General features: G+C 39.3%; 2 protein-coding genes across 2 annotated transcripts; one reads left to right on the top strand and one right to left on the bottom strand.

Moving 5' to 3' along the window:
* The first annotated feature begins 11402 nt into the window (after window positions 1-11402).
* C3ar1 (complement C3a receptor 1) lies at window positions 11403-12911 on the top strand. Its single transcript, XM_026415278.1, has one exon. It carries the CDS (start codon window positions 11403-11405, stop codon window positions 12855-12857), a length of 1455 nt encoding a protein of 484 aa, XP_026271063.1. The 3' UTR covers window positions 12858-12911.
* Window positions 12912-16124: 3213 nt separating this feature from the next.
* On the bottom strand, window positions 16125-36551 carry Foxj2 (forkhead box J2). The gene is made up of 11 exons (XM_026415277.2): window positions 35438-36551; window positions 29259-29605; window positions 27625-27699; window positions 25714-25782; window positions 25397-25537; window positions 24716-24914; window positions 22064-22471; window positions 21544-21645; window positions 20822-21031; window positions 20310-20408; window positions 16125-18854 (listed from the first exon to the last, which is right to left on the bottom strand). The coding sequence occupies exons 2-11, from the start codon at window positions 29589-29591 to the stop codon at window positions 18766-18768; spliced, it is 1725 nt and encodes a 574-aa protein (XP_026271062.2). The 5' UTR covers window positions 29592-29605; window positions 35438-36551; the 3' UTR covers window positions 16125-18765.
* Between the last annotated feature and the right edge of the window lie 30215 nt (window positions 36552-66766).

The following is a 66766-nucleotide window of genomic DNA, read 5'->3' as shown; positions in this document are numbered from 1 at the left end:
CTTACTTGTTTCATTTCTTGTACTATCCATGAGTGTCCTTTTCATGGTCTATTTAGTGCCACCATTTTTTACATTTTTGTGGGGTTTGTTGGCGATTTCACCATTTTTAAAATGCCTCCAGGCATCGGACCAAAGTATTGCCTCAAGTTCCTAAGCGTAAGACTTTGATGTACCTTACAGAGAAAGTAAGTGTGAGAGATAAACCTTTTCCAGGCATAAGTTATAGTGCTGTTGTTAGAAAGTCAATATTAATGAATCAAAAAGATTTTAAAGTTGCGTTCAGTGGCGCACACCTATAATCTCAGCAACTCAGGAGCCTGAGGCATGATTGTGAGTTTAAGGCCAGCCTCAGCAATTTAGAAAGGTTCTAAGCAATTTAACCAGATCCTGTCTATAATTGACTCAAAATTTTATCTTGACCTACATTTATGAGAGTCACCTACTATAATATACTACTACATTAAAAATTGCAGATGGGCATGGCAGCACAACCTATAATCTCACCAGCTTGGAAGGCTGAGACCGGAAGATCTCGAGTTCAAAACCAGCCTCAGCAATTTAGTGAGGCTCTAGGCAACCCAGTGAGACCCTGTCTCTAAATAAAATACAAAATTGGGCTGGGGATGTGGCTCAGTGGTTGAGTACCCCTAAGTTCAATCTCCAGTACAAAAACAAACAAACAAAAAAACTGCAGAAGTTTGCTTCCCTAGAATTGGAAAATAAAAATATAAAAGAATATAAACTAGGAAGGAGGGGGAGGGAAGGGGCAAGAGGGTAGGAATGATAGTTAAATGATTTAGATATCATTACCCTAAGTACATATATGAAGACACAAATGGTGTGAAAATACTTTGTGTACAATCAGTGACTTAAAAAATTGTTCTCTATATGTGTAATATGAAATCAATTGCATTCTGCCATCATATATAATAAATTAGAATAAATAAATAATTTTTTTAAAAAATAATATAAACTAGAATGGGCAAATGTGGTTAGAGGCTCTTTTTTTTTTTTTATTTATTTATTTCTTAGTTCTCGGCGGACACAACATCTTTGTTGGTATGTGGTGCTGAGGATCGAACCCGGGCCGCACGCACGCCAGCCGAGCGCGCTACCGCTTGAGCCACATCCCCAGCCCTTTTTTTTTTTTTTATATTTTATTTTTTAGTTATCGGCGGACACAACATCTTTGTTTGTATGTGGTGCTGAGGATCGAACCCGGGCCGCACGCATGCCAGGCGAGCGCGCTACCACTTGAGCCACATCCCCAGCCCCTGGTTAGAGGCTCTTGCTGCAGCTTAACAAGAGTCTAGGATCCTGTAGTCCTATTGCCTCTTCTACTGCTGCTCTAAAAACCAGTAATCGTGCTGGAACCCACAGCTGCCAGCAGCCATGCCAAACCTGCATCTCCATTGCAGGAGCCCCCCCAGAGTTGTCTGCTGATACTGGAATCAGAAGGTAACTGATTTTCCTTTCTCTCTTCTTGCTTTTGTTTCAAATTTTTTAATTATAAATTTTCTCTTTTGGGGGATTACTGAAGATTAAACCCAGAGTGCTTAATTACTGAGCTACATCCCCAGCCCTTTTTTATATTTTATGTAAAGACAGGGTCTCACTGAGGTGCTTAGGGCCTCACTAAATTGCTGAGGCTGGCTTTGAACTTTTGATCCTCCTGCCTCAGCCTCCTAAGCAGCTGGGATTATAGGCGTGCTCCACTGCACCCTGCCTCCAGTTAATTTTAACCACCAACTTTATTTCCCTTTACTGACCAGTAATAGAATTTATCTGTGTCATCCACAGTTTTTGTGTTTGGTTATATTTATTTAGAATATAGATTTTTTTCACATGATCTAAATGGATCTAATCATTTCCCCGGAGGTCCTTAAAGACAGTAACGTTCTCATATGTTTATTATTAAATCTCTCAGACAAAACAGGCTAGAAATTCTATGATTTTAAAATTTTTATTTTGTCCAAATGAACTTTAATGTAGATCTCCATCAATGACAATATAGAATTAACTAATGATTCATAGCTATCTTTTAATATATATTCAAGATTCATTTTTAGCCAGTCACCACCGTAATCCCAGTAATCAGCAAGGTTAAGGCAAGAGGATAGAAAGCTCAAAGCCAGTCTCAGCAACTGAGTGAGACCCTGTCTCTAAATAAATAAATAAATAGGCCTAAAGATGTGGCTCAGTGGCTAAGCACACTGGGTTCAATCCCTGGTAACAAAAAGAAAAAAAGAAAAAAATTTAATTTTTGCCCAAGGCATCTAATCTCTGCTTAGAAATTTATATTTAGATATTAAAAAAAAAGAAGTGAAACATATAAATTCCCCTAGAGTTTTTCATGTCAATATACAAAACATTTATACTTACTTAATACATCCAAAAACAGAAACAGTATTCACAAGATACTTTTCGATAATTTCCTTCCCATGATGGGATGATATAGCTCAATGGTAGAGTGCTTGCTTGCTGAGTGTATGTACAGTCCTGGGTTGCAGCCCTGCACCTAAAAAATAAATAAATAAACAACAAATGAATAAAATCTCCCAGGCAGAGACAGTGACCTGGGTCTACAATCCCAGCTACTCAGGAGACTGAGACAGGAGGATGGGGAGTTCAAGGCAAATCTGGGCTATAATATAATGGGACCCTATCTCCAAAAACAAAAGAAAAGGAAAAAAATATTTTCCTTCCTGAACTGAAAATCCAGAAATCACAGCTGGGAATTTCTCAAAGTGGTTTGAAGTGCTATATAATCTTTAAAGAAATGAAATCAATAAAACTGAATCCACATCAGAAAAAAAACTTTAAGGACTCATATGAACTCTCTGAATAATATTCAGATGTCAACATCATTTTCAAACATTTATTCATGCATTGGTGCCTAATCATTTTATACTGGGCACTGGAGATCCAAACTCATGGTCTTGTAGAACAGAGAAACAGTTAAATTATTATTTAAGCACTACTATTTTTCTGTCAGATTGTATTCTTTCTTAAAGCCCAGCTCAAGTGCTGCTTCTTCAATGAATCACCTTCTTGTTTGCTTCAGTAAGAATTCCATGTTCCCCAAGTATATTGTACCCTCCTAGTAGTTCCCACTGTATGTCATTACATAGATTTCTCAAAGCTTCTGCATCCCCTACAGAGCAGAAAATTGTGTTTATAGTGGGACCAAAGTACATGTTTATGATATTGGACATGGTGGTAAAAACTTTATCTTCTGAAAGTTTAAAAGATATGCTCATCACTGAGCATGGTGGTGCACGCCTATATTCAATCCCAGCTACTGGGGAGGTTAAGGCAAGAAGATCACAAGTTCAAGGACAGCCTGGGCAGCATAGTGAGACTGTCACAAAATATAAAGGGCTCTTGGTGTAGCTTAGTGGTTGAGTATCCCAGTACCATAAATAAATAAATAGAATACACACATGAGCACACACACTAATCATGTCACTCTTTTGTGTGTGCTCTGAATACATTTGTCACTTAATATTTCCAAATGTTAGAGGGAAAGAAAACAAAAAATAATTAAATGCATAGAAATTTGTCCTGATATATTATTAAATGAAAATCCAAGTCATATAATCACATATAAATTGTAGTCCCATTTTTTTACAAACTATACTTTTAAAAAAAATATGTGCTATATTTAGAAAAAATCAGAAAGAATGAACATTAATCTATTTAAAATTGTTACTGTAACAGGGGTTCACTTGATACTTTGACTATATCCCTTGTGGTTTTAAAATTTACATTTTTTTTTTCTTTTTCCCCAGTCTTCTTTTCCTTAAGTTTCTCCTTCCTGATCTTCTTTTCCCTAAACTTCTCCTTCCCGATTGATCTCTCCTCCCTAATTTCGTTTTTTCTCTGAATCACCTCTATAAAACCCCCTGTTCCTGCTGATGGGCAGAATTAAAACCTTTGGGACAGGAGTCCCTTGTGTTTTTCCTTTGCTAGCAAAGCAACAAATATTTTTTTTCCTTTTTTTCTCAAGACCTTGCTTTGTTATTAGATTGACATTGAGAAGGAGAACTGAGCTTTGGGTTACATAACTTCTGGTCATACTGAAAAATGAAAGCTTCCATTTTTTAATCTTTTCTATTTCTGCATTATTTCAATTTATCATTTTATATGTATGTACTATTTTTAATTAGATTATAATAGCAATAGAAATAACTTAAACACTATTCAGTTCTTAGCATTTTTGTTAGGTCTTTCTGCTTCAAAAATAAACCAACGTGGATGATTTGACTGAAAACAAGAGGAGGAGCTGATGTCATTGTTCAGATACGTTTATCAATTTGGAATGAAGAATTCATCAGACAACAGTGTTCACAAATATGTGAAAGAATGATGTGAGGGAGGAAGAATTCCTTACTGTGTGTACTTTAAACAGGAGTCATCTTCAGTCTTTTGCACTCCTTCCTGATGAATCATAACCTCAACTTTCACCATATTCCACCATTGGCTGCACTCTCCCACCTACCTGCCTTTGGCTATGATTCACATATGCTTTCACCTTTTCACCTTATTCTGCCTCTAGAAGTTCTATAGTTATTTAAGGACTTGCTCACATCTTATATCTGCCTTAAGACTTTCCCATATTGTCCCCTGCCTATTATGTTCTACTTTAGTACTATTTTTATTTCTATTACTACACAAAGTATGAGTTATACTACAGTCTGTGTGTACATATGTGAATACATATTCCCTCTTGATTGTAAATTTCTATGAACTAGAATGTTTAATTTATCATGATTTTGGCATGGCATATTTATTTATTTATCAAAGGACCTTTATTTATTTGTTTGTTTGTTTGTTTGTTTATGGTTCTGAGAATTGAACCCAGTGCCCCACACATGCTAGGCAAGCGCTCTCCCACTGAGCCACCGCCCTATCCCTGGCATTTTTTTTTTTTACACATATTAAACCTCAAAGAGATGTTATCTGAGATGAATTAAAAGCATTTATGCTGGTTATTTCTCTAAAACCACCCTCATTCTAATCCTCCCATCTCAATAGGGTCAGTTTTTTGCATTCACAAAGCAAAACAAAAGCAAAAGTCAGAAAAATGGGAAGTTTATGTACAAAAATTCTCTTTTGGGCTGGGGATGTGGCTCAAGTGGTAGCACGCTCGCCTGGCATGCATGTGGCCCGGATTCCATCCTCAGTACCACCTACAAACAAAGATGTTGTGTCCACCGAAACTAAAAAATAAATATTAAAATTCTCTCTCTCTCTCTCTCTCTCTCTCTCTCTTAAAAAAAAAAAAAGTTCTCTTTCCCTAATTGTACTCTGTGTCCTGCAAAAAAAAAAAAAAAAAAAAAAAAAACATTTCACTAGAACTCTCTCACTTTGTTCTTCTTTTCTTATCTGAGCCACTTTAAAATGACTCACTTAGAAACTCTTCCTGTTGAACTCAAGACAGTGGTCTAGATCATGAGGCTGACTTTACCATCGGAAACAGAAAGAAGGAAAAGAGAGAGAACTCAGCAAGTTGCTTAAAAATATTTCATGACTTCATTGTGGCTAAGTGTGGAGGTCAGTTAGGACTTCTGGGGACCTACAGATTGGTGCTGAAGATTTTAGCTACAGTCTTGGTTATTTGGTAAGAATACCTAAATTGATCTGATGCCTTGTGCTTAGCCTGCTTTGCTCATTTCAGATAAGGGTTATCATCTCCTACTTTCCTCTATTCCTTCCCCACCTTTTATTTCTCTTGTCTTATCCTTTGTCTGATTTTATTTTTCTAAATATTTCACATTCTAATTGTCTCTGCTTTTAACATCTTCATTCTGGAAATAATAGTGAATTTTTGTGCCATCCCCTCCAACTATTTTTTTTTTGGGGGGGGGGGGCAGTAACCAGTGATTGAAACCAGGGGTTCTTAACTACAGAGTCATATTCCCAGTCCTTTTTATTTTTTATTATTTTTATTCTTTATTTTTGGGTACTGGGAATTGAACTGAGGGACACTCAACCACTGAGCCACATTCCCAGCTCTATTTTGTATTTTATTTAGAGACAGGGTCTCACTGAGTTGCTTGGCACCTTGCTTTTACTGAAGCTGGCTTTGAACTTGCAGTCCTCCTGCCTCAGCCTCCAGAGCCACTGGAATTGCAGGTGTGCACCACCACACCCGGTTTATTTCTTATTTTGTGACAGGATCTCACTAGAGTCCCACTAAGTTGCTTGTGCTGGCTTTGAACTTGCAATCCTCCTGTCTCAGCCTCCCAAGTCGCTGGAACTACAGGCATGCACCACTGTGCCTGGCTCATTTTTTCCCTCGTAAAGTGTCTAAGTTTCCCCTCCTACTCTTTGATTCCAGTTTTCCCCATTAGTTTTGGGTTGTTTTTTTTTTTTTTAATCATTGATTATACACACTTATACACACACAGAAATTCTCATTCTATTTCCCTATTTTTTTTCTTCTACTCTTCCCATTTCTTATTGCTACTGGCTCTGTCATTGTATCATTACTATTTGATTCTGGGATAAAATAGTTTTCCTTTCCTTATCATAGATGAATTTTAGTTTCAGAATTTTATCCTTTTAATTACTATTGACCCCTTCTATAATAAAATCTAAGGAAAAAATTTTCTACTAATCTTAAACATAGTGGTATTTTTTAGCTAAAGCTTAAAGAAATGTAAAACATAATCTTGCTCTGAAGGACTTTTAAGGCTTGTCTCATATATACTTTCATTTCATGACAGATAATATGTGATAATATAGCTCATACAGATAACTTCCCTCATATTGGAATTTTGCGCTTTTCAACTCTTATTATTTCAGTTTGTGCAGTGCCCTTTACTAGAAATACCATATGTTTTTTGCTTATGTGATGCTTTGCAGTAAAAAGAAATTGGCCTGACACTCAGTGGACCTAGCATCTGAGAACCTCCTGAGTTGTGATTGTGTAAAAGTGACCTAATCTACCGAGTTTCAGTATCAAAAATTACAAAAGTAGAGAGAACTAGAGATGACTATTCAGTTTTCTTTCAGTCCTAGCAATCTATGACTTTATCCTTCTTTCATTGTTTTATGGATCTATGCATAAGTCTGTATGAATCTCTGCATAAATGGTGCAATAGATCAAGGTAGCTGCCATTCACAAGAGGGAGGGAAGAGCTCATGATAGGACTTGAATATTTGAGTAGAAAAGGCCACAGAAAGGAGAATGGGAATAATTTCTTTTTTTGTATTTTGTTGACTAATTATTTTCACTTCTGCTAATCCTATATATCCCTTTAAAAATGTTTGTTTACCTCAGCAGAACTACTTTCAAGTCACGAAAAAATTTGGGGCCTCTATAAAAAGAAATGTAGAGTGTTATTGTATCCAGTAAGAATTAGGAATTTAAAAAGGAAGTTAGAAGCAACAGCATAGGAATTAAGAAAGCAGCCGTGGTAAGGATTAAATGGATAAGAATTACAATGTTGAATTTAATTAAAGATAAAGAAAAAGCCAACCAGGCATATCTGTAATTCCAGAAGGCTGAGGCAGGAAGATCACGAATTCAAAGCCAGCCTCAACAACTTAACAAGGCCCTAAGCAACTTAGACCCTGTCTCAAAATAAAAAAGGGCTAGACATGTGGCTCAGTGGTTAAGCACCACTGAGTTCAAGCCCCAGTACCAAAAAACAAAGTCAACCCTAGGTGAGCACTCATCCGTTGAAGTTATATTTAGCCTTTATGTCATATAAGGTACTGAGTTAAATTCTGTGGAACAATTATTTATGCAGAAGACTATTTTTACCATCATGAAATTTAAGGCCAGAATGATAAATAAGACAGCCATGATCTTAATTGATAATTATAACACAAGATAAAAATGTGCCATTGCATAGAGAATATGAAAAAGGATTCAACACACACAATCAATACGCTGAAGAATTAATTTCTAAATGGCATTATAAGAAATTATTTCAAGGAAGATATAATATTTGAGCTTGACCTTGAGGAATATGTAATATTTCAATAGGCAGAGATTAAGGATGGAGGAAAGAAGAGGCTAAATGAAAGACATAATTCCAGATAGAAGTAAATAGCATTAGCCAAGAAATAAGAAAACTGCATTAATTTGGAAGAATGAATCCTTTGGGAAAGTAGTGTACACTTACAGGAATGTTCAGAACCAGGAGAGAATAATGTCACAGAGGCCAAGAGAACACTATTAAGGACTTAGCATACCGAATGACAAATTTTACCTTGTGGAGGATGAAGACAAACAGAGGTTTGGATTTGTTCTCTAAAAGTAATGGGGGCAGTATGTAAATTTAAAAGGTTAAGAAGGAAGTGGTCAGAACAATGCACCCCCAGAAGAGCCAACATCCTGGAAAAGAGAAACTATGCTAAATTAAGAAACTTAAGATATATAACACCCCATAGTAAAGTATGATTCTAGATTGGATATTGTCAGGGATAAATCTTTTTTTTTTTTTTTTTTTTTTTTTTTTTTAGTTGTAGTTGGACACAAGACCTTTATTTTATTTATTTTTTATATGGTGCTGAGGATCGAACCCAGGGCCTTGCACATGGTAGGCAAGCACTCTACCACTGAACCAAAACCCAGCTTCTATATAAATCAATTATAAAAGATATTTTAGGGGCAGTTGACAAATAATTGGACAAAGACTAGATATTCCTTAAAGTACAATCATACCGTGTAATGTGAAGACTGGTAACTGAAAACATAAACAAGTTTATAAAACAATATGTATTTACACCCCTATTTATAGCTGCATTATTCACAACAGCCTAAAGGTCAAAGGAATCTGAAGTCCACTGACAGATAATTTCATAAATAAACTCTCATTTTTGCATTGGAATATTAGCCTTAAAAAGGAAAGGAATAATGACACATTCCACAAAATGAAAGGCAGTATGCTCAATGAAAAAAGAAAAAGCCAGACACAAAAAGAAAAAGACTATGAAGTATGTAAAGTGGTCAAATTTGTAAAAATTGAAAGAATGTTGATTGCGGGGGGGCAGTGGAGAGGAGGAAACTGGGAATTGCTTCATGGGTACAGTTTCCGCTTTGCAATATGAAAAAGTTCTGGTCATTAGTTTTGTAACAATGTGAATTCAGTAAATACTGCTGAACTATTAATAATGGTTGAGGCAGAGTGCAATGGTACACACCTATGATGGCAGCTACTCAGGAGGCTGAGGCAGGAGGAACACAAGTTTGGCAACTTAGTGAAATCCTGTCTCAAATAAAATTTTTAAAAGCTGGGGATGGGGCTGGGGTTGTAGCTCAGCAGTGGAGCACTTGCCTAGCATATGCAAGGCCCTGGGTTCGATCTTCAGAACCACAAAAAAATAAATAAAATAAAGAAATAAAGATATTGTTTCCAACTATAACTAAAAAAATAAAAAATAAAAAAGCTGGGGATGTACAAGGCCCTGGATTTAATCCCCAATATGAGAAAGAAAAAGAGAGAGAGAGAGAGAGAGAGAGAGAGAGAGAGAGAGAGAAAGAAAGGAAGGAAAGACTAAGATGGTAAATTTTATGTTGTGGGCTGGGTTTATGACTCAGTGGTAGAGAGTTTCTCTCGCACTCATGAGGCCCTGGGTTTGATCCTCAGCACCGCATAAAAATAAATAAAAAAATAGTTAAGATATTGTGTCCATCTACAACTAAAAAATAAATAAATAAAAATTAAAAAATTTTGTTGTGTGTTTCACAATTCAAATTTTAAAAAAAATATTCATGGTATGATCTAATTTTGTTAAACTTTAACAAAAAATGCATATACATATGTATACACACATATATGAAAAAAAGATCCAAAGAATATAAATTAAGATATAGTAATCACTGACTGGTGGATATGACATTTTCATTTTTTTCTTTTTCTTTTTTTTTTTTTTTTTGGTACCAGGGATTGAAGCCAGGGGCACTGAGCCACATCCCCAGTTCTTATTTGTATTTTATTTAGAGACAGGATCTCACTGAGGTGCTTGGGTCTCACCAAGTTACTAAGGCGTGGCTTTGAACTCAAGATCCTCCTACCTCAACCTCCCAAGCCACTAGGATTACAAGCATGAGCTACTGTGCCAGCTCATTTTCTTAGTTTTACTTGTCTGTTTCCAACTCTCTTCATGCCTATTTTCTGCTTTGTAATAATAAAGCTATTTTCCCCAAATTTTACTCTAAAACACAAGAAAGAAATGATGAAAGCAGTCAATGCAAAGAGCATCAATAACTCTTGAGAAATCTGATAGTAAAAGAAGAAGTTGCATCTGAAAGACAAAACCAAGTGGCGACTCCCTCTTTTTGTGATAGTTGAGTCCTTTAAAAGTCTGCTTAAGGAAATGGATCCAACTTCTGCCATCAGAGAAATTAAAATAAATAAATTTAAAATTTTTCATATCATTTTAGACTGTGAAGCTTCCAAAAGCCTTTTCATTAACACAGGTTGGGGACCACAAGTTCCAGAAGTTTTTGTTTACTCATTTAGCTTACTTGTTTGTTTAAATATATATACATATATTGTAAATGGACACAATACCTTTATTTTGTTTATTAATTTTTTTAATGTGGTGCTGAGGATTGAACCCAGTGCCTCACATGTGAGGCAAGCGCTCTACTGCTGAGCCACAACCCAGCCCCTACTTGTTTGTTTTTGGGGACATGAAGCATGGAGTGAGTCAGTGGAAAATGAGAGATAAAAGTACCAAAAAAAAAAAAAAGAATCATAAATTTGCATTGATATGGACTTCTAAGTGAAGTTGATATTTTGATACACATTCAAATCTACCCAGCAGATTTTAAACTGTCAGAAAATGTTTTTGTGTGGTTTAGTATGAAGTCAACTATTATGGTTTGGATATGTGGTGTCCTCCAATAGCTCATGTGTGAGACAATGCAAGAATGTTCAGAGATGAAATGATTAGGTGATGAGAGTTGTGACCAAATCAGTGGATTAATTCACTTTTCTGGATTAACTGGATTCAGGCAGATAAGGTGTGGTTGGAGGAAGTAGGTCTCTGAGGACATGCCTTGGAATTTATATTTTGACTCTGGTGAATGGAGTAGTCTCTTTCCTCCCCTCCCCTCTCACTCCATGCTTCATGTCCCCTCTCCTCTCCTTCCTGATTGCCATGTCCTGAGCTGCTTTCCTCTGCCATGAAATTTTGCCTCACCTCTGAAACCATAAGCCAAAACAAACTTCTCCCTAAGTTGTTCTTTGTAGGGTCTTTTGGTCACAGTGATGCAAAGATGCCTAAAACATCAAGGAATATAAACAAAAACATGTGAGGGCCTTCTGGCTTTGTGGTGCTGCATCATTATGTAGGCAGGTTAGGATTTTAAGAATACACATTTTACAAAGATACTGTTAGTTATAACATTTCTTTCATCTTTTTGCAGAAGTTTAGCAATGGAGTCATTCTCTGCTGAGACCAACTCAACTGACCCACTCTCCCAGCCTTTGTATGAACCCCAAATAATTCTCTCCATGGTCATTCTTGGCCTCACTTTTTTATTAGGATTGCCAGGCAATGGGCTGGTGTTGTGGGTGGCTGGCCTAAAGATGCAGCGGACAGTGAACACAGTTTGGTTTCTCCATCTCACCCTGGCAGATTTTCTTTGCTGCCTCTCTTTGCCCTTCTCCCTGGCTCACTTAGCTCTCCATGGATACTGGCCCTATGGCAGGTTCCTGTGCAAGCTTATCCCCTCCATCATCATCCTCAACATGTTTGCCAGTGTCTTCCTGCTTACTGCCATTAGCGTGGACCGATGTCTGATGGTACTCAGGCCAATCTGGTGTCAGAATCATCGCAGAGTGAGGACAGCCTTCGCTATTTGTGGATGTATTTGGATGATGTCTTTTGCAATGTGTATTCCTGTGTTCATGTACCGGGAAACAGTCACTGTAGATGATTATAAAATGTGTATATACAATTTTGATTTCACCAGCTCAGATTATTCGTATTACACCTATGATCCAGATGAATTAGAAAATGGGTCTTTCACCAACTCCATTGTTCAGCAGCCTGGAAAAATGGATGATAAGTTAAATTCTTCCTCTTTCCAAGCAAACAATTATCCTTGGACAGCCCCCACCATCCTCCAATCTCAAACACTTCGAAGACATTCTGGAGATTTGATCCCTGGGGAGTCAGCAAGATTATCTAGTCAACATCCATCTTACAATAATTTTAAGCCTCCTAATATTTCATCTGCAAGCCCCAGTGGGTTTCTCACTGAAGATCACAAAACTGATGTACTGCATAACCCTAATAATTTTCTTCCTACTGATTTAGACCTCTACCCCAGGGCTTATAGTGATAACTTTTATGACCCTGAGCAATCACAAGATTTCCAGGATTATAATTTAAGCCAATTTCCTGGTGACAGTCAAGTGCAAAAAACTATGATGATAATAACCATTACAAGGTTAGTGTTGGGTTTCTTGCTGCCTTTTATTATCATAGTGTGCTGTTACAGCATCATCGTTTTTCGAATGCGACGGAGCCAACTGACAAAGTCTCGGAACAAAACTTTCCGAGTGACCGTGATGGTGGTGACTGTATTTCTTGTCTGCTGGACCCCATACCATATTATTGGAGTCCTATTACTGGTTATTAGCCCAGGATCTTCCTTGAGAGGAACACTATTATCCTGGGACAATGTGGCCCTTGCTCTAGCATCTGCCAATAGTTGTTTCAATCCCTTCCTCTATGCCCTCTTGGGGAAAGATTTTAGGAAGAAAGCAAAGCAGTCTGTGAAGGGTATTCTGGAGGCAGCCTTCAGTGAGGAACTCACACACTCTACCAGTTGTTTCCAAAACAAAGTCTTTACAGAAAGAAACAGCATCAGCACAGGTGTGTGAAAATACAGAGCAACCTACCTAAGTAGATGTCTTTAGGTGAGTATTTGTAAAAGAATGAGGGATTATGACAAGCAGGAGACTTCAGAAATCATCAAATAATCAATCTAGCAATTCTCAAAGTGTGGTCTCAAATTACTGGCATCAGCATCTACTGGAATGGAAATTTGTTAGAAATTCAATACTCAAGGTTCCATGGATGAATCAGTATCTCTGGGAGATGAGGCCCATTGTTTTAACAGGCCCTCTTGCTTCTCATTAACACCAAATTGGAGAATCATTATAAAAATTAGTGTATTTCTATCCCTAAGCCATGTGAGATAAATAAGAATCTAGTCTTTTTTTTTTTTTGTGTGTGTGTGTGTGTGTGTGTGTGTGTGTGTTGGGGAGGGGGTGGTTACAGGGAATTTAGCCCAGAGGTGCTTTACCACTGAGGTATATTCTCCCAGCCCCCAATTTTTTTTTTCTTGAGACAGGGTTTTATTAAGTTGCTTAGGAACTTGCAGTCCTCCTGCCTCAGCCTCCTGAGTAACTGAAATTAAAGGCATGCACTACCATGCCCAGCCTACTCTATTTTTAACTGTTTTCATCACTAGGTTTTTTCTTTAGCATTATCTAAATCCTTTTCCATATTACCAACATAAGACCATTTCTTCTTGTCTTACACGAATGGAAGATAATCACTTATTCTATATGGCTTTGTTATGATGTTGGTGGTGACAGTTTTAAATGAAAATAAGTCGCAGAAAGAAAAAGCATGTGAAAACAAGGAGTTATGCGCCCGAGTCTGGAGCAGAGTACAATGCCAGATGTCTGCTGCTGGGAATACCCCTGATACAGGATACAGGAAGTCAAAGTTTCCAAGATTACCACTAAAGAGCATCTAGAATACATCTAAAAACTTACTTATGACATATTATGGAAACTGTGGTTTGGGGAGTTCTCTATTTGTTGATTCTATCTGCCTACTGATAAAACCATCTATCTTCATTCCTTTTTAATTTCTTAATTCCTTATTGTTCCCCTGCCTCTTAATCTTCTTTCACATCAGACTTTGTGCTTCACATAACTCCTGATTCTTTAAGGTTCTAATTAGTCTGCTTGCCCCAAATTAATAGTTTTCATTTATGAAAGGAGGAAGAGAAGGGAGGATGGAGCAGCATATCTTTGATTCACTGAAAAATGACTGAGAACCCTGACAGGAATACCATCAAAAAAGTGTTTTAAACATGGCTCCAGGTCTCTTTCATGCCCAAATTATCAGATATAGCTTTTAAGTATCTATTATTATTTTGCTACAAGGGATTGAACCCAGAGGTGTTTAACCACTGAGTCACATCCACAGCCCTTTTTATTTCTGGAGATAGGATCTCTTGAAGTTGGTTAGGGCCTCCGTAAGTTGCTGAGGCTTTTGAATACACGATTCTCCTGCCTCAGCCTCCGGGGCCCCTGGGATTACAGGGGTGTGCTACCATGCCCACCAGCATTTAAGTTTTTAAAATTAATCTTTATAATCTTTATATTTACCAAGTAATAGTAATAAACACATTTAATTATTAAAGAATTTAAAGATTATAATAAAATGAGGCCTTCTATTCCATTGCCCAATAACTCGCAACTCCCACTTTCATTTCCCAGAGATAACCCTTGTAACAATTTTAGATATTTCTCCTGATATTGACCATGTTCCTAAGTAATATGCTTTTGCAGCTGTTTTTGTAGACATGATAAAATGACTTCTTGTTTTAAAAGATGAAGGTTTTTATCCAGATATCTTCCTATTTCTAAAATAGTTTATTCAACATGCCAACTTTCATAATTTGCTCACGATCACAAATTTTTCTTCTAATTTGCCTATATATTCCAACAACTTATATAGCTTTCCTTATTTTTTAAAAAAATTTATGAACACATATTAATTGTACATATTAATGGGGTTTGCTGTGATATTTCCATACATGCATACAGAATGCACTGATCAAATCCAACCACCCTTTTCCCATCACACCCCCCCACCACACCTCACACACACATCCTTCCCAATCTCTATAGTAATTATAACTTTCAGATCAACTTTTTAACCACTACCTATGAAACAGAATATGTAGTACTTGTCTTTCTATGCATAGCTTATTTCCCTTAACATAATGTCCTTCAGTTCCATTCCATTTTGCTGCAAATGACAGGATTTCATTTCTCTTTATGACTGAAAAATACTCTATTGTATATGTATATCACATTGTCTTTATCCATTCAATTGTCAGTGGGCATCTAGACTGATTCAATATCTTAGCTATTGTGAATAGTACCACAGTAAACCTTCTTTGGTTTTTAAAAAGCATTTTTTCAATTCCTGCCACCTTTTCTTTCCTCTGTGTATTTCATCATGTTAAACCTTTGAAATTTTGGCTTGTTTGTACTACAACATAGCATTTTATTTTATTTTTTAAGCAAAGCTTTTCTTCATTTAAAAGGGGGGAAAACAACAAAACTATACAGTTATCTTTCCTCATGTTCATTGCACAAAATGAGTTCTACTAGAACTCTGACACTCTGGTCATTTTTACAATTTTAAATCTCAACTTTAAAAAATGTTTTCCTATTCCAAAAATCTCTCATAACTTTTTTTAAGATGGTGTAGAAACAGTATTTCTGCATAATTCATTGGAATTTTCTTTGTTATTAAAATATCTTCTCTCATAGCATTTTAGACTTTTAAGAATGACTTGCTCAATAATTGGGGTAAGGGTCTAGACTACAAATTTGTTGTAAAGTACTGTGCAGAAAAATTTCAAACTACTTGGAATTTTTTGTTTGTGAGGAAATAATGTCTGACCTGATGTAAGATTTGCAGTAATAGCTTTTCAATTTAATTTGCTTATGTATTTCATCTGAATAAATTTTTTTGCCCCTGGTTCCTTTCAAGTGTCAGAAATTCATGCATCCTTTAAATGGACACTAAAAGGTGGGCCTACTCCACCCATGAACCTGCAAGGGGTTACTGTCTCTCCCAACAAAAGTTCACTACATTTAATAGCACTTAAAAAAAGGACTGTTAAAGGCATTAAAAAAAAAAAAAAAAAAAAGGTCAACTAATGAAACCCAGGGGTGAGGTGTGGGAAAGAGACAAAGGACAACTGAAACCAAAGGCTTTCACATTTCTCCTGTCCTACCTGGCAAAAATAAATTGGAGACAAACACTAGTAAGATAAAACTGGAAACATTTTTTTTTTATTAAGAAAGCATGCAAAAAAAAAAAAAAAAAAACAAAACCAAGAACAACAACATCGAATTGTGAGACCATATACCCCTTCCCAGCCTGCACCAATGCAAAGCATTATGGGTGGTATAAAGGACTCACCAGACCAGAAACATGGGGTTGAGGAGAGGAAACCTGGGATGGTTAGGTTGATACCAGACACTTGCTTCTTTTGTCCCTCTCCTCTGCTTTCTCCCTTATTTCCTCATTTAGGCAGTGAGCTCCTGCAATTTTCACACATCACCCAATACAACAACAATGACTATACTTCATGTCCAGCAATGCTGGACCAATAATAAAAAGTAGTATTCTTTCCATTTCATGGAGGGAAAGGGAAATTGAGGCCCAATGGGAGTCAGATTTGTCCTGTACCATTTAGCAAGGCTGATTTTGGTGGAGAAAAGCTGGAATCTCAGGTGACCTACTGGCCAATCTCCAGTCCCAGCCCCAAACTTCAGTTACTCTGGCTGACCACCAGATTCTTAATGATACTAGTTTTCAGAAGACACAGATGAACAAGGGGCATTTGTGTGTATGATTTAGCCTACCCTTCCTAACTCTGTATGAAACCGAGTAGAAAGGGGTTTTAGAAAAGAGGAGTGTTAATCTGTAAAGAAAGAATCTTGGGGAGAACTGAAGGGAAATTATATGTAGGGTGTACCTTGAATGGAAGGAATAAGGAAGAGATGCCTAACATAGGGACACCAGGCAAAGGCATTTTGCCTCCCTCTATAAGAAATGCTCCTCTCCCTAATGGAAAATATTGTGTCATACTTCAACCCCACTAAGTACTCTTCAACACAATGAGGGATTCAATCTACTCTCATCCCCATTTATTTCTTACAAAGGCTTCAAAGAAATAAAGTGCTCTTTAGTTAACTGCCCTATCTTGCCCCTTTACTTCAGCCTCACTGAACTTCTCCAACAAACTCATATATAACCCCCTTCCAAAGAAAGGAAAGGGGTATGTGAGGGGGAAAAGCAGGAGATTAGAAAGTCCAATATCTTGGAAAACATGGATAAATAAAAGGATATGAACAAACAGTAGAAATCATAAAGGGCTGTGTCCATTCCATACATTCTGTCCTGCAGCTTTCAGAAAGGGAAAATTCAGTGAAATAAAAATAGAAGTAAAATTGTTCTTCCCTCTCCTAACTCAAATGCAACAAGTTATATTAAATATATACTACGAACTTTGCAGCAATAAATCATGGCCATCCCTTGTTGAAGGAGACAAATTATCCCTGTAACTTCTTCTGGAAGTTGCCTTTGGTCCTCACTGAACTCTTTCTTCTAGATCATTTTCTCTCTTCTCCCAATTTCCTCCACCTGTCAAGAGCCTAATTGCAAAAGCTTTAGCCCTGATGATCTGTATTTCAAGAGTAGCATCTTCCTATATATATTAAATAAATGAAATATTCCCTGTCCAAATCTATGCCAGCTCCTTTTTCCTCTCCCCATACTCCACTACCAATTCTATAAGTATGATTCTGCTATGATGCGGGAAAGAGATTCCCATATCATAACGAGGACATAATGAAACCCACAGTATGAATGCCTTACTTTTTCTTTCTTGAGACTCCCAGGAAATGAAGGAAGAAAACAAGATAGTTTAAATATTAGGGCAAACAACTATAGCTCAAAATGATATTTGCTCCATGGGAAAAGGTAATGAAGGCAACCTATGAAAGTCAGAGCCATCATTAATTTTCAGAGAGAATTATTTTTAAAAAGCTAAGATGACTAAGTTGAAATCATCTCCAAGAAGCTGAGCCTATGCTGAATAGTTGTCCTCATGTACAACCATAGAAGAAGAGTTCAAGCCAAGGCCAATCCAATTTCCTTAGAGAATGGGCTAGGAATAAGCCAATGAGAGCTTACATGACACAGCAATATATACCGTATTTCACACCGATTTATATTCACTTCTCCACAGTGTTCTACTCAACCCAATCCAGTCTCTAATTCCACTAAGATTTTATTGTCGCTCTCCTGAACCAGCATCCATCTTATCCTTGATGGGGAATGAGGATTGTCAGAAGAAGTAAGGATTGATGGGACAAAGGGTCAGGGACGAGCTCGGAGGACAGAATTAGCACCATTGAGTAAAACCTGCAAATTCATGGCTGCCAAGCAGTGTTTTAGACTCCTTCTACTCAACTGTGTGGACTCTCCAGTCCTGAGCTGAAATAGACAGGAACAGCAAACAACTTAAAGCTAGAAGGTGGGATTCGCATTGAGTTTCTCGAAGAGAAAGGTAAACAAAAAATTGAAACCTTTCTCTACAGCTATCATGGCCTTGTCTTCCAACCTGATGACTTTAAATTAGCAAGGGATAGACACAGTCCATGGTGTAGGAAAAGGAGATTGGGGACAGTATATAACCAATAATAATAATAATAATAATAATAATAACAAAAACAACATAATTAGAATAATAATAAACAAATTAGGGGAAAAACAGGAAGGACAAGAGAAAAATGAGGAAGGAAAAAGGGAATTATCTTCGGCAGCATCTTGCAGTGGCTTCTCTGACAGAAAGAACAAAAAGTGGATATATATCTATATACAAGCAGGAGAAGGGATGGGCTGGGGTTGCTCTTTCTTCATGGCCAGACTTAACCACCAGACCCGGGGCTGATGTCCACTCTATTAAGTGATCAAGTCCCAGTCGAAGTCATCAGGGATCTCCTCACTGGCACCAGGAGGTGGGACCGGTGGCCGAGGGACCATATGGTGTGCTGTCAGGAAGAAAGAAAGAGTAAAAGGAGACTGGATGAGAAGCTGCTCCATCAGTCTAGATGGAAAGTGCTCAGCTGGTGCAGCTATTACTTTATCAGGTTAGAGTTATTTTTGTTGCAGGCCACCACTTCATTAAGAGCTTAGAAAATAAACTGGAGGAAGCTAGGTTATATGACAATAAAATATCATGCCATCAAAAATTATATTATGGTGCTGAGGATATAGCTCAGTTGGTAGAGTGCTTGCCTTGCATGCACAAAGCCCTGGGTTAAATTCCCAGCACCATATGCACAAAAATTATGAAGACTATCAGTAATGATAATATAATATACAATGTATTATTACATGAAAGAGCAGCACATAAATTTGAATTTATAAGCTAGGCACACTGGCACACCCCTGTAATCCCAGCTACTTAGGAAGCTGAAGCAGACAAATCACAAGTTCAAGGCCAGTCTGGATAACTTAGTGAAATTCTGTCTCAGAATAAAAAATAAGAAGGAATAAGAAGGGATGGATATGTAGCTCAGAGGTAGAGCTTCCCTGGGTTCAATACCTAGTACCACAAAAAAAAAAAAAAAAGAGAGAGAGAGAGAGAGAGGGAAAGAAGAAAAGAAATTTGTATTACATGGATAAAGAGTCAGATGTCACCACCAAAACTGAAAACATTTATGATTATATAGGATGACAAGAGTGATTTTCCTAAAATGTATTTAAATGTAAAGGACTTGTTCATTTTATACTATCTATGGCAATTCAGTGTCTCCCTCACTTACACGCCCACCATTAAAATTCAATCCCAGGCTAGGGGTATATCTCAGGAGGGAAGTGCTTACCTAACATGCATCAGGGCCTGGGCTCAATCCCTAACACCACAAAAATCAAAAAAGATAGTTTAATCTCAAGCCTCTGATATTACCCGTCGTCAGGTGACAGGAAAATAGCCATGTGCCCAAAGCAGGTATGTTTATACTAAAAAATTAATTTTATTTGCCTAAATAAATATATTTTCCATCTAGATTCTAAAGCTAGACATAAATGTCCCACACATATCTCTTGCTTAAATTTATGCTTTTATTTTCTTTCATTATTGTAGTTACAAGTTAGTTTTAAAGTAAATATAGGGCTGGGGGTATAGCTTAATGATAGAGTGCTTATCTAGCATGCACAAGGCCCTGGATTTTATTCCCAGCACTGCTAAATTAAAAAATACATCAGACTTTTAAAGTCTCCCCTGATATATGCCTCCTAGCAAGTAAGTAGCCCATCCCTATCTTTGGGACATGGGAATCATGACGGCTCACTCCCTTCTAGCAGGTGCAAGCACTAGGACAGAGAGCAGGCTGAGTCAGAAGAAAGCAATACAACTTAACAGGGAAGACAGCGCTCAGTTATTTCAGTGCTCAGTTGCAGTTAATACTTCAAGAGAGTGAAATACACTTTCTGGCTCTTACCTGGGCGATTATATCCTGCTGAGTCCTGGGTAGGGATTGGGTACATTGGTGATGGGCCAGGGTAGAGGTGGGGGCCTTGTGGATGTCCATAGGAGTTCACTACCAAAACAAGACAAGAGTTAATTGATCGGGGAATCACTGTTCTCAACAAAACAGGGAGAAAAAATTTGCAGCTTTCTTCCCATCAATCTCTGTCTCCCTTCCCTGCCTTATTCTATAGATCTTGTGGGCATGAAGGCTTTCAACAAGTCATCAGTCCTCACCACCTAGGGTGAAAAAGAATGGATACTAAAAGTGTGAAATTTACTGAGACACAATTTGTAATGGGGACTTTCTCTAAAAAATTTTCTCCTTTTTCATAAGTAATTTGATCTCCTAAACTAAGGTCTGAAAAGGACCAGTCTATTTCTTTGCATTTTTCAGGATTCACTGATTCAAAAGTGATTCTTTTTTCTTTTCCCCACCTTCCTTTTCATCATAGTCTCTATCTTGGAGCTTACTTTGTACTATACCTTGGTTCATGGCTGTCTCCTGTTTGCCACTGGTGAGGGCACAGGAGTCAGTAATCCGAGCAGGGGCTGGTGGCCGGTGGGAGCCCCCTTGAGGAGGCATGTGACCAGTCTGAGTTAGGAAGTGGTTGAGGGAGTCACACAGATTGGCAATGTGATGCTGGTCAAGGGTCCAGTTCTTTTGCTCTGCCTGTCGTAGACTCTCCATGAGTTCTACAAATAGGAAAGCAAGCAATGCTAACTTTGCAGAGGCACCAGACCCATCCCTATTTCACTGTTCCACCCACATCAAAAGTCAATACCACTGATGATATGTATTAACAATTCAATTTAAGTGCTCTACATTTTCAAGCTCCCATTCTGTTTGTTCCTTACTAAACTCTTATTATTATTTCCATCTTACCAATGAATAAAACAAAGTTTCAAAGTGACTGACTTAGCTTTGGTCACACGGTCAGGAAATGGTGACAAAACTACAAAACAGTGGTCCAGGGTTTCTAAATTCTAAGAGCCTTCTCTGTCTTAAAGATAAAACTGACTAGAAGAAATCATTGCCGTATTTTGAGTTGGGCAAAATTAATTTGAAGACATTAACAATATTCATCTGTGTAATGTGGAGGGGAAATAATGAAACACTTTGAGTTTCACTTACCCACCCCCTTCTCATTATATTGGATTTTTCTGCTTATTCTCTTCCTTCCAGTCATCATCTTTTAAGGACTAACCTGAGAACTGAGACTGTTCAATGCTGGACCAGTTAAGCCGATTCACCATCTTAAAGCTTTCCTTTAAGGAGTCAATATTGGAGCACCAATCAGGAGGAAAGGCTGTAAAGAAGAAAGTAGGCAGTGAGATAAAGTAAAGTATAAGATGGCAGTCAAATGATAACAGAATGACTACATGCAAGATTCTTGCACCTACACAGGTTACCAGTTGCATTACCAAGACATTTTTGGACTCTCCCTACCTGGTGATTTAAGTACAGCACAGATCACAGGCAGGAGAACATCAAAAAACTCCTAAATGATTCACAAATATGGAAGGGAAATAATGAAATCCTTAATCTCCAAATCCTCCACAAAATAGAGCTGTGGGCAGCAACTTAAATATGCTCAGTTAAGCTCTTGGGAGACTGAGGTTAAAAGACTCACTACTGACTTCTTAACAAGTGCATCTCCATAGCAGGGTCGGAACTAGGGGCTCATTCACCCTTTCCTAGGCTTTCTCTACACCCTCTTTACTTACCAAAGCCAGTACTGTTGATAGGTGCCTGGCCTTGTGCCTGCTGTTGTGGTGGTGGCTGCTGCTGGGCAGGGTGGGGGTGGGGATGGTGCTGATGAGGATGGTAGCCCCCGTGCTGCAGTGTGGGAGGATGCATGGCCATCACAGGGGGAGGCCCATAGCTTTCAGGCCCAGTTTGCTTTGCCCCTGGGGGGGTACAACCATCAGGGCTTGGGGTATGCAGTGGAGGGGCACCCCCCACAGTTGAGAGGCCCTGGGCTGGTGCCTGCTGCGACTGCGGCTGTGACTGTTGAGGAGGTGGCTGTGGCTGCGGTGGCTGCTGCTGCTGCTGTTGAGTTGGCGGCGGCTGTTGCTGCTGATACATGTAGTAGTTGTTAGAAGGTGGCATGTCCCCCAGGAGAGACGAAAAGCCTGCAGGGTGAGGAAGAAGCAGGCATATGACTTAGGCAATGCATGTTTCCCTAAATGGGATTTTCTCTGGGTCAAGATAGGAGACCTCAGACAGAAACTATAGAATTAAAAGAAAAAGAGTGTTCTGGGGTCCTCTGCCTATAATCCCAGCAATTTAGGAGGCTGAGGCAGGAGGATGGTAAGTTCAAAGCTGGCCTGGGCAACTTAACATGACTCTGTATATCAAAACAAAAAAAATAAAAATAAAAAAAGGTTGGAGACATACCTCAGTAGTAGAGTGCCCCTGGGTTCAATCTCCAATGAAAAGAAAGAGAGGGGGGCTGGGGAAGGAGGGCAGGAGAGAGAGAGGAGGAAGGAAAAAAGAAAGAAACAAAGGAAGGAAGAAAGGACACAGTGTGGAACTGCAAGGATACCTGTGTCTCTCCTGGCAGATAACAGACCGGAAGGCAATTAGGTTAGGGCAGGGCATTGTTAGTGTGCTGACTGCTTATATTTTCATTAAAAGGTCAGTGTGTACTAAGTTTTTATACTACTTTTCAGGGATTTGGGTATAGGCCAGGAATCACGGTTTCAAAAATCAGATAGCAAGTGAAATTTAAAAAGTAAATTATAAGTAAAACTGAGCAACTGGGCATCTCTTTACTCCTCTACTGTTACTGCCTTCTTGATTTCACTACCAACAAATGGAGCTTGGGTGAAAAGCAGAGTGGGAATGGATTCGCCTCCCAAGAAGACTAGACAGGGAAGATCTAGACTTGGGCTAGAGGCTTTTAGTCACAGCTGAACTTGAGAGAACACTTCATTGTCCTCACCCCATCTAATATAATGTTTTACTTTGTTTCAGACATTTTCTCCAAACTCCCTCTCTCCAGTCAACGGACCACCTGAGTTGGATTAATTTCTCAAATAATTAATACAATCTTGGAACATACTATAGATACTGATCCCCTGGGATATAAAAAGAAAGAATTCATGATGATTAATATATATTTTCCAAAAAAATTACTTCTGACCAGTTGTTATCATTTTGTTAAGTCTCTGCAGTCTACAAAGGGCCACAGAAGAAGAAGGGATCTGCCTTACTTGAACTCATATCTCTCACCTTTACCTCTAGTTTCTTTCTCAAAAAATTCAGGAAATGTAGAGGGCTGAATGAGATGGTCTCTCAAGGGGACTCCCAATAACAACTCTTAAGTCATTCTCATGTGATAATTTCAGAAATGTGCAAATGGTTAAGATATTAAGTGATATTAAAAAAGCATTATTAATTGTGTTAGGAATGATGGTAGCATGGTAAATAAATAAAGGAAAAGCCTTTATCATTTGGCAACATATTACTGAAATTATATTTATGGGTTGAATGCAACACTATCTGGAAATTGCATGAAATTATTCTAATTTCAAAAATACTGGGTGGTGGGCTGGGGATGTGGCTCAAGCGGTAGCACGCTCGCCTGGCATGCGTGCGGCCTGGGTTCGATCCTCAACACCACATACCAACAAAGATGTTGTGTCCACCAAGAACTAAAAAATAAATATTAAAAATTCTCTCTCTCTCTTTCTCTCCTGTCTCTCTCTCTCTCTCTCTCTCTCTCTCTCTCTCTCTCTCTCTCTCTCTCTCTCTCTCTCCTCTCTCACTCTCTCTTTAAAAAAAAAATACTGGGTGGTAAATAAAGCAAGCTTAACAAAATATTGGTAATTTAAAATTTGGGTGAGGGAAGCATGGGGGTTTATTATACTATTCACTCTATTTAGCATATGTTTAAAAGTTTTCATTATAAGAATATAAATATACAATAATATAAAAATAAATTCTTATAATGAAATACAGGGACTCTTGGGGAGAGGATACTACTGCTGTCCCCTAGTGGTCATCCTCTAATTGACTTGCTCACAGCTATAAAATCCCCTATGGGCTTAGGATGTAGCTCAGGGGTGAGTGCTTGCCTAAAACAAATTGGCCAAGGGTTCCAGCCCAGCAACCAGAAAAAAAAAAAATAATAATAATCATTGTCCCTGGTTCTAGACTGGGCAATCCTTCAACTAATTTTTTGAAGCTTACAATCCAGGCTACTCTCTGAAACAGTTGTCCTATTCCAAACAGTTTTAGTTCCTGATATGTTAACTGTGAACAGTGATCAATCTCTTTGCATGCAAAGATAACAAATGAGGGAGAGAAGAGAATGTCGTCACTTATACAAAAATGTAAGAGAATATAGGCACCCATCCCAACTCCAGACTCACCATGCTGCGAAGAAGAAGAGGACTTCTCCAGCATGGATTTATAGAGGTTGCGGAAGGACCAGCTTAGATCCTGAAAGTTGATCTCTGAGTAGGAGAATTTGAAGTCGTGGTTGGTGTTATAGAGGGGAGGGGGACCCTCAGAGCTTTCTCGGCTTGGAGCCCCTGATGCCACTGCTCCAGCATCCACAGACCCTGTTCCCTGCAAAAACAGGTAAGAAAGTCCTGATCTGTGTCCCAGCTAAGGGAACAATACAACACTTTATGGTCACCAGGCTCTTCTGCCTATCCTCTTGTTCCTCTCATATATTCAATGGAACAGCATCATTTTCTCCTTCTTTACTCATTGGTTGTTCTTGAGTCTGATCTCATTTTCCATTTCTTCTTTGACTGCCCTTTCCCTACATTACATTCATACCCTTTTTTTCTTAATCATGTTTTTTTTTTTTACTCCCCTTCCTCCTTCTCACCTTTTTCCCCCCTGATTTACCTGAAAGTTCTGTTATATCTTTCTCTTCCTCTGTTTCCCCTCTTTGGACTTTCTCTTTTGCTTTACCCTTCTTTTCAACTTTATCTTCCTAACATCACAAATAATATGTAATTTTTAACAGAAACCTATCTGAAGCCACACAACCATCTACCCAGCTATCCATCCCTGTGGCCCCTACTACTTTTACTTCCTACCTGGCTATAGCTGGCCATAGATGTGGGGCTCTGAAGTGACATCTGAGGATTCCCCTCAGGAGGCAGCGAGGCTTCTCCACTCCCTGGAACACCTCCCCGTGGGCTCTTGCTTGCTTCCTGTTCTGGTGAGTCTTGGGAGAGCTGAGGGTTGCAACAGAAAAGAAATCTATAAGAAAAACTGAAGTATCTTCTCCAAACCCATTGTCTCCCCTATGCTGGCATTCATCTTAGCTTTGGAAAAGACTGAATATCCAGAAAAGGAGGTAGAAAGAGCAACTGACTCAGAAATGGCATCTTCCCAGGAAGAGGAAACTTACCTCATCATCTGGAGGGTGTCTTCTCTTTCGGGAAATGTCAGGGCAGGTATCTATTGTCCAATAAGAGCCCTGGAAGAAGAACCCATCCCCACAGAGAAAAAAAATAATTACCTATAGAAGTTCCCACTTTTGAAAACAGATAATCCAACAGCCATATTAAGAAACAGGCCTGGAGCTCAGGGTTGTAGCTCAATGGTAGAATGCTTACCTAGACATCTGGATTTGATGTCCAATACCAAGGAATGTGAGGGGATGAGGGGGGACAAGACTGAGCATTTACACAGATTATTGTTTTTTCTTTGATATCAGGGTTTGAACTCAGGGGCACTCTACCACTAAGAGCTATACCTTAGTTCTTTTTAATTTTTATTTTGAGACAAAGTCTCACTAAGTTACTGAGGCAAACTTGTGATCCTCCTTCTTTAGCATCCCAAATCACTGGGATTATAGGCTTACACCACCATGCCAACCTTCTAGACATTTACATAGAATCCTGAGGGCACTAGTATTAATGAGAAAGAGAACTGTCCTAAAAGCTCACTGTGTGTGCCAGAGGTAGTTCTGTGGTCCAAACATAGGCCCCAATTATTCCGAAGGGTTAAAAGTACAATAATTAGTGCAAAGAATGGCAAAATGGCCAGAGACAGTCATTCCCTTTCTTTGTGACCTGAGACAAAACTCATCTGGCCTTTAGCATCTGCTTTTGCAAATTGGGAGAATGTTCCGTCCCTTTTCTTATGAAAGTAAAAACTAGAGATTTTTTCCATAATTTTTTTGTGTATTATAGTTGTACATAATGATGGGATTTGTTGTTATATATTCATACATGCATACAATATAAGAATATAACTTAGCCAATATCATTCCCCAGTACCTCCCCTTTCTCTCCCTTCTCCCTGCATTGGTCCCTTTACTCTGCTGATTTCATTTTCATTTTCATGAGACTCCACAAGCCTAGCCTTTTCCTTTTCCTTTCTAGCTTCCACATGAGAGAAAACATACAATCCTTGATCTTCCTAGTTTGATTTATTTCACTTAACATAATGCTCTCAAATTCCATCCATTTTCCTGCAAATGAAATAATTTCATTTTTCTTTATGAATAAAAAATTTGCTTCATAGCACATTTTTTAAATCCATTCATCTGTTGGTCACCTAGGCTGGTTCCATGGTTTGGCCATTGTGAATTGTGCTGCTATAAACATGGGTATGTATGTATCACTGTAGTATGATGATTTTAATTCTTCAGGATAAATACTAAGTAATGGTATAGCTGGGTCATATGGTAGTTCCATGCCTAGTCTTTTTTTTTTTTTTTTTGGTGCTGGGGATTTAACCCAGGGCTTTGTGCATGCGAGACAAACATTCTACCAACTGAGCTAAATCCCCAGCCCACCATGCCTAGTCTTTTGAGGAACCTCCATACCAATTTCTACAGTGGTTGTACTGATTTATAGTCCCACCAACAGTGTAAAGTGTTCCTTTTTCTCCAATCCCTCTAGCATTTATTATTTGTATTCTTGATGACTGCCATTCTGACTAGTGTGAGATGAAATCTCAGTGTAAAAAGTAAAGATTTTTGTACAGAAAAGTTTCTACAAAGGTTATTAAGTAAATCTTTTACATCTAAACAGAAAAAGAATGCCACAAAAAGAAAGGGAGTCTCAAAATCAACTTTATCAAATAGTCCTATTGAAAAAAAAAAAGATTTCACAATCTTCCTTAGTCACCCATTCTAATGGGGTTCCACAAGCTTGTCAACTAAGCTCTTCCTTTGAGGAAAAATAAAGATGCTTCTCTAATTAACATGATTTCCTCTTCTGGGTAATTAAAACAGCCACAGGACTCTGGGCCATCAACTACTTCACTCTCTTTCCTGCTCTTCCCTATGATTTCCATTACAGTATCTCACCTTCCCAGGGTCATCCCGAGGTCTAGGCACCTTCCGGAAACACTTGTTGAGAGAGAGATTGTGCCGAATGGAATTCTAGGGAAGCAGAGAAGAAAGTTAGATGCAAGAATGTGTGAAGCAAAATATTTTTCAATAGGACATAAAAGAACATAATGCACAATAACGTTCAAGGATCAGGGTACATTTAGCAGCTATTAACTACACTGATGGATGAAATTACATTTCACAAAGCAGAAGCAACAGGATAAGAAAATGAAGAAATTAAATTGATGAGTGAGATCAATCATCATTATAGCCATCCTCTCATCTGCAAACCTCATTATATGGTTTTTCAACTTTTCCACTAACTGACAATAGGTACATAAATGCCTGAAAAATTATATCTGCCACTGGACACGGTGGTGCACACCTGTAATTCCAGCGGCTTGGGAGGCTGAGGCAGGAGGATTGTGAGTTCAAGGTCAGCCTCAGCAATTTATCGAGGCCCTAAGCAATTCAGTGAGGCAGTGTTTCTAAATAAAATATAAAAAAGGGCTGAAGATGTGGCTCTGTAGTTAAGTGCCCCTGGATGGTTCAATTCCTGGTACCTACCGCCCCAAAAATATCACATCTGCCCAGTTCTTCAATCCACCCTATCAATGCAAAAAAAAAAGTGTTTTACAAACTGTTTATACAGGGCTGGGGTTGTGGCTCAGCGTTAAAGAGCTCACCTTGTGAGGCCCTGGATTCGATACTCAGCACCACAAAAAAATAAATAAAGGTATTTTTTTAACCTGTTTATATAGACTATAACAAATATAAATCAGGGATAAAACAAAGGCACAAATTACCTTCACTTTCTCAATAGCTCTTAGAATGGTCACACCTGGACCAAAGAAAAATATTGTTTATATGTCTTTGATGGGGTTGAAGGTTGTGGTCTAGTAGAGACATATTTATAATAGGAAAGCAAAATGCTTTCAATAGTCTCCAGTTTACTGTCCAGTTTGTATGTTAACTGATTTAAAGAGTGAGAAAACTACATAGAATTCCCATTCCTAATCAACAATTGGCAAATGAGCTATTCCTCCAAGAAATTATAATATCAGCTTTCCTTCTTTGCTTGGAAGAACAACCCCTTCTTCCTTCAACTCTAGGCAAATAACTTAACCTCTCATTATGTGCTTGGTGGAATAGCTGTTGATCAAAGACCTAATTATATATTTTTTTCTTGGTATATGATTTTTCAGAAGATGATGACTATGTGCAATGAAGCTATGAAAATTTGATGGGTTTCCTACCTCTAGGTAGGAGGGAGTAATGCTGTGCCTTGCACAGTGACTTGAACATAGTAGAATGGCAATAAATATTTGTGAAATGAATGAGTGTCCTTTTTGAGGAATCAGAAGAAAAGAGGGTATGATGTACAACAGCATCTTGCATCCATAACTATACTTAATGGCTTGGCATCACTGGAGTTTCCCTGATATATCTTAAGAAAATCATTCAACTCTGAAAAAGGTAAAAGATATGAGATTTTTAAATTGACATATCTTTGAGACAAGGCAGAGCAAACTGAACTAGATTGTAGAAAGGAAACAGGTAGAGAAAAAGAGAAAACAAAGGCTAAAAATAAATTCTAGAAGCAGTCCCACCTTCCAACCAATGCCAGCATTCTTGTAATAGGGGAAGTTATCACAGATCCAACGGTATATCTCACTGAGGGTCATCTTCTTGGCTGGAGAGGAGTTGATGGCATAGGTGATGAGTGTAGCATAGCTGTATCGGGGTTTGCCATCCTGGTGGACTGCTGCCTCATCTTTGCTCAGGGTGGCATTAGGATCTGTGGGTGAGCCTGGGGAACACTTGCGGCTGCCCCCTGGAGTTCCAGCCTGGGAGGCACTCCCAAGCTTCTCAATGGTAGCTCGGAGGGTCAGCTGGGGAAGCCAGTCTATGGAAGTGAGGCTACTTTCTAGGTCAGAAGCCATGTTACTTCTGGGCTCTGCAGAGAAGAGGACAAAGGTGGGCAGAAAAATAAATGAGTGTTACCTCCAATGACTAGGGAAAAGAAATACCAGATTCCTAATGTTTAAGGGAAGTATTTCTTCCACTATAATTCCATAGGCAATTCCTTTCCTGGGATGGCCCTCAACCAGTGACCTGAACTCCCAGGAAGATATGTCATCAATCAAATACCAGAAGACCAACTGCTACTTATCCTACATCTTAATGCAAAGCATCCCCACAAGGCATCTTCCTGCAGGCAAGACCAGACACAATTGTGCACAAGTGTACATGTAAAGAAAAAACAGTCTGAGTAAACAAAGATGTATACTAATGAAGCACATACCAACATTTTTAAAGTTGCTTCATATCACATTTATAATGAGCATTCAGCCTTTTTATCCCAGACACATGTGCTTACGAAACATATTAGACATATCCCAGATATAAATTATATATGACAACCAGCAAAGACCAAATACAAAATTGACAGATAAACAATGGGACACATACACTAAGGTCACAATTAGATATATAGCATACATTACCAACAGAGCATAAAGTCACACAGAAGAAACAGATCTTGAGTACACTGCTACCCTCACACCTTTAAAGCTACCCCTTGCTTGCTTCTGCCCACAGACACTAGTACCAGGAAGAAATCATCAGCAAGAACCTCCCACCTCTCAGCCTGCTGGGCTTAACAGAGCTAGGGAGACACCCAGCTGTGTGCTCATCGGTAACAATCAGATAGCCTGACTAAAAATAGCCACTCCAGGGCTAAGAGCCGGCTCCCCTTCCCCACCCTCCTCCTCCCTCCTTCCTTCCCAGCCAGGCACGCAGGCTCGTCGTCGCACCTCCATGCTAACTCCTAAGGCTGCCAGACCGCCCACGCTTGATGTTTGCACGCCCAACTGCCAACCACACTGCCTGGGTGCTCTTGCTGCCAGAGAGGTGTAGCTACAGTGACATCTTGGTGGGGGAAGGTGAAGAATTAGGGGTGATACCTGTACTACGGGGTCCAGAAAGGCTGGCAAGGACCACTGGATAGCCATTTGGCACTCCCTTAGAGATGATGCCAGCAACCCCCTAAGCACTTGCTGCCTAACAGGTTTGTGCCTGCACAGCTGCCAGATTCCAGCTGGCTTTTTTTTTTCCTCAGTCCCACCAGGGCATTGCTCTAGAGGAGTCAGGTCTAGAATGTCTGAGTTCAGATCCTGGACAGAAATATATTAGATAGGTGATGTCTAAATCTACAGCCAGATACATGCATGAGCATATACAAACAAGTATACACAGTTCTACATATTTTGCAGGTCAAAACTCAATTTCAGATAGGACTCCCCCCAACTCTTCTCCTGACCCCAGTACATCTTTCAGGCTCTCTTTTAAGTAGTAATTCTTCTGTCCTTGACACCTACCCTTTCCCCCTAAGAGTCAGCATTCTCACTCCCTCTTCTCCAAGGTCCCACCCATACAATCTGCCTGTACACACAAGTACAGAGCAGAGTGGCCACCCAGTAACACACCCATTTCTGAGGCTAAAGAAAACACCTTAGTGCCTCAGGGGCCTGGGCAGTCAAAGACCCAATTGCAACACAAGAATTATTTGACAGAGAAAAAAATATGGGGGAGGGGGGCTTATAAATAACATCATAAAAGGTTTCCCCTTTATCCTTAGCTCCTCTTCCCATCATCTTCCTTTTCATCCTAATACCACCACCTTGCCCCAAACCATGGAAACCTGGAAAATAATTGAGACACTTAATCTTTCCAGGCAACCACATATCTTCTCCCAGCCTCTGGGCTATAGCAGGGAGTTTAGACAATATCTCAGTCCCATAGCTGGGTTTCCCCAGCTGAAGAGCAACATGTTAATTAGCAGGTTCTCAATGACCAGGGATTTCCTGGGTCCTGCCCAGAAGAAGAGATCCTTAAAGAGGTTTAACCCTATTTTCTTTCCTTGAGACAAGTTCTCACTATGCTGCCCAAGCTGGCCTCAAACTCCTGTACTCAAATCCCAAGCTCCCAAATGTGAAGGCTACAGGTATATTTCATTCTTAATTTCTGCTGAAGATCCCTAGGAAATCTTATTTATTTATACAAAGGATTGAACCCAGGGGTGCTTAACCAGCCCCTGCCCCCGCCTTTTTTTTTACTTAGAGACAGGGTCTCACTAAGTTGCTTAGGGCCTTGCTAAATTGCTGAGGCTGGCTTTGACCTTGAGATCATCCTGCCTCAGCCTCCTGAACCCCTGGGATTACAGCATGTGCCACTGCACCCATCTTAAGAGCACAAAGATCTCCAGTTGATATTTCATCTGAAACCCTCTCAAAACTGAAAAAGAGCATGAGAGTGAATTTAAAGTGTTTATAGAGTCCTTAGAGAATCCTTTTGACACATGCCAATCACCATGACTCCTGAATGGAAGCAATCAACCTTTTACTAGTTGTTCTGTGTTCTTTTATACCCTTACCCCAGCACCAGTTTAGGTCACTGAGGTTAAATTTAACCTTTGTCCTGGACCCTCCCAATCAGTTCTCCAGATAGAAAACCCAGTACTCAAAATATACCCAATCTTACCAGCTACAAGAAGCTTGCAGGGTCAGATCCTTCTGGTCTTCCAGCACCACTCTCCTAAAACCTGTCCCACATCCTCACCCCATTCACTTCCCCATTCTTGAAGGGCAGCCTCATGTATAGAACCTCGGAGATAGAGGTTCCTCAGCTGTATTGGCAACTCTGCCACTGACTCAGAGTGTCCCTAACAATCCCTTGCTCTCTGATGAAGTTTTAATACCTCAGTTTCCCCTTCAGTAAGAGATGAAGTCATCAACCCTGCCAAAGCTTTATCCCTGGAGGGAAGGGAATGAAGCTTAATGAGCTTGTGGCTACCACACATTCCACACTCCCCAAAATAATGGCAGGAGGCTAATGTTCAGGGCTATTATTAGAAAGGCAAACAAGAGGTAGTTCCATTTCTGAGTCCAACCAACCTAGTTACCCAGACCTCTCAGTCCAGGTGGGCCTTGTGCCACTGGGCTTGGGCAGAACCTGAGTCAGGCCACATTCTTCCGTGTGTGCTGGAAGACTGAAAGGAAATACCCCCAGAAATGGGGAAAGGCAGCCAAAGGGCAGGCTCCTTCACATCCACAGGACGTCTAATAAGGACTACAGTACCAGGAGAAAGGCAGAGAAAAACAGGAACACATTCTGTGAGAGCTAAAGACCAATCCTGGGTGAGATGTGAAAGATCCAAAATAACTGACACAGTTTACTTCTCATTTTATCTCAATGACTTGTAATTATTCTCTGTGTAGTGCCAGAATCAGGTGTTAAGGAGTAAAAACTTTCTGCCCTGTTCATAATTCCAAAACTAATAAGACAATGGCTAAGTGTACCTCATATCAGTCAGACTGCCTGTGTTTCAATGCCAGCTCCATTACCTCTGACTGTGCCCCTCAAGCAAATCACCTAATCTCTCTGTGTCTTAGTTTCTTCACCTATAACTATAACAATTACTGTACCAATAACTATTGTTATGAGGATTTAAAGTTAGTATTTTTAAGCACTTTGTATGTGCTACCTAAGTATAGCTGTTATTTTTGAATGGGGAAATATAAAGACTATTAGTGGGCTGGAAGTGTAGCATAGTAGTAAAGTGTAGGCTCAGCATGTGTGCAAAGAGAATATTAGAATTTAAAAATTAGAGAACTGACAGACCATGACTGGAATCAGCAAGCCAATACCAAGTATACAATGTCAGAATTACAAACTTTTCCTTTAGAGATCATACCCCCATACTGAATAATACTAAGATTGAAAAAACCCCAAGGATGAAGGCATAGGGGAAATACTATCTCTTATCTTTCAGGGGGAACTAGTTGTAGTTGTAAGACATGGTCTAGAAAATAGCAATCTCTGCCTCTTAATTAATCCAACCCAATAGCCAACTGCTTCTAATTGATTCCTTAGAGGCAAAGAGGGTTAGGGAAACTCAGATCAAGCAGGACCAGTTAAACTGTGCAATAGTAGTATATCTGGAGCTATTAGGATACACTTCTCTCTAAACTATTCAGAAGCTGCACTCCAGCATCTGGTAAAGTGCTTTGGAAGAAACAGACTGTTTGAAAAGTGGAGGAGGCAGTTCTAGACTTAGAAGTCAGGGATTCTCATCCTTTTGAGACTAGAGGTATCAGGGATGAAGCTCTCTTATTGGTCCTAGAAGAAATGGTCCCAACCTGAGACTGGGCTTCCCTGCTACATGGGATGAGGCTCCCACTGACAGGGGGGATGCCAAGCCTTTCTTCCCAGTTGGGCATCCTTAACCACCACCTTTTCCAGGTCTTTGGAACAGATCATCTGCTCCTAGAGGCCTATCAGAAACACAACTCTAGGGAATTGGAGTATAGTCTGAAAAGCACATGTCCCTGTTCTCCACACACTTATGCAAAACACTGACAAAAGACAGGAGCAACACTGACCTCAGTTAAGAAACACATGTGCAACATTCTACCCACGCAGCCATACAAATCTGTGGGGTATAGCCCTGTCTCATATACCACCACCAACAAGTATCTTTCAGGAACAAGTAGACATACCTAGGGACTTAAGCAGACCACCAGCAACCTAGACAGAAAGGAGAAAAAATATCCCAAGGGGAGGAAGCCTTTCTCATGGCCTTGCTGTGGAGTACAATGCCCCTTACTGAAGATAAGGTACGTTCCAATGGTGAAGCAGGAAAGCTAGCACCCAGCTAAGTGACCTCAAGTTGAAAGACAGAGATCTACTAAAAACACAGCCCAGGCTCATCTAGGAAAATTTCCTGGCACCTTTTTCCTGCTTTTTCTGAAGATTCTGAACATTGATAATTTCCTATCTTATGTGGGAAACTTAAACATAAAGTTCCAGGGACCTGAACTGAACAAGAAACAGAGGATAGAGACTATTAGGTGCTTTTCTGGAAAGAAACTAATGGACTCCTTAGAGGTAAAATCTCCTATTGGTCAACTATTCAGATGGAAGACTGGAGAGGGGTTAGTAGCAACCCTCCTCTCTTTCTATCAAGGACCTGATTTGCTGATGAACTGTCAGCGAAGGGCAGGAGAACTGTACAGGACTGGGGCAGATCCAGTATTTGTGAAGAACTTTAACTCAGGAATGTCAGTCCTCTGTACACTGTCTTTTTGCCTCAGGGGATTCATCTTTTCCCTGTGGATTTTGTAGGGAGAGAGATACATCCAATTAGGAATGAGAATGTCAGGAGAGGAGTCCTCCCAGTATCTGAAGTAGGGTTAGTGGGGATAGGCTGTTTTTCTTGCTTGTAAAGAGTAATCACAGTGGGTTGGAAAGGACACTTCTGGCAGATACTTAGCTGACCTAGGCATGCCCTAGACAAGCCTAGGACAGGAGCTGCCACCATGACTTTGATGAGGGCCCACTCTCCAGGTGAAAAGGCCCAAGGATGGAGGAGGGTGCTATGGAGTCCAGTTGGGTTATGTCCATCACTGTTACACAGTATGCATGCAGTTCTGAAAAAGCAACTGTTATCAGTGATCCAGTTGTCCTCAGTATGAAAACATCCACTTCCCTAGGGACCTTAAATGAGATTCATCCCTTTAGTCCTCCAGAACACTAACAAACCCATTTCTCTGAGTTTTTGCAACAAGATGTAGGTTCCAATTAAGAAGTTCCTTCAGAACACATTTTCCAGAGGATTCTGAGTTATCACTCTACTTTCCTCAGTAAGGAAACCCAAGATCTATCATTTCAGGCCCCTAAGCCCTCTGGTGCCTAAAGATGACAGAGAAAAATGAAAGAAAACACTAACCTGTCTCCACCAGTCCCCCGGCAAAGGGAGGAAACCACCTGGTACTGGAGTTTGAGGTTGGAGGGATTCCCCTTTTCAGAGGCAGGTGACTGGTCTCATCCTCAGTGGCTCTTCCTGTCCTTGACTGAACCTCCCAAGCTTGTGAGGGGAACTGGGTCCCCTGAGGATGAGGAGCCGAGGGGGGAATGGGTGGAGGAGGAGAAGGAGGTCCTACCTGGGGAAGGTGGCACACCCCCCACACCCTGCCAGTTACCCTGGGGAGGAGGGGAGGAGCCTCTCCCAACCAGGAGTTGTCTCCTCCCCCTTGGGGGAGTCCCTCTCGCCCCCAAACTGAATGTTTTGGGGGCGGAGGGTTCTTTCTGTCTGCTGGAAATCTGAGCGGAGGGGCTCTACCTGGTTCCACTGTCTAGGTGAAAGGAAGTTTCCGCCTTTCTGGAGAAAGGCGGAAAGCCAATTCCTCCTCTTTCGCTATAGTGTATTTTGCTACTGAACCTAAGGACGCCTCTCCACCGTGAGTATTGAGTGGGATGGAGGGTGTCTACTCCATTGGCATATTCCCCCTTTCTCTTTGCCTCAAAAGTCTTGAACTGTTTAGAGTGTGTTTGGAGGGTGGAGACTCGCAGGGGCGGTCCCCCTCCGTTCCTTAAGGAAGGATCGCCTCTTTCTGCTTCTGGGGGTCTTCTCCTGAGCCACTATGAGGGTTTCCTAGCCTCTAGGAAGGCGAGCTGCGTCTCCTACAACGAGCTTTTCTTTCCTTCACCCAAGGGGCTTGGGGTCTTCCCTCCAACAGGAGAGAGGGTTCTTTGGTCCCCGCTCCCGCCCACGTTCCTGGGGGTGTCCCAGAGGGTGGGGTTTTCGTACTCCCCGCTCTCCCCTGGCTGGCCTGGGCAGCAGGGTCCGGGAGGCCGCGGCTTCCGACTCCCGTCACTGGCTACTGTGGCGGCAGCGCCTCCTCTAGTCCTGTCCCGTCCCGTCCTTTGCCTTCAGCGCGTGGGGCTCCCCGCGCTGCCACCTCTCGGGCTCCGTCCAGTCGGGGCTCCCGGGGAGCCAGAAAGCAGACGGACAGTGTCAGGGCTCGGCTCGGGCTCGGGCTCGGCTCGGCTCCGCTGCAGGCCCCGGCTCCTCCCCGGCCTCCGCGCCGCACTCCGCGCCCCTCCCCCTTCCCCGCCCGCCGGGCCGCCGCCTCCCCGCGCGGGTTAAGGAGGAGCGGGTCGGCTCCGAGCGGCGGGCCGCCGGGGTGTGAGCTCCACCCGGGCAACTGCACGGCTGCCTCCGCTGAAGCCTACTAACGCCCAGCCGCTGCGCACTCACCTCCAGCCGCCTCCCCGCCGCTGCGCTCCGTGCCGCTTGCGGTCTACCTGGGGTGTCCTCCCACTGCTCCCTGTCTGGAGAGTCCCTCGTGCACACCTTACACTGTCAATTCCAATTTACACACTAATTCTGGTACTCTGATCGTTTCCCATTCTACTGTATTCTCTATACAGATGAGCAACTTGTTTTCTCAGAAATTTCTTTGATGAGTTTCTCTTTTCCCCGAGGCAGTTTATAAATTATTATAGAGATTGAAGGAAGGTTAATATTTTGCCCTGATATCATCCTGGGGTTCAGTAACTACTCTTCTCAGTGAGTGGACACATAAAAGGATAAGTGATCTAGCAACTGACAAATAAACATCAGAAGATGTGGGTCCTGTTCGTTTTTCCTGCTCTACAAACTTGTGCAAGGGCCCTGTTCTCTGGAATCTTGGTCGCGGAAGGGGGGGCGGGGACCAGACACTCCTCCTGCTACCCAATAAGGCTGTTGCAGTTACCAAAAGAGTTAATTTATGTGAAATGCTTTTAAACTATAGTATATAGAAAGGGCACAAAATATGACTTGTTCAGTTCACTTGTCAATCCTACAAGATATCTTGTCCTGAGTGTCATATAGAATGTTTTTTAAAGCACATCCTTAGCCAGTTGTGGTGGCACATGCCTGTAATCCCAGTGACTTGGAAGGGTGAGCCAGTAGGATCACAAGTTTAAGACCAGCCTCAGCAATCTTATCCAGGCCCTAAGCAACTTAATGAGACCCTATCTCCAAAAAAAAAAAAAAAAAAAAAAAAAAAAATATATATATATATATATATATATATATATATATATATATATATGAATGACTGGGGATGTAGCCCAGTGATTAAGTGTCCTGGGGTTCACTCCACAGTACCCAAAATAAATAAATAAAACACATCCTCTGCCCCTTCCACAACAATCTATCAGAGACAGAAAAATGCCACTAGGAAGCCTACTTCAGCTTTCTTCCTCCATTCATGATTCTGCTACAAACACTTATGTATTTTATCCTCTGGTTTATTAAACTTTTCTCAAATTACTCTATGTTCTATACAAAATAACATGAAGGCAAAAAGATTGCTCATTTAATATTTGAATTGCCCAAAAAAAGACTGCATACACAAGCTTACAACTTGATGACTGAATTTTGCCTTAGATACTAAAGTCTTTGTGTCTTCTAAATATACACTACTATAATTTAATTAAATTATATGTACATATAATTACATTATATTTATAATGTGCACGCATTAAAGCTAAGCACATAACTGGGAGCTGTGGTGCAGGTATGTATTCCCAGTAACTGGGGAGTCTGAGGCAGGAGGATTACAAATTTGATACCAGCCTGGGAAATTTAATGACACCCTGTCTCAAAATAAAATTTAAGCCAGGTACAGTGGCGCAAGCCTGTATCTCAGTGACTGGGGAGGCAGAAACAAGAGGATAACAAGTTCAAAGCCAGCCTCAGCAATTTATCAATGCCCTAAGCAACTTAGGGAGATCCTGTCTCTAAATAAATTATAAAAAGGCCTGGGAGGGGCTGGAGTTTGTGGCTTAGTGGTAGAGTGCTTGCCTAGCTTCTGTGAGGCACTGGATTAAATTCTCAGCACCACATATAAATAAATAAATAAAGGTTCATCAACATCTAAAAAAAATAATAATTAAAAAAAAAAGTTGGGAATGTGGCTCAGTGTTTGAGTGCCCCTGGGTTCATTCAATCCCTCGTACCAAATAAGTAAGTAAATCAAATTTAAAAGTGTAGAGGATATAGCTCAGTGGTAGAGTAATTGCCTAGCAAGCATGAGGCCCTGGGTTTGATCCCCAGTACTACAAAAAAAAAAAAAAATCAAACTAGGCATTTTACGTGTGTTATCACATTTTGTTCTTCTGGCAATACTATAAGCCACTGTAATTATACCTTTTATATGTGGGAAAAACTATAACTTAGAGATATTAACTGTGTCTAAATTCACATAATTAGTTCATATAAGTCACACATTGTTCACATAATTAGGAATATTATTTTACATTAAAACACTTAAATCTAGCATGGCTCTTAACCTCTATTTCATTGTCCTGAACTGTGAGAAATAAGTCATCCTCAGCTAGGTGTGATAGCCCACACCTGTAAACCCAGAGACTAGAGAGATTTAGGCAAGATGATCACAAGTTCAAGACCAGCCTCAGGAACTTAATGAGACCCTGTCCCAAATAAAAATTTTTTGAAAAGTAACTCAGTGGTTAAACACCCTTGAGTTCAATCCCCAATACCACACACACACACACACACACACACACACACACACACGCAAAATAATAATAATAATAACAACAATAAAAAAGCGAATAAATAAATAATAAATCTTTTAAAAGTAATTATATTTAACTCTGGAAGTACAAATAGGAGTTGTTTTATTTTTATATGTTCCTTACCATTTAGGTATATTTGGGGGGGGGGGCACTAAGAATTGAATCCAGAGGTTCTTTAACCACTGAACTACATCCCCATCCCTTTTTGAGACATGGTCCTCACTAAGTTGCTTAGGGCCTGATTAAGTTGCTGAGGCTGGCCTTGAACTTGTGATTCTCTTGCCTCAGCCTGCTGAATTGCTGAGATCACCAGAATGTGCCACTACAACCATCTAGACATAATTTGAGGTGAGAGTCGGGTACTAGGGATTGAAGTCAGAGGTACTCAGCCACTGAGGCATATCCTCAGACCTATTTTGTATTTTATTTAGAGACAGGGTCTCACTCAGTTGCTTAGTGCCTCACCATTGCTGAGGCTGGTTTGAACTCGCAAACCTCCTACCTTAGCCTTCCAAGCCCCTGAGTGGAGCAAGATTTTAAAAAGCCACTGAAACATACCAAAATCAATCAATTAATTAATTAATAGAGCTGGGGTTGTGGCTCAGCAGTACAGCACTTGCCTAGCATGTGTGAGGCACTGGGTTAGATTCTTGGCACCACATACAAATAAATAAAGGTCCATCAACAACTAAAAAATATTTAATAAATAAAGAAAGAAAGAAAATGTAAGGATCCACACCTCTTTATTATAAAGCAAAGTTATGTAATTATTTGAGTATTAGTCCACTTTAACCAAAACTCTTCATAACATCTGTAACTAACATGCCACAATACACACTTTGGAAGCTTTTTTTTTTTAAAGACCAGTGTACTACTTGAAATATATAATATAGTGGATAAGATTCATGTATTCAGATCTTAGCTTTGACCCTTAATAACTGAGAGAACTCGGAAAAATCACAGTTGTAGTAACTGCTTTATTACTCAGTTTCTTCATCAGTAAAACAGGGTTAATGATGATACTTATTTCATAGTGTTTCAGAGGGATTATGTGACTTCATACATGTAATGCACTTAGATAACTGCCTGAGAAAGTGGTACCCTAGAAATTAAAGAGACTCAGAAGACATATCAACCAATTGCAATATATATGGACCAAGAGACATGTCCATTAAATGCAATATGTGGACTTTTTAGGAGAGCCTCATTAGAACAATTTAACTGATTAAAAAATTCTCATACTTTAGATGCATTCATTGTTATTTTTTAAGAATCTTAATTTTTTAAAAATGCATATGGGAGTATAGAGTCTTGAAATTTGCTCCAAGATAATTTGGGACGGAGGAGAAAAGTAGAGGTGATAAAAGATTGGCTAATGTTGCTTGTTAAAACATCGAAAAAAAATACTATTCCCTTTACTCTTGAGCTTGAAAATTTACAAATAGACAATTTTTTTAAATACTGTTAAAAATGCTGGAACATAATAAGAACTATCAAAGTGTTCACTATTATGGTATGCTTTGTGTGTAGAAAAATTACCTAATGTTAGTTTGCACCCATTACAGTGTGTTTTCTTTTACACAACTTCTTTTATTACTCATATCAAATTTAGAAAAAGGGGATTATAATCTTTATTTTACAAAGGAGAAGACTGAATCAGAGCCAAGACCACAAGCACCTGCAGTATACTACTGTTACTCTTCCAGCTTCCTGGGAAACTAGTAACTAAGGTTTACAAACGATTCATTTATGATATTCTAAGCTTATATTCACACATCAGAAAAATTCTGCCACTTTCAAAAGGTAATCACGGGGGAAAGAAAAAGACAATAACAACAGTGACTAAAAAGTTCTCTTCATAGTTTGTATGTCCCTTACAGAGTGTATACTTTAAAGCTTTCTACCTAAATTCTATATCCTCTACCTAACCTGGTTATTCTCCCAAATACAAGACTAGAACCAAGGTTCAGGGACTAGAGAATGAGAGACCCTGTGGGAAGCGCAATTGGTAAGCAGGAGGCCCACACATCCCAGTTGTGAGGCCCAGCCTCCCAGTTGCTCTGTTCCACCTTAAGAAGCTCTAGCCTTTCCCCAAACCGAACAGGCACTCAGCTCCTCCCACCCCCGTGTCAGCCCGGGCCCGGGAACGTGGAGAAGGAGGAGAGGCGCACTGAATGGAAAGATTGGCGCCAAAGGCGGCAGGATCTCTCCTTCCCCTTACTCTAACCCGCGGGAGAGCAGCGAGTGAAGCACCGGCCTTTGGGGTTGGGACTTTTTTCCGAAGGACTTCAGGGATGGGGATGAGTTATACTGAAACGGGGGCGGGGAGGAATGTGAGTCGCGGGGCCCATCTTGGGGTAGGATCAGAAGGGAACTGAACCCGGCACATGATATAAACGGTTCAGTATGCAGCCATCGTTGGTAAGAAGTTGTAACTTCACTGGTTCGGGACGCACCTCTTCGAATCATTTCCAAAAGAGGGGGCAAGTTTTCCATTCTCCGCCCCAATTCCCCATCTTCATTTTAATTGGTTGGCTTTAGAATGGGCTGGGCCCAACGTTGCTCGTTGATTGGCTACGTAGGCAATCTATCACAGGGTGTCGCAAGAGAGGAGTGGCCATTTGGGGAGGAAGTGAAGATTATTTTCGTACCTCCTACCCTAACTACTGATTGGTTAAGGTTTGCGATGATGTAAAACTAGGAATGAAAATGTCCACTCACGGGAATACCCTATTGGCCGTCCTCTCAGGATCGAAGTCTAGGGTGGGACTGGGAAGAGTCAGCCGAACTCTGTTATTGTAGGGAAGGACCAAATTGATTGAAACCCGGAAATGAGTTTAGAAGGAAAATGAAGGAAATCCAAGGCACCTTCTTTGCCCTCAAAGCAGGTCATTTCCTGTATGGGATCGATAGTTTCCTGTTTACTCCTCCGAAGTCAGAGAGTAAGCTGGCTTTTTGGAATATTCGTGACAATTTAACCTTTATGAACTTTTGGTCTCAAACTTCCCGTTTATTTATGCTATTCTAGAGAATGAATGAGATGGAGAAAAAGAAAAACTGGGAGTTTATCCCTGTCCGTAGAAAAGGATGAGAAAGCTGAAGGTCATGGTATCTAAGAAGATAGGTTAATAAAGTGTGAAGGAGATACCAGACCTGATTATAAAATGAAATTATAAGAACATTATGATGAAGACAATGCCTAAGGAAAGAGTTAATTTTCCTATACTTTGTAACTTTCGGAACTCTGTAGGAATGTACCTATCTCACCTAATTGCAAGTATAAATTGTAGGTTACTATGCCAATTAACTGCTGTCTAAACTATAACATCGTTGGCTTAGTTCTTAGAAGTGTAACTCTTCAGGAGATAAAATCAAAGTTATCTTGAGTTACTGCTGCCTTGGGTTAAGGCCACTGAACAATATTATTCGCAGGTGTTTTACTGTCTTTGTTTTACAGGTGTGAACTAGTTATCGTAAATTCTCTGTGCATAATAACCCTTGGTCGCGTAGGGCAAGAATTCAAACCCACCAATGTTGTAATGGTTAAGAAATGTCAAATTTCCTATAAAAGCCCCATGTAACCTCAGCGTGGGACCCAGAATTTAAGAGCACTAGTTCATCAGGGTCCGCCAGGGAAAATAAACTGTTCTCCAATACTGCAAGTGGTGCTTGGTCTCTTGCAGAGCATGATTTCCATAACAAAAGAAGTCATTTGTACAATAATTGGAGAGTGTCGGGAGTTGAAAAAAACTATAAAGATTTATCTGAAGAAAAATCATTAATCACATACAGAAGCTTTCCTGGTACTGCATTTTACTTATTTTATGTCCAGTGCCTGGCAGTATAAAATAAGGAGTAGGTGGTCAATTGCTGAATTAAATTAAACCAGCAGGAGAAAACTTTAGAATGTATTCTGGACAAATCATATAAATGTCAGAATTTTAGAATGTTTTAAAAGATGGCTATGTCAATTTTATGAGCCTCAAAAAAATGTTTCACACTCACTTACCACCTGGATTAATTCAGCTGTGAATTCAGAAGTAGGTCAGCTTCCCAGACCTCCTGTGAAGTTATCCATCTGGGAAAATGCTACCACTTTCTCTTTAACACCCAGAGGCCTTTAACATTTGAAAGCAAATTGCCCCTCAAAGTGCCTTTCTAGAAAAATGGAAAAGATGTGCTCTACATCCAGTGAGTGAAAAATAAGAACATGTTTAACCTACAACCTGAGGTTCAAAGCTAGGAAGAAATTACTACTTGAGAGCATTGAGAGAGATTCTCAATATTATGTTAAATAGGCAACATGAATTTGCCTTCCAACATGAATATATACTTTTTTTTTCCTGGTACACATTTTTCTTACACTCTTCCTCCATGAGATTCTGCCTCACCTTGGACCCAGAGCAATGGAGTTGGCCATCTATGGACAGAGATTTCTGAAACCAAATGTACTGTAACAGATCCCCAATTCCTCCAACCTCTGAAAGCGTCTCACAGAAAATTCCTTCAGTCAAAGAAGTTTCTAATTCCAGAAAACTTTTGTGGTCTTGTTCCCAGACTGGCAGATTTCACCAGGAAAAATACATCACCATATCCAGTTTCTGGACTAACAAGTCAATTCCAGCCATCATGGCCAAAGTGGGGCTCAGAAAGCTTCAGACCTCCAAGAAGATTCCTTTACAATGCCCCAGATTTTTACTCTCTCCTCATTATTTTTCTTACTGAAGCTACAGCCAGATCTCTTTCCTTTCTTTCTCCACAAAATGTCTTTAAAATACTCCTCACTTATTATGTTTGTATTTCATCTCTACTCCTTTTTGCCTCTCCCTGCATTTACTTCTGTAGCCTATTATGTTTAGTTTGTTTTGTTTTGGGTACCTGGGATTGAACCCAGTAGTGCTAAATCACTGAGTCACACACTTTAAAAAAAAAAAAAAATTGAAACAGGATCTCGCCAAGTTGCTTAGGACATCACTAATTTGCTGAGGCTGGTCTTGAACTTGTGATCCACCTGCCTCAGTCTCCCCAGTTGCTGGAATTACAGGCATGCACCACCAGGCCTGGCCTATATGTTCATTTTAAAGGCCACCACACATGAGGCAGAATCTCATGGAGGAAGATTAGTGGTGCATACCTCTAATCCCAGGAGCTCAGGAGGCTGAGGCGGGAGGATCGCCAGTTCAAAGTCAGCCTCAGCAACTTACTGAGGCACTTAGTAACTCAGGGAGACCCTGTCTCTAAATAAAATATAAAAAAGGGCTGGGGATGTGGGCTTAGTGGTTGAGCACCCCTGCGTTCACTCCTCAATACAAAAAATAAAATTAAAGGCCATCAACATCCTCCCAATGGGTCCTTCTCCACATGTCCTGTTCAATCAACAGTGTTGATCCTGCTTGCCTTTGAAAACCCCTTTTCTTTCTTGACGTCAGAGAGCTTTTCTATCCCAATTTCTATTCTCACTTTTACCAGTCTTTTATAATTTCACTCACTAGTTCTTCTTCCTCCAACCTTCCCTGAATGAGGTATTCTTTAGAATTCTATCTTCTACCTCTACTTATTCTAAAAGTGCTCATTTCTAATATCACACATTAATAAACAACTTCCAAATAAACAACTTCTTTCCAGGTCTCCATAAATTTTTTTAAAGTGTTTGAAAGAAAACCACAGTTCCTTCCTAGTAATGCTAAATAAGTCATGCAAAAACAATAATTATTTTTTTTTTAAAGAGAGAGTGAGAGAGGAGAGAGAGAGAGAGAGAGAGAGAGAGAATTTTTTTAATATTTATTTTTTTAGTTCTCGGCAGACACAACATCTTTGTTGGTATGTGGTGCTGAGGATCGAACCCGGGTCGCACGCATGCCAGGCGAGCGCCGCTACCGCTGAGCCACATCTCCAGCCCTATTTTTTAAAAATATGTTTTAATAATAGACACAATGACTTTATTTTATTTATTTATTTTTATGTGGTGGTGAGGATCAAACCCAGTGTTTCACATGTGTGAGGCAAGTGCTCTACCACTAAGCCACAACCCCAGGCTCCACAAAAAATTATTTTTAAGTTAATAATACATTTATAGCACTCTTTTCCTTTAGTTATACTCTGTAAGACAAAACAAATTGTCAGGGATGATGGAAGGGGCATGGGAGTTGCACCAGGGCTGGAGATATGGCTCAAGCGGTAGCGCGCTCACCTGGCATGCGTGCGGCCCGGGTTCGATCCTCAGCACCACATACAAAGAAACTAAAAAATAAATATTAAAAAAAAATTCTCTCTCCTCTCTTACTCTCTCTTAAAAAAAAAAAAAAAAAAAAAAAAAAAGAACCCAGCACCAAGTCTAAGAAAGGAAATTTATTACCGGGTGCATGGCACACACCTGTAATCCTAGTGGCTCAGGAGACAGAAACAGGAGGATCTGCAGTTCAAAGCCAGTCTCAGCAATGGCGAGGCTCTAAGCAACTCAGTGAGACCCTGTTTCTAAATAAAATACAAAATAGTACTGGGGATGTGTCTCAGTGGTTGAGTGCCCCTGAGTTTAATCCCTGATACACCCCCCAAAAAAATTATTGTTCCCAGTCACAGATCCAAGCCCTTAAACAAATAAAAAGGTTGTGTGTGTGTGTGTTTGTGTGTATGTTTGCATGCATGTGTGTGCACATTTACTGGGGATGGAATAAACCTGGTACTTTGCACTTGCTAGGCAAGTACTTTACCACTGAGCTACATGCCCAGCCCAAAAGTGGTATCTTGACTGGTAACAACAAGAGATATTGAGTAAAATAGAACCTTGGGTTCTAGAAAAATCCTTAATTGGAGCTTAGCTGCCTGCTCTTTTGAAATAATGGTAATTGAGTTTCTTTCATCTATGGAGACCCAAGAAGCAGCTATAAAACCTCAAAAGATCAGGGATGAAAGCAACATGTTACACTTCATTTGGCATTTGTGGAAAAAGGAAAAAAGGGGACATAAGAGTATAAGAGGAACTTATTGAGGCATAGAAGGGACAATGTACTTATTGTGGCTCAGTCAGGTATGATTTGTCAGGGTGGGTTGCACTAAACAGAAACCCCCTTAAGTAGAAAAGGCTTTAATATAGGGATGTAAGTACTTACAAAATCTTTGAATATAACAGGGTCTCTGTTATATTCCAGAAATTGCTCTAAGCCCATGGGGGGAGCTTCAGAAAGGAGAGAAATGAAGACTATTTGGTTAGACTATGCATAACTACATTATAGTCTTATGCATAGTTTATGCATAGATTGAAAAACACATCACCCTGCCTGTGATCTAGGAATTCATTCTTATGCATAGTCAAAACATAGTTACACCATGCTTTGAATTGAAGAGCACATCACCATGCCTGTGATCCAGGAATCAACGACCTACTGCTAATGTTGCCTCAGCAGTCTTCATTAACCATGAATCCAGTAATTAAGCATTGCAACACTGCTACAGAAAAGCCAACAAGCCAGTGGTGGTGGTATATGCCTGTAATCCCCAGCAGCTCAGGAGGCTGAGGCAGGAGGATCCCAAGTTCTAAACCAGCCTCAGCATATTAGCAAGGCCCTGTATCAAAAAAAAAATAAATAAAATGCTGAGTGCCCCTGAATTTAATACCCAGTACAAAAAAAAAAAAAAAGAAAGAAAGAAAAGAAAAGCTGGCCAGCAGGAGCAGCTAGTGCAACCAGAATATGCCCTGTGCCTGACTTTCATTTATCAAGTTTCTCCAGTGTGCAAATTATTGATAGATCCATAATTTATAGCTAGAATCCTAGCTGCAAGAAAATCTGTGAAATACAGTTTTTAATTTCCTATCCTCTGCAGTACAGAAAAGAGATTGGTGACTTGAGAAGAATTCTTGGGCAATAGACAAGAATAGATATTCTAGTATATACTAGATAAGAGTTAAATATATGCCTGCTTTTCAATGGGGCTATATCTGTAATCCCAACTACTCGGGAGGCTAAGGCAGGAGAATCACAAGTTTAAAGCTGGCCTCAGCAACTTAGAGAGATCCTGTCTCAAAAAAAAAAAAACCTAAAAAAATCTGAGAATATAGCTCAATGGTAGAGCACCCTGGGTTCAATCTCTAACAACAACAACAACAAAAAAGATAGAATGTGGATCAACCATATCCACAAGTACATGTGGATGCACATTTAAATTTTTTTCTTGGTAGCAAGTTCTGAGCCAGAAGCAGCACAAGAATGAGACAAAAGGGCTGGGAATATAGCCCAATGGTAGAATATTTGTGGCATGCTTCATGCCTGAGTTCAATCAGTAGCACTGCAAAAAAAAAAAAAAAAAAAAAAAGGATGAAGCTATCCAGACTTTTTTTTTTTTATTTTATAAGCCAGTTGTGAAATAAGAGGGAGCATAAAACTTATTATATTGTCAGGCAAAGACATGACCAACTGCAGTTGTCCATGACCATTATTTTAATGCACAAGGCCCCAGGTTCAATTCCGAGCACTGCAAAAATAAATACACACACACACACACACACACACACACACACACATACATACACATGTATAATTATATATTTCACATATGTATATCTATATTATGACCTAACTTTTTTTTTGTGTGTGTGTGTGTGTGTGTAGATGGACACAGCACAATGCATTTATTTTTATGTGGTGCTAAGGATCGAACCCAGGGCCTCGCACATGCTAGCTGAGCCATAATCTCAGACCAGAATTAACATCTTAATACCAAAAAAGGTAAAAGACTCAGAATTTAAGAATTGAATAAATTTAACATCAAGAAAAATACTATTTTGTCCTTTCTCTTTTTTAAATTTTTAATTGTAGATGGACACAATACCTTTATACCTTTATTTTATTTATTTTTATGTAGTGCTGAGGATCAAACTCGGTGCCTCATATGCGCAAGGCAAGCACTCTGCCACTGAGCCAAAATCCCAGCCCATCCCTAACCTTTATAATATTAAAATTTTTTTGAGACAGGTTGTCTCTAAGTTACTGAGGCTGGTTTCAAACTTGTGATACTCCTGCCCCTGCTTCTGCAGTCTTTAGGATTACAGGTGTATGTCACCATGGCCCACTAAGACTTTCTCTACCTTTTTTCAATTGGTGCATTTTAATTATACATAATAATGGGATTCATTGTTACATATTCATACATGCACATGATATAACAATATAATTTGTTCAATTTTTTAATTAAAAATCTTTTAAAAGTAGCACACATAGAGAAAAATGTTAAATTAGATGATAGTTTTTTTCTTTGTTTGTGGTGCTGGGGATTGAACCCAGGACCTTGTGCATGAGGGGCAAGCACTACCAACTGAGCTATATACTCAGTCCTGGATAATAGTTTTTATAAAGTGAGTAGCATCTAAACCAAGTCACAGAACACATCCCAGAAGCCCTTGTGTCCCTTCCCAGTCACAGCCCCTCTTGGGTCTTAGCCTGTTTTCTGTTGCTGATAACATGATGCCACAAACTGAGTAAGTTACAAAGAAAAGAGGTTTATTTTGGTTCATGATTCTGATGAAAGGTCAAAATGTCACATCTGGTTATAGCCTCTTGCTGGCAGAGTTCTGAAGCAACACATGGAAACAGACAGGGAGAGTGTAAGAGACCTAAACAAATTGACTTTGATAGTAGACCCACTTTCAGATAACTCATGACCCATTAACCCAATAATCACATCAATGGATTAATCCATTAATGAGGGCAGAGCCCTAATTATCCTTCAAAAGTCCCACTTGGAAAAAAAAAAAAGTCCCACTTGGTCCCACCTTACAACAGGGATTAAATTTCAACAAGAATTTCAGAATGGACAAACTATTCAAACCACAGCAGGTAACCATAATCTATATTTAGGATAGCATAGATTAGTTTTACCCATTTTTGACCTTAACATAAATGAAATATGTTTTCTGTTTGTGAAGACATATTTATGTTTGTGAGATTTAGCCATATAGTTGCACACGCCTTTAGTACATGCTGTCTCCTTGCTATATAACATATTTCATTATGTGAATATACCATAATGTATTTATCCATTCTCCTATCAATGGACATTTAGATTATTTTTAATTTGGAGCTAGGCAAATACTGCTGAGGTGAACATTCTTGTACCTATTTTGTGGTGAACATAAGCATACATTTCTGTTAAATATATACCTAGGAATGGAATTGTTCGGTAATAGGGTAGGTATACGTTCTGCCTCAATAAATATTACCAATTTTCCAAAGTGGTTGTAACAGTTATTGCTTTATATCCCTGTTAATAAGGTGTAAAAATTCTGGATGCCTCACATTCCTTCATTTGTCATTTTTCTTTCTTTTCCCTCCCTGCCTCTAGCCTTTGTTTTAGCTATTCTGGTGGATCTGTACTGGTCTCCAATGTGTGTGTGTGTGTGTGTGTGTGTGTGTGTGTGTGTTTAATATGACAGCGGAATACATTACAATTCTTGTTACACATATAGAGCACAATTTTTCATATCTCTGGTTTATACAAAGTATATTCACACCAATCTGCATCTTCATATATATACTTTAGAAAATAATGTCCATCACATTTCACCATCATTCCTAACCCCATGCCCACTCCCTTTCCCTCCCACTCCTTGGCCCTATCTAGAATTCCTCTATTCCTCCCATGCTCCCCCTCCTTAAAAACACTCAGCATTTGTTTTGGGGGGATTAACTAACTTCACTTAGCCTTATCTTCTCTAACTCTGTCCATTTACCTGCAAATGCCATGATTTTATTCTCTATTATTGATGAGTAATATTGCATTGTGTGTATATATACCACATTTTTTTTTATCCATTCATCTATTGAAGGACATCTAGGTTGGTTCCACATTTTAGCTATTGTGAATTGTGCTGCTATAAACATTGATGTGGCTGCGTCCCTGTAGTATGCTGTTTTTAAGACCTTTGGGTAGAGAGCGAGGAGAGGGATAGCTGGGTCAAATGGTGGTTCCATTCCCAATTTTCCAAGAAATCTCCATACTGCTTTTCATATTGGCTGCACCAATTTGCAGTCCCACCAGCAGTGTATGAGTGTAGCTTTTCCCCCACATCCTCGCCAACACTTATTGTTGTTTGTATTCATAATAGCTGCCATTTTGACTGGAGTGAGATGAAATCTTAGAGTAGTTTTGATTTGCATTTCTCTAATTGCTAAAGATGATGAACATTTTTTCATATATTTGTGATTGATTGTATATCATCTTCTTTTTTTTTTAAAGAGAGAGAGAGAGAGAATTTTAATATTTATTTTTTTTTTTTAAGTTCTCGGCAGACACTACATCTTTGTTTGTATGTGGTGATGAGGATCAAACCTGGGCCGCACGCATGCCAGGCGAGCGCTAACGCTTGAGCCACATCCCCAGCCCCGTATATCATCTTCTGAGAAGTGTCTCTTCAGGTGAAAGATCTGTATAATGGGGCTGGGGATGTGGCTCAAGCGGTAGCGCGCTTGCCTGGCATGCGTGCGGCCCGGGTTCAATCCTCGGCACCATAAACAAACAAAGATGTTGTGTCCGCCGAAAAAAACTAAAAAATATTAAAATTCTCTTTAAAAAAATAGAATTAGAAAAAAAAGATCTGTATAATGAAAATTACAGAACCCTAAAGAAAGAAATCAAAGAAGACCTTAGAAGATGGAAAGATCTACCTTGATATTGGATAGGCAGAATTAATATTATCAAAATGACCATACTACCAAAAGAACTATACAGATTTAATGCAATTTGATCAAAATCCCAATGACATTCCTCACAGAAATAGAAAAAGCAGTCATGAAATTTATCTGGAAAAATAAAAGACCCAGAATAGCTAAAGCAATCCTTAGCAGGAAGAGTAAAGCAGGTGGCATCACTATACCAGACCTTACTTAAACTATGCTACAGAGCAATAGTAACAAAAACAGCATGGTATTGGCACCAATCAGACTGGTAGACCAATGATACAGAATAGAGGACACAGACATTAACCTACAAAATTACAATTATATTAGACAAAGGTGCCAAAAACATGCACTGGAGAAAAGATAGTCTCTTCAACAAATGTTGTTGGGAAACTGGAAATCCATATGCAACAAAATGAGATTAAACCCCAATCTCTCACCATCACAAAACTCAACTGCAAATGGATCAAGAACCTAAAAATAAAACCAGTGACCCTGCCTAATAGAGGAAAAAGTAGGCCCTAATCTCCATCATGTGGGCTAAGGCCCCAACTTTCTTAATAAGATTCCTTTGGCACAAGAATTAAAATGAAGAATCAATAAATGGGATAGACTTAAACTAAAAAGTTTCTTCTCAGCAAAAGAAACAATCTGTGAGGTGACTAAAGAGCCTACTTTTTGGGAGGAAATCTTTATCCCTCACACATCAGATCTCTAGGTATATAAAGAATTCAAAAAGCTAAGCACCAAAAAACAAAACAAAACAAAACAAAAACAAAAAAACAATCAATAAATGGGCCAAGGACCTGAACAGACATTTCTCCGATGTGGTTTTAATTAGAAGTTCCCTGACTCATTCAGTTACACACCTTGCAGGTGTTTAATGTCCACTAGGAAATCCTCTTTTGAGAAGTGCAGTGCAGACCTTTTTAAAAACTCAAACTGTCAAGTCAACACTTTCATTACCATATTTTCATGGTGAGACTCAAGTGATTCTAAGTTAGGTCCAACATTTTTGTCTGGAGGAGGACAATCTCTAAATGACCTTTGCGTCCTATATATGGGGGGCCCTGTTGGAGACAGCAGGGAGTGACCTTTATTACCTCTAACCCCCAAACTCCAGTCCTTTACAGGAGGTGAAAGGACAGTTGCCTTTTAATTAGAACAGCTGCCAGGCACGGTGGCCCATGCTGAAGCGGGAGGACCGCAGGTTCATGGCCAGCCTGCACAACTTAACAAGATCCAGTCTCAAAACACCAAAGGGTTGTGAACAACCAATAAAAAATTAAAAATTAAAAAAAAGGGGGTTTGGGGATGTAGTTCACTCAGTGGTGAAGTGATCCTAGGTTAAGACCTCCACACCAAAAATAAATAGATTATTTTTAAAAAGAAGAAGAAGAAGTAAGGAAAAAGCCTGAACTGCCTGAAATTGCCCTCAGCCTCCCCAGCCAGGACCGGGACAGCCGGCGAAGGTATCTGGGGGCACCTCTAGGGGCATGGAGGCAACGAGCGCCCGGGTATCTCTTAAAGCAGAAATGGTAACACGCTTTTAACCGCGGCGGTGGCGCGGGTGGGGCCCACAAGTGTTGCCCGGTAAAGGGCTCCCCGCTTCCGCCGCAGGAAGCCGCCTGAGGGGACGCCCGGAGGAACCCCAGACCTCGAGCGGCCGTGGCTGGTCAGTTGGCACAAGTGGAAGGTGAGAAGCAGGACTGGGGCTGGGGTGGCCCCGATGGGCCAACACGGCAGGATCCCTACCCAGAAGCGGGTGGGTGGGTGACCTGCTGACGGAAAGAGTCGGGAGTCATGTTTTACCATCCTATCAACGGATCACTCAAAATAGAATGCTGGGTCCGGCCAGGCAGAGCGGGGGTCCTAACGGCTGCGCGGCGCGGTGGGCGGAAGCGCAGCGGCTCCGGCGCTGTCACTCCCGGTCGCGAAGGCCTGGGATCAGCGCGGAGGCTCGTGTGGCCGGGAGATCTAACGGCAGTTGCCGGTAGGGATGGTCGGTGCGCAGCGCTGTCCCTGGGACCTGCAGGTGGGGGAACGCGGTCTGCGGGTCGTGTAGAGGCGGAGGTTAAGGGAGGAAGAGGCCTGCGGTTCTGCTGAAACTAGCAAGTAGCTTCCTAGCATTGGGAGAATATTTATTTACTGAGCACCTACTATGCCCCAGCACTGCTTAAAAGGCTGGAATCCCACAGTGAACTGGGTGGGCCTGCACCCTGCCCTCCTGGACCGTACATTCAGGCAACAGACAAGAAAATGCATAGGTGTATAACACTATACAGACAGTGATCAGTCTTATTAAGAAAAACTTAACGTAATAGAGCTGTGAAATAGGGGGATGATTTATGTTAAGATAAGGTGGGGCAGGGGAAAATGCCTTTCAGAGAAGACCTTTCTGAGGAAGTGTCCTTTCACCCAGACCTGAAGGAAGTGAAGATCCTTTGGAAGAAGAATGGTCCCAGCAGAGAAAATGGAAGGATTGATCTGTTGCTTGGCCTTGAAACTTGTCTACCTGGAGCTTAAACGTTGTGTAGATAGAATTACCTTTGTAGGTTTTAGCAAAGGAAAATTGACATTTTCTTAGCAAATTATGTAATACTCATTCATCTAGCTCTGGATTCGTTCAGTGGTTTATTCCAGAAGTGTGAGAGAAGGGTTGGAAGGCCAACTGCCTTAGTTATTAGTTTGGCAAAATTAGTTTTTAGTTAAGTACATATACTAAGTGTAGAATTTCCACTGGCTTTCAAGAAGACTTAATCTGAATTCATTTTTAGGAAAAATTAAGTAAATACCTCACTTTTAAAGGAAAGTGCGTTTATTTTAATTAAAGGAGTAGGGAGGGTTTTTTGTTTTTGTTTTGTTTTGGCTTTGTTTGCTTGTTTTCCCAAATAAGAATAACCTTGAGGACAAAAACTAGCTGACAGAAGAAAGAAGGGAGATGGTTCTAGAAACTGAGAAAGGTAGCAGAAGATATGAAAAGAAAAGGTAGTAAGGATGATGTGAAATAACCAAAAGAACAATCTGTCCTCATTCTTCTCCTCCTCCTAATAAACTCAGGAAACAGTATTAGTGCTTCAACATACCACATCTCAACTGATTTTCAAAATTACCCGTCCTAGTCAAGAGAATGGGTAGAAGAGAAAACAGGCTCAGACTTGATGACTGGTTAAGAGAAAATCATGATTTCCAACACCACCATATCTCCCTAGCAGTTTATGCGAAAATAAAACTTAAGGAGACAGCTTGTTTCAAATATTTTTAACTTTCTATGGCAAAGTAAACCACACTAAAATCATGGAGTTTTGGGCATCAAGGTCACCATCTAATTCCTGTTCATTTTTCGATAGGAAAACTGTGTTAGTTTTTGACCAAGCAGTGACTCAAAATATAGAGCTGCTGTTTTTGCCAGCAGCTTTTCTCTCCCTAGAACCTCTAACTTGATTAAAATTCTTCCTTCCCACGCTACTGAACAGATGAAAAGAACTTTGTTGAGGATCCCAGAATTGACTTAATCGAAGATCTAAGTTGTATGAGATTTTACCTTTCACAAGTATTTGTAGAAGTGTCCTTTAGCCACTCCTAAGTCATATCTTCTCTCAGGCAGCCTAATTAGATAGAGTGAATAAATAACAAGCTAATTAAAATTTACAGGAAGTTCTACTTGAAGAGGATTGAAGGAAGAGTCAGTTCTTAGTAGAACAGAAAGATGGAGAACAACACGTACAGTGTGAGTATTAAGATATCAAATTAGTTTGTCATTGTTATGTTGATAATCACAATATCATCTTCTTGGATTTTTCTTGTCTTTTTAATTCTTTTTTTCACTTTGATTTTATTTACTTTAAGGGATAGATAACAACAATATTGAAAATAGTTGAATAGTTAGTGTTGGAGAGGTAATCTATTCATGTTTTCCCTTCTAATCTTTCATCATGGTAGTATTCAGTTTCTTCTTTATGTTAAGAACATAGTCGTGATGGATGGCAATATCTTCTATATGGCATTTGCCTTGTACAAAAACTTGAGAAATACATTCTATATTTTGTTTATAGTATCTATAAAACATTCTTTTCCCAATTTTAAAGTTGTGAAATAAATTCAGAAGATTTATTTAAGGACTACATTTCCAAAATTAGCCATAACTAGTGATATTATTTAGTGGATCTCTCATTTTTAAGAGAAATGAATTTTTTTCTCAAGTATTAGTTATTCACTAACAGCCATATTTGTATATATAAATGGTACCTTACTGCAAAATTGTATAGAATATACACGTTACACATTTTTTTTTAAAGAGAGAGTGAAAGAGGAGGGAGGGAGAGAGAGAGAGAGAGAGAGAGAGAGAGAGAGAGAGAGAGATTTTTAATGTTTATTTTTTAGTTCTCCACGGACACAACATCTTTGTTGGTATGTGGTGCTGAGGATCGAACCCAGGCCGCACGCATGCCAGGCGAGCGCGCTACCGCTTGAGCCACATCCCCAGCCCCACACATTTATTTGTTAAAGATAAAAACTTGAGGAGTAACTTTTTCCCCAAATAGAACAATAAGTATTATCTTTGTAGTTTTTGTCTTTTTTTTTTTTTTTTTTTTTTTGGTGCTGAGTACCAAACAGCCTTTCACCTGTTAGTGAATACTCTACTACTGAACTGAATCCCTAGCCCTATCTCAGATTCTTACTTGCATTATATGGTCAAGATAAATGTTGGTCTTCTGTCTTGTGATGAAAACTCTGTAAACACTTAAATTTAATTATGAAAAATGTGTACTTTTATGACTTACAGCTTAATGAGAATTTTGGAGATGTTCTCTATTTGTATTTTGCCCATGTACTTCATCTTATTTTCGCACTTTGAGAGAATTGTAATTTAATGCTAGATTTGGACATACATTTTTTTTTTAATGAAGAAAGATAAAAATCAATCATCAGAGAAGAGATTGAGATAATAAAGAATAAAGTATTGAAAAGAAGAGCTACAGGGCTGGGTTGTGGCTCAGTGGTAGAGCGCTCGCCTAGCATGTGCAAGGCCCTGGGTTCGATCCTCAGCACCACATAAATAAAATAAAGATATTGTGTCCAACTACAACTAAAAAAATAAATATTAAAAAAAAAAGAAAAGAAGAGCTACATACCTGCAAATCCAATGGAGAGTGTAGATTAAATCCACGTTAAGTCCAGTTTCACTATTTGCAAAATGTTTGATGTTTGAAAGGTTCAAAGAAAACCCACCAAAACTTATAAATAGTTACTTAGGTAGAGTTTATCAATGGGATTAAAATTAACATCCTAAATTTATAACAATCAAGTTTTAAGTGATACCAGCTGAGCTCCAGTAATGTACATTGATTTTGCTCCTAACTCCATCCTCCCCTTCATGTTGTTGTTATCACAAATTAGAACAAATTATTAATTAAAATTTGTTCTAATCAGTTATACATGACAGCATATGATCTTTGATTCATTGTACACAAATAGAGCACAATTTTTCACTTCTCTGGTTGTACATGAAGTAGAGTCACACCATTTGTGCAATCCTACATGTACCTAGGGTAATGATGTCCATCTCATTCCTTTTCTTGTCTTGATAACACATAGGATATACTTAAGTGTGGTTAAAAGACTATTATAGCCAACAGACTTTATACATTTCTACATTTTAAAATTCACAGTTAATTAGCATTGCCATTTGTGGTGTTTTGTGCTTAAATATGTATTATCAGAACAATAAGAAAACTCATGTTCATCATTATAATTGCAAACAGGTCTCATTAAAAATTATACAAAACTGGTTTTGAGGAAATCTTGAACCATGGCAATATAGATATGAAGAGTAACAGTGAAATGAATTTGCTCAATTATAACTATTCTTAGCACTCGCCTAGCGAGGGCGGGACCCGGGTTCGATCCTCAGCACCACATAAAAATAAAGGCATTGTGTTGTGTCCACATACACCTAAAAAAAAAAAAATATATATATATATATATATATATATATATATATATATATATATATAAACTATTCTTATTGAGCTGACTCTAGAGTGTGAGTCATGTTACTTGCAAAATATTGTTATAAAGATCCACAAAGACAATTAAGTAAGATGTCAGTCTTGGGGCTGGCGTTGTGACTCTGCAGTAGAGCATTCACCTGACATCATGTGTGAGGCACTGGGTTCGATCCTCAGCAACACATAGAAATAAATAAAGGTATTGTGTCCACCGAAAACATATATATATATATATATATATTTTTTTTTTTTTTCTTTAGAATGAGCTGGGACTGGGAATAGGCTAGGTGTTCTCTGATGGTTAAATTACATGTTTCCTAAATGCAATAAGGAGGGGTCATACTTGGAAACATTTTACATAAACTGCTTCTCTGGGAATTCACTGGTATCTTGAATGACTTGCATCTTAGACTTTCACATTGTTTTCTTCCTGGACATTTTAATGGTCATTCTTAGGGAAGCAGAATTGGAAGAAGGGAAGCATTTGTTCTTCTTTCACATTTTCCAAAAGATACATTAAAAAGTCAACACATTTTAAAAGAGGATATATTTATAGCTTGGTATGGCTGTGCATACTTTTTTCTTTCTTTCTTTTTTTTTTTTTAAAGAGAGAGGTGTGAGAGGGAGAGAGAATTTTAATATTTATTTTTTAGTTTTCGGCAGACACAACATCTTTGTTTGTATGTGGTGCTGAGGATCGAACCTGGGCCGCACGCATGCCAGGCAAGCACACTACCGCTTGAGCCACATTCCCAGCCCCAGCTGTGCATACTTGTAATCCAACTACTCAGGAGGCTGAGGCAGGAGAATCAAAAGTTCAAGGCCAGCCTGGGTAGCTTGGTAAGACCTTGTCCCAAAATAAGAAATAAAAAGGGCTATAGGTGTACCTCACTGATATATAGAGCACCACCTGTGGGTTCAATTCCTAGTGTGTGTGGGGGGGGGTGGGTATTTATATAACAATTTTAAGATGGTTTTGAAAAGATATTAGAGGAATTACCACAAAAACCAAGATATGGGACACAGAAATTAGTCAAAAAGTGATCTTTAAAAAAAATATATTATATATATATTTAGATGTGGTTGGACATAATACCTTTTATTTTATTTTATTTTTTATGTGGTGCTGAGCCTTGAACCCAGGCACCTGCACTTGCTAGGCGAGCACTCTACTACTGAGCCACAACCCCAGCCCAATCTTTTTTTTTTATGTGTTCATTTCTTTAACAACCAAGAATGAGGCCCTGTATTCTCTGCTCAATCCAGCTCCCCACCAAGTCTCCCTGGTGCATATCCAGGCTTAATCTATTTATTTAATTTAATAATTAGAATTCAACATTTAAGACCAGGAATTACTTTTTTTTTCATTTCAAAATCATAAGCTATTCTACCTCTGTTATTTCTGTACTTCCTGATTATGCCAATTTTATTATTATTAAGGTATCTTCTCGTTGTTGCTTATTTAAAAAGATCTGTATACCTGTGAATCTCCCAATAATATAGAAATCAAGGATAGAAACTTGATGGAAATTAAGGATAAAGTTTAAAAGTGTTTGTTGGTGTTGTTACTAGCAATTTTACTTCAGCAAAACCATTTTTTCTTGGGGGGGGGGGCGGTTAGCCAGAAATTGAACTCAGGGGCACTGGACCACTGAGCCACATCCCCAGCCCTATTTTGTATTTTATATAGAGACAGGGTCTCACTGAGTTGCTTAGCACCTCGATTTTTGCTGAGGCTGGCTTTGATCCTCCTGCCTCATGGCCTCCCGAGCCACTGGGATTATAGGTGTGTGCCACTGCTCCTGGTGACAAAACCATTTTAACATAGCCAAATAAACTGATTGTGAAATTTTGTCCAAATTGACTGATTAGACAGATCAAGAGGTTCAGAATCAAGAGGAGACATCAAGAAGAGAGGTTCCGAATCAATGAGGAGACATGAATATAATACATACTATGAAAAAGATAACCTTATATCATTATCTACCCATTGGATTTTAGTTTAGATCCAAGCGGGGATAAGGAAGGAATACAGATTCAGGATTTTTTTTTTTTTATGGTACTGGGGATCAAACCCAGGGCCTCCCACATGCTAAGTGAGCACTCTCCCACTGAGTTATATCTCTAGCCCTTTTAATTTTTAATTTTGAGACAGGGTCTCTCTATGTTGTGGAGGCTGGCCTTGAACTTGTGATCATTATGCCTCAGCCTGCTAAGTAACTGGGATTACAGGCATGGGCGACAGTGTCCATTTGATAGGGATACAGATTTAGAAAACAAACCTAAAGATTTTCAAACATCCTATTTTCTAGCCCTATGTAATTCCTCAGCTTCATATGTTGAATAACATGTACATAAAGTGACCCATAAATATGATTTATATAAATTATGGGAATCAGCCATATTGTTCTTTTATTCAAGCATTCTTCCTCTAATAAAACAACTTATGAGTTAATAAGTAACATTTATTTTCTAGAAATATGTAATAGTTCTCCATGACTCATTTATTCATTTGAATTGCTCAAATAGCTGGTATATGACAATTCTGGGACTGCCCTCATAGAACCTACATTGTAGTGAAGGAAATGACAAATTCTAAGAAAAATATAGCAATGCAAGGGGATAGAAAATAGGACAGGAGGGGAGGAATTTACTTACTCTAGTGTGGTCAAGGATAGACTCTTTAAGGTGAATCTGTTAGGAAACCAGAATGATGATAAGGTGTTAACCATAAGAAGATCTGGAGAATTCGTGTAGTATATAGAGGGAGTGACATATGTAAAGGTCATAGACAGGGGTCTTTCAAAGTTGCAGAGACTGGCCTTGAACTCAAGCCTTCTGCTAAAGGTTTAGCAGATTAAAGCAGGGGTCAGCATGCTCTTGTGTAAAGAGCCAGAAAGTAACTACTTTAGACTTTGTGGACCATATGGTTTGGTTCACAAGTATTCAGCAGCTCTAATGTGATATTATTAAAGCAGCCATAGACAGTACATAAGTAAATGATCATGACTATATTAAAGTGAAACCTTATTTATAAAAAGAGGCAGACTTGACAGCAAAAGCACAAGCCATAAAAAGAAAAATGAATAAATGGGGCTTATCAAAATGAAAAGCTTTTGCTCTGCAAAAACCCTGTAGGAGCTGGGGACAGTTGTGCACACCTGTAATCCCAGTGACTCAGGAGGCTGAGGCAGGAGACTAACATGTTCAAAACCAGCCTCAGCAATCTAGAAGGGCCCTAAGCAACTTAGTGAGACTGTGCATTTCAAAAAATAAAAAGGGATGGGATGTGGCTCAGTGAATAAGGACCACGGGGTTCAATCCCTGGTGCTAAAAACAAAAATAATAAGCACACAGAAAGAGCCCTTGTGTGGATGACTATGAAAAGGGTCTTCTTGAAAAGACAAGCATCAGAAAGAATATTTGCAAACCACATATCCAAAGGACTTGTGTATAGAAAATATAAAGCATTCTCAAAACTCAGCAGTAAACTGTGATCAAACTAGTGTGGTACCAGCATACAGACAGACATATGAAATACAAGAATAGAACTGAGAGTTCAGAAATAAACCCCCTGTGTTGTGATAGTTATGGATAACTTGACCTTCATATTATTTCCCAATCCCCTGTGTAAATTTTTGAGTGTCAAGACCATTTAATGGAGAATAGTCTTTTTAACAAATTGTATAGGGGCAGGTTGATTGGACCCTTACTTCACATTATATACAAAAATTAATTAAAAATGAATTAAATATCTAGATGTAAGAGCTAAAATCGTAAAACTCTTAGGAAAAAAATATAGGTATAAACCTTTGTGATATTAGATTAGGTGGTTGTTCCTTAGGGAAAAAAGCATGAGCAACAAATGGAAAAATAGATATATTGGACATAATCATAACTAAAAACTTTTTCTTCCAAAGACACCATCAAGAAAGTGAGAAGACAACCCACCGAATGGGAGATAATTGTATTAAATCATGTATCTGATAAGGGACTTGTATCTAGAATATATAAAGGACTATTACAATTCAATAATAAAAATACAAACAACACAATTAAAAATAGATGGCTAATCAGTCGGTGATTAAGCCTCCCATTTACCAGGGATGCTTACATTTATCCCTGGCAGCCCTGGATTAAAGGCTTGGGGAAGCCTTGGCACAATGACATAATCCCAACTTCCTGGTGGAGTTTCATCTCCTAATTTTATTTTTCTGATTATAAAAAGTGTATGTGCTCACTGTGTGAACCTTCTTGAACACAAAAATCACAAAGAAGAAAACTTTGAAACATTTTTCTGAATCTGCTATGTGGATAGATATACTATCAAAATTATGATATAGAAACTTCTAGCCTTTGTTTTCTATTCTTGTGCATATTTGAACATAATTGGAATAATTTTTTGCAGATAAAAAAAATAAAATAAAAATAGACAGGGCCAAGAATAGAGCTCACTAGTAGAGCACTTGCCTAGTATGGATAAGGCCTATGGTTCATCCCTTGGCACCATTGAGGGGGAAAAAAAGGACATTTTTTAGAAGAAGATATACAAATGGCCAATAAATACATGAAAAGATGTTCAATGTTACTAGTTGGCAAGGAAATCAAATTGCATCCACTGTAAAATGCACTTCAAATTCACTAGATTTTTCTATAACTGAAAATTCAGACATTAACAATTGTTGGCAAGGATATGGAGAAATTGATCCTGGTATGATGGTGCATTCCTGTAACCCAGCTACTCAGCAAGCTGTGGCCAGAGTATCATAAGTTCAAACCCAGCCTTCACAACTTAGTGAGACTGTCTCAAAACAAAAAGTAAAAAGGGGTGGGGTTGTAGCTCCATGGTTTAGACCCCTGAATTCAATCCCCAGTACTAGGGGGGAAACAAACAAACAAACAAAACTTTGGATTCAGGTGTTCATTGCAAGATCATTCATAATTTTGGAAAACATTCATCAACTTATAATCAGATAAGTAAAATATGGTATATCCATACCATGAAGTATTATTGATAAACAAAAAATGAAATACTGTTATATGTACAACATGAATGAATCTTGAAAATATTCTGAGGGGCTGGGGATGTGGCTCAAGCAGTATCGCACTCGCCTGGCATGCGTGCGGCCCCGGTTCGATCATCAGCACCACATACAAACAAAGATGTTGTGTCCGCCGAATACTGAAAAATAAATATTAAAATTCTCTCTCTCTCCCTCTGTCTCCCTCTCTCTTTAATTAAAAAAAAAAAAAAAAGAAAAGAAAGTATTCTGAGTAAAAGAAGCCAGTGACAAAAAACTGCACATTAATGTGCTTTCACTTTTATGAAAAGTCAATAATAGGCAAATGCATGAAGATAAAAGGTAGAGGTGATTAAACAACTTTGAATACACTACAACCTATCACAGTATACACTTTAGAGAATGAATCATATAGTATGTGAGTTTAGAGAGGGGCTGGAGCTGTGGCTGTGGCTTAGCGGTAGAGTGCTTGCCTTGCTCGTTCGAGACCCTGGGTTCAATCCTCAGCACCACATAAAAATAAATAAAGATATTGTCTCCAGCTACAACTAAAAAATAAATATTTAAAAATAAATAAGTCTCAATAGAGCTGTTATTAAAAACACAAAATGTTTTAAAAAATGATAATCATTATAACAATAAATAAAGATATTGTGCCCATCTACAACTAAAAAAAAAAAAATTTTAAAAAGTGTCAAAAAAAGATGAGCAGATATTTCACTATGAGGATATACAGATACAAATAAGCACATGAAAAGTTGCCTAGCATTTTTAGCCATCAGGGAAATACAAATTAAAACCACAATGATTTGGGCATGGTGGCACTTGCCAATTCCAGCTACTTGGAAGGGTGAGGCAGGAAGATCATAAGTTCAAGGCCAGCTTGGGCAACTTAGTGAAACCCTGTCAAACTTTTAAAAATGGGACTGGTGATGCAGCTCAGTGGTAGTGCACATGGCAAAAAATAAGACCACCAAATATCACTTTGTATTTTTTTTTAAATTTTTTTAGTTGTAGTTGGACACAATACCTTTATTTTATTCATTTATTTGTATTCTGGGTGCTGAGGATCGAATCCAGGGTCTCGAACACGCAAGGTGAGCGCTCTACCTCTGAGCCCATCACTTTGTATTTTATCAGAATGGCTAAAATAAAAAATATCAATTACAGGCGAGGATACAGGGAAACTAGATCATTTATACATTAATACTGAAAATATAAAATGGTACAGTTTTAAATATGTTTAGTAAACATGATGGCACTTTCTTATAAAAATAAGCATATGACTCAGCAATTGCATTCTTGGACATTTATCCCAGAGAAAGAAAAACATAATCATGGGCTAGGGATGAAGCTCAGGAGTACAGTGCTTCCCTAGCATGTGTGAGACCCTAAGTTCAATCTACAATAGCAGAGGTAGGAAAAAACAAAAACACAGTCATACAAAAAACAACACATAGCCAGGCACCATGGTTCACACCTGTAATCCCAGCAACTCAGGAGTCTGAGGCAGGAGGTTCACAAGTTCAAAACCAGCTTCAGCAATTTAGCTAGGCCCTAAACAACTCAGTGAGAACCTATCTCAAAACCCAATAAAAAATAAAAGGCGGGGTAGCTGGGGATGGAGCTTAGTGGTTAAGCACCCTTGGGTTTAGTTCCTATACCAAAACAAACCAACAAACAAAAACCAACATGAATGTTCATAGGTTCATTTGTCATGGCCCAAACTGTAAGCATCCTATTTAACAGCTGAATGGTTAAACAAACTGGGTACATCATACTATAAAGTACTACTCAGAAAAAAAAAAAGAAAAACAAATGGACAATTGATATACCTAACAACTTGAATGGATTCCAAAGGAATTATGCTGAATGAAAGGAGCTAATCTCAAATATTGTATGATCCCATGTGTATAATATATGTAAAAATAACAAAATTGACAGACTAGTGGTTGCTAGTGATTGGGTTTCAGGGAGAGATGACAGACTAATAAAGGAAACATGATCGATTCTTCTGATGCTACATTCCATATCTTGATTATGGCAATATGAATCTACATGTGATAAAAAAAACAAACCAGGTTTGGTGGCACATGCCTGTCATCCCAGCTACTCCTTTGGCAGGAGGATTGCAAGTTCCAGGCCAACCTGGGCAACTTGGCAAAACATTACATCTAAAAAAAGATTGGAGCATAATTTAGCATTGGAGCACTTGCTGAGCAGGCATGAAGCACTGGAAAAATCCCCAGTAATTGGAAAAAAAAAAATTGCAAAGAACTAAATAACACACATACTCAAATGAATGCATGTAAAACTTAAAATCTGAATTCAAGATGGGTGGATTACATCAACACCATTTCCTGTTTGTGATATTGTACCATTAAACAAGAGTCTGCCATTAGGGAAACTAGGTGAATATATTAGACTGTATTACTTGTTTTTACAACTGATTGTGGATTCACAATTATCTCAAAAAGAGAATATAAAACTACAGGCTGCATTTGACCCATGGACCACTGTATGCCTGATGGATTAAAAAACAGGAAGGAGGGGTTGTGGTATAGCAGAAAGAGTTGTAGGAAATGCTACTGGAGAAACAGCCAGATCATATTGAACCTAAAGTTCATAAAGAGCTGTTTTAATTTTTTTATTCTACATATGATAGAAGGTCACTCCAGAGGTTTTGACCAGGGGAGAAATAAGATCAAATTTATGTTTCTAAGAGATCACTTTTGCTGTTGGTTAGAGAATGGACCACATGAGAGCATACAAAGGCAGAGAAATCAGTTATCATTTGAATCCAAGGTAGAGATAATGGGGTGTTGGGAAGTGTGGTAGTAACTGGGCTAGGAGAAACAGTTGGATTCAGTTGCTAATGAATTGGGGAGGGGATAAAGGGAATACAGAAATCAAAACCAGTTCCTGTTTTTGGTTTAAGCCATCTTGAGATGGGAAAATTGGGGGGAGAAGCAGTTGGGGCAAGAGCTTGGAGCGCTCTTAAGTTTGAGATTCCTATTAGCCATTTTGGTGTAGACATCAAGTCTGCAGCTCAGAGATAAGGTCTAGGTTGGAGACTCAGATTTGATATGGATAATAATTAAAGGCACAGGCCTTGAGGAAAACCCAGGGAGTGAGTGTTAAAGAAAAGTATTTTGAGGACTGAAACTTGAGGACACAGCAACATTCAGAAATGCTGAGAAAAGATAGTGAGAATGTAGAAACTAGAATCAGGCACAGTGGCACATGTCTATAATCCCAGCTACTTAGGAAGCTAAGGCAGGAAGCTCAATTCAGGGTCAGGGATTGGGGATATAGCTCAGTTGGTAGAGTGCTTGCCTTGATGCACAAGGCCCTGGGTTCAATCCTCAGTACCACCACCAAAAAAAAAAAAAAAAAAAAAAAAATTTCAAAGCCAACCTGAATAATGCAAGACTCTCTCTGTCTCAAAATAAAAATAAAAAGGAATGAGATGAGGCTCAGTGGTAGAGCATCCCTGGGTTTCAATCCCCGGTACTAAAAAAAAAAAAAAAAAAAAAAAAAAAAACAGGACAGATTGGTGTATCAAATACCAGGAAAATTAAACATGGAGGGAGTGGTCAGTTTTACCAGATATAATTTTTTGCATAAAAACAGTACAGAACTGACCATCTGGTAAATTGAACTTTCTTGACCTTGAGTGGAGCCTTCAAACAAAGGCATAGGGACAAAGCCAAAAGACACAGGGCATGTATTAAACAGAAAGAATTTTGCTTTAAATGGGAACACAGGGCTAGTTCAGTGGTATTTGCCTGCCATGCTTGAGGCCTGGGCTCAATCCTCAGCATGGCAAAATAAATAAATAAATAGAAGCACACATATGGGGTTCTCATCTTGAGTAGTGCATAAACCAAGAGAATTATTTATTTAATGGCCATGAAGGAGTCTGTTCATTGTAAGAATTTTTTTAATGGGCTAGGGTTTTGGCACAGTGGTACAGCTATCGCCTAGCACGGGCAGGGTGCTGGGTTCCATCCTCAGCACCACATAAAAATAAAGGTATTGTGTCCAACTACAACTAAAAAAAGATGTTTTTTAAATAATTTTTTTTTAAAAAATGTACACCTTGATACCCATCACACTGGCTAAGAAAGAATTTTGCCAAGCATAGTAGCTCAGCTACTAGAGAGGCTGAAGCAGGAAGATCATAAACTCAAGGCCAACCTCAACAATTTAGGGAGACCTTGTCTCAAAAATAAACTAGAAGAGTAAGGGATGTAGCTCAGTGATAAGAGTGCTTGCCTAGTGTGTCTGAGGCCCTAGGTTCAATACCTACTACCACTAAGAATAGAATAGAATCTTACAGGAATTAAGGATTCCCCCTAGCCTTATCACTATCCCGGAAGTAAACACTTTTCTGCCCTGCAGCAATAAATTGATTTGGGAAGTAAAGCTCTGCAGAGCAGTGCCAAGGGTTTGCTTCAGTTTATATCCTAACTTTAACTTGAAATTAGCACAGTGTGGACTCTTCTCTAGCTATGTTTATTTAATTAGTAAGTATAGGCAAGAAGAGTAAGTAGAGCTGGATTTAACCAAGGGTTGGATGGAATATAACAGGAGGGAAGGAAGTGCCAGGTAATTTCAAGTTTATGCAAGGCAGTCTTGGAGTTGATCAGAGAATTTAAATTGGTTGAAGTGAAAAGTCAAAACAGAAGGAAAGTGATGAGGCAACGAAAAATTGATAGACTTGATAATTTAGAGACTGCCTTTTTTGTTGTTGTTGTTGTTTGTTGTTACCAGGGATTGAACCCAGGGGTGCTTAATCATTGAGCCAGCTCTTTTTTATTTTTTATTTAGAGACAGGGTCTTGCTAAGTTGCTTGAGGCCTTGCTAAATTGCTGAGGCTGGCTTTGAAATTGTGATCCTGAGCCGCTGGGATTATAGGCGTGGGCCACCATGCCCATCAGACTGTGTTCTATCAAATTTTTGTAGAAGCCAGGCATGGTGA

The sequence above is a fragment of the Urocitellus parryii genome, chromosome 5 (assembly GCF_045843805.1).
Source record: "Urocitellus parryii isolate mUroPar1 chromosome 5, mUroPar1.hap1, whole genome shotgun sequence".
Classification (NCBI taxonomy): domain Eukaryota; kingdom Metazoa; phylum Chordata; class Mammalia; order Rodentia; family Sciuridae; genus Urocitellus; species Urocitellus parryii.
This window is presented reverse-complemented; position numbering and strand designations above follow the sequence as displayed.

What these genes read in the sequence shown, in the direction of transcription:
- C3ar1 (XM_026415278.1), top strand. Translation starts at nt 11,403, where the DNA reads ATGGAGTCATTCTCTGCTGAGACCAACTCAACTGACCCACTCTCCCAG.
- Foxj2 (XM_026415277.2), bottom strand. Translation starts at nt 29,591, where the DNA reads ATGGCTTCTGACCTAGAAAGTAGCCTCACTTCCATAGACTGGCTTCCC. An exon ending in ATGCTGGCATTGGTTGGAAG is followed by an intron (nt 27,700 to 29,258) that starts GTGGGACTGCTT and finishes CTGCTTCCCTAG; the next exon opens with AATTCCATTCGGCACAATCT. An exon ending in AGCAGGATATAATCGCCCAG is followed by an intron (nt 18,855 to 20,309) that starts GTAAGAGCCAGA and finishes TCTTCCTGACAG; the next exon opens with CACACCATATGGTCCCTCGG.